Below are 72,089 nucleotides of genomic sequence, written 5' to 3' on the forward strand. Positions count from 1 at the left end.
GAGACTTATAAATACAATGTGTGCTTTAAAGGGCCTTTGGGGAAAGGTCCCTGAGGTCCCATCATGGGATGTATGATGCTCACAGATGGCAAAATCAGAGCTCTGTTTATTTTTCATATTATCATAGCTATGCACAGAAATTACAATGAAAGAAACATCAGGCCAAACTAAACTCCTGGAGTTACATTGATTTCAATGGTTTCAGAATGGCAGCTGTGTTAATCTGTATCAGCAAAAACAACGAGGAGTCCTTGTGGCACCTTAGAGACTAACAAATTCATTTAGGCATAAGCTTTCGTTGGCTAAAACCCACTTCATCGGATGCATGGAGTGAAAAATATAGTAAGCAGTATATATATTGTAGCACATGAAAAGATGGAAGTTGCCTTACTAAGTGGGGGTGGGGGATCAGTGCTAACGAAGCCAATTTAGTTAAGGTGGAAGTGGCTTATTCTCAACAGTTGACAAGAAGGGGTGAATATCAAGAGAGGGAAAATTACATTTGTAGTGCTAACAAGGCCAGTGCAATCAAGTTCAATGTCATCCATTTCCAACACACTTTCTTGTCAACTGTTGGAAATGGGCGACGTTCACCTTGATTGCATTGGCCTCATTAGCACTGAACCCCCACTTGGTAAGGCAACCCCCATCTTTTCATGTGCTCTAATATATATATATATATATATATATATATATACTGCTTACTGTATTTTTCACTCCATGCATCTAATGGAGTGGATTTCAGCACACAAAAGCTTATGCCCAAATAAATTCGTTAGTCTCTAAGATGCCACAAGGACTCCTTGTTGTTTTTGCTGATTTCAGTGGCTTACTCCTGAATGATGCCACTGTGAAACAGATTATATGTGTTTGATGAACAGATAGGAAGTTTGAAGTGAATATGGTCCAGGAGTGTTTTGCACATGGGAGAGGTAGAAAGCTCAAGATCAAAGAGAGGTGGGTTGACAAGAGAAATTTAGTACTAATTATCAATAGCAGATCTATTATGTTAATCGGTGAGTGAGAGGAGAATCAGTCCTTGGAAGCCGTGACCATAATGTAATTAAATGTCACATCCTTGTGGGGGGGGGAAATGCCAAAGAATTCCACCACAGTAGAATTAACTTCAAAAAGGGCAACTACACAAAAATGAGGAAGCTAGTTTAATGGAAATTAAAAGGAGCAGTCACAAGGGTAAAATCCCTGCAAAGTGAATGGAGACTAGTCAAAAATATAACAGAGGCTCAAACTAAATGTATATACACACACAAAAACAACACCATGGCTAAAACAGCAGAGTAAAAGAAGTGATTAGAGGCAAAAAGGTATCCTTTAAAAACTGGAAGTCAAATCTTACTGAGGATGATAGAAAGGAGCATAAACTCTAGCAAGTCATGTGTAAAAGTATAATAAAGCAGGCCAAGAAAAATATGAAGAGCAACTAGCTAAAGACACAAAACTAACAGCATTTTTTTAAGTACAACAGAACAAGAAGCCTGCCAAACAATAATTGGGGTAATCAAGGTGATAAAGGAGCATTCAAGGAAGACAAGAGAATTACAGGGAAGCTAAATGAATTCTTTACATCTGTCTTCACTGCAGAGGATGTGAGGGAGATTCCCACACCTGAGCCATTCTTTTAGGTGACAAATCTGAGGAACTGTTCCAGATTGAGATGTTAATATGGGAGGTTTGGAACAAATCAATACATTAATCAGAAATAAGTCATCAGGACCAGATGGTATTCATCTGAAGGAACTCAGATATGAAATTCAGAACTTCTAACTGTGGAATGTAACCTATCCCTTAAATCAGCCTCTGTACCAGATGACTGGAGGGTAGCAAATGTAACGCCAAATTTTATAAAAGTCTCCAGCGGCGATCCCGGCAATTACAGGAAGTAAACCTGTCAGTATCAGGCAAATTGGTTAAAACTATAGTAAAAAACAGAATTATCAGATGTAAGCAATGTGGTTGTAGCCATGTTGGTCCCAGGATATTAGAGAAACAAGGTGGGTTAGGTAATATCTTTTATTGGACCAACTTCTCACACATACATTATAGAATTATCAGACACATAGATGAATGTGATATGTTGAGGAAGAGCCAACATGCCTTTTGTATAGGGAAATCATACCTCACTAATCTATTATAATTATCTGTGGGGCTCAACAAGAATGTGAACACGGGTGATCCAGTGGACATAGTGTACTTGGACTGCCAGAAAGCCATTGGCAAGGTCCCTCAATCAAGACTCTTAAGCAAAGTAAGCAGTCATGTGATAAGTGGGAATGTCCTCTCATGGATCAGTAACTGGTTAAAAGGCAGGAAACAAAGGGAAGGAATAAATGGTCAGTTTTCACAGTGGAGAGAGGTAGATAGCAGGGTCCCCAAGGATCTGTACTGGGACCAGTGCTGTCCAATATATTTATAAATGATCTAAAAAAAGTGGTAAACAGTGAGGTGGCAAAGTTTACAGACAATATAAAATTACTCAAGATAGTTAAGTCCAAACCTGACTGTGAAGAGTTACAAAGGGATCTCGCAAAACGGGGTGAATGGGCAATACAATGGCAGATGAAATTCAATGTTGATAAGGGAAAAGTAACACACATTGAAAAAAATAATCCCAGCTATACATAAACCATGGTGGAGACTAAATGAGCTATCACCACTTCAAAAAGAGATCTTGGAGTCATTGAGGATAAATTTCTGAAAACATCTGCTCAATGTGCAGCAGCAGTCAAAAACGCTAACAGAATGTTGGGAATCATTAAGAAAGGGATAGATAATAAAACAGAAAATATCATAAAGCCAGTATATAAATCCATGGTATGCCCAAACCTTGAATACTATGTGCAGTTTTTGTTGCCTCATCTGAAATATATATATATATTAGAATGGGAAGAGTGCAGAGAAGAGCAATAAAATTGATTAGGGAACAGCTTCCATATGAGAAGCAATTAAAAAGACTCATGTTGTTCAGCTTAGAAAAGAGATGACTAAGGGGGGATCTGATAGATGTCTATAAAATCATGAATGGTATGGAGAAAGTGAATAGGGAAGTGTTATTTACTCCTTCATATAACAAAGAACTGGGTTCATCCAATGAAATTAATAGACAGCAGGTTTAAAACAAACTTAAGGAAGTACTTCACAAAACCCACAGTGGAACCTGTGGAACTCATTGCTAGGGGATGTTTTGAAGACCAAAATATAACTGGATTCAAAAAGGAATTAGATAAGTTCATAGTGGGTAGGTCCACCAATGGCTATTAATCAAGATGGTGAGGGACACAACCCCATGCTCTGGTTGTTCCCAACCCTCTGACTGCCAGAAGCTCTGAGTGGACGACAGGGGTTGGATCCTGTTCTGTTCATTTCCTCTGGATTGTCCTGTTCTGTTCATTCCCTCTAAGAACCTGGCATTGGCCACTGTCGGAAGACAGGATATTGGTCTAGATGGACCATTGGTCTGACCCAGTATGGCCATTCTTATGACTCTAGAGGAGTTATGCCTGATTTACAATCAGTTGAGTGAGAGGAGAATCATCCCCAGTGATGCCAATGAAGTTATTCCTGATTTACTCTGCAGTGAATGAGAGGAGAATCATCCCCATTGACTGCAGTGGAGTTACTCCCGATTTACAAGGGGGTGAGTGAGCAGAGAACCAGGCCACGTCTGTCGAGCATTGAACAAAGGGTAAAATTATGGACTTCCCTCTCCACACATACCCCATGATTCACTGCAGCAGCTCAGTCACAGGGAGAGACTACTGTGCACCATGGAAGATGTAGTCTAGCCAGAGAAGAAAGCCCATGGAGCAGAATGAAAATGTGGGACTTGGAACTGCTTTTCCCATAGGATACCGCGGTGACTCTGACAGATACAAAGATCAATGTCAACCCAGCCCAAATCTACATGAAACATTCAGTTTTGGGTCAACAAATTGAAGTGTAACAGTTTCATTCCAGAATGTAGAAATTCTTTGAAGTTCACACATCAGTTATTTTTGGGATGGATGGGCAGGGGCAGAAGGTGGTTAAAGTCTTGTTCTTGTTCAATGTAACTGAAGTTCCTTCATTTGAGTTCCTCTTGATTTTGCACCAGCATAAGTGAGAATAAATTTGGAACAACTGATTTCATTAGTTACTCCTAATTCCCACCGCGTTGTGTGAGAGGAGAATCAAGGCTCATGGTGTTCAGTGGTGTCATAAATATAAAGGGAAGGGTAACAACCGTCCTGTATATAGTACTATGAAATGCCTCCTGGCCAGAGGCACAAAATCCTTTTACCTATAAAGGGTTAAGAAGCTCAGGTAACTTGGCTGGCACCTGACCAAAAGGACCAATAAGGGGACAAGATACTTTCAAATCTGGGGAGGGGGGAGGTTTTAGTCAATCTGTTCTGTGTGCTTGCCAGACACAGATCAAGGAAGGAAGGAAGCAATCCAACTCCATTAGAATTAGTAAGTACTAGTAAGGGAATGTGTTAGTTTATTTTTGTTTTGGCTTGTGATTTTCTCTGTGCTGAGAGGAAGGTGTATTCCTGATTTTCTTTTTCTAATTTAAAGTTTTGCCCAGAGGGAAATCCTCTGTGTTTTTGAATCTTTTCTTACCCTGTAAATTTATTTTCCATCCTGATTTTACGGAGGTGATTTTTACCTTTTTTTTTTTAAAGAACCTGACTGATTTCTCTATTGTCCGGGAGACCCAGGGGTTTGGGACTCTAATCACTTTGTACCCTATTGGTTGGGATATTATTCTCAAGCCTCTGCAGGAAAGGGGGTGTAAGGGCTTGGGGGGATATTTTGGGGGAATAGGAACTCCAAGTGGTCCTTTCCCTGATTCTTTGTTAAATCACTTGATGGTGGCAGCGTATCATCCAAGGGCAAAGAATTTTTGCCTTGGGGAATTTTTACTCTAAGCTGGTAGAAATAAGCTTAGGGGTCTTTCATGCGGGTCCCCACATCTGTACCCTAGAGTTCAGAGTGGGGAGGGAACCCTGACAAATGGAGTTACTCCTCATTTACACCAGGATGAGTGAGAGGAGAATATGGTCCATTGACTTCAAGTAGAGTCACTCCTGATTAACACCAAGATGAGCCTCAGGAGAATCAGCCCCACTGAGTGCAAAGGGATTACTCCTGATTTACACTGGAGTGAGTGAGGGGAGACCTAGACCCACTGTAATTGTACACATGGGGTGAGTGAGAGAAAAATCTAGCCATACAGAAAGCTATTCAAATATCAAATTTTAGACTATAGACTTCGGTGGATTTACTATTGCTGTGACTCCATTGAGCTAGATCCTCAGCTGATGTAACTCTGTGTTGCTTCATTGAAACCATTATCTGGCTGGCTGGCCAACTTCATGTGTTAATCCTGATATACTCTGACATGATTTTTTTTCTCACAGAGTTAAAATTTCACCTGGTTCAGTTACCCATCCTGGACAAATATCAACTGATCAATCCTCATAGTAACTCACCATACCCCAATAGTGTCATTAATAAATATTATTATCCCCATCTTACAGATAGGTCAGCCTAAGCACAGAGGTTAGCAAGGGACTCCCCCTTGCAAGCCCCAGGAATTTTAAATCTCATTTCCTGTTTGCTGGCTTCCCAGAGGAGCTTCCCAGGTGGCTTCCCAGGGGAGCATAGCTGGCTATTACACCAAATGTGCTTCCACTTGTACTACTGCTGAGTTGTTGGACCTGATCAGTTTATGGGGAGAGGAGTCTGTTCAATTGCAGCTGCCAAGTGACCCGTAGGAATCGGGACACATGTGGGCAAATTTCTCAGGGCTTGTGCGAAAAGGGTTATGAATGGGACACGCAGCAGTGCAGAGTGAAGATAAAGGAGCTGAGGCAGGCGTACCATCACTCTGGTAGTGCACCTAAGACCTGCCGCTTCTTTTAGGAGCTGAATACTATCCTCTGTGGTGACCCCACCTCCATCATCGATTGCCCCACAGATACTTCACATGGAGATGAAAGAGGGGGTAACCCGAGGCTGAAATTATGGATGAAGAAGTTGAGCTAGAAGAGGATGTGGTGCTCCCAGTGGGGTCACCTGGTGGGGCAGGAACTTTTCTCCACTCCAGAAGTGCTCAATGGGGAGCAGGAAGCAGATGAGACTTTGGGTAAGTTGCTGTGGCTTGTGTAGGGAATCAAAAAATGGGAGGCAGGTAGAGTTTTCTGTGAGCTGGACATTTCCCTGTGTAGCTAATCTACATCTCCAAGCAGGGTGTCGATGGACATCGAGACCTGCAGGGAATCCTCCAGATAGAGGCTCTGGAAAGTTTCCAGGAGGTATTTGTTAATCCTCTGTAGCAGATTCCAAGGGATTGCAGCCTTGTTAGTTCCTCCATTGTAGGAAACTGTACCATGCCATTTAGCAATCCCTGGAGCTAGGACCAAAGCAGCACATAGCTGAGCTGCATATAGACCGGGGTGAAAGCCGCAAGCATTCAGCAGTTGAACCTTGGTTTCTCTCGTCACCCTCAGCAGCGAGATGTCAAGCCAGCAGGTTGGCTGCCTGTGAAAAAGTGTGGGATAATTTTAGAATGAGATCCCTGCAAAGCTGCCCTACCTTTTTGTCCGTATGCACAACTGCCTTCCCCCACTCCCGACACTCACCATGATTGGGGTGCTCGCGGAGCTGTGTGCCTCCCTAGAGTCTCAGAGAGAAAGTGATTTCTACCTGCAAAATGCCCTGTTTACTAAAATGTTTCAGTTGTTTGCTGGAATGTAACAATCCCTCTTCTGTTCAGCACAGACCTTGAAGAACACGCCACGCACCCCTGCGGACCGGCTGCAACAGATAAGAAAAAAACCTAGGCACAACAAAGACGACATGTTCGGCGAGGTTATACAGCACGGTGAGAGATAGACCAGAGAATGGAAAGAGTGCTGGGAAGCGAAAGTGAGAACAGAAAGGCAATTGCTGCTTTTGCTAGGGAAGCGACAGAGCAGATGCTAAAAGTGATGGAGGATCAGATAGAGCTGCTCAAGTCCCTGATCCAGCTGCAGACTGAGCAGATCCGAGTTCAAGCGCCACTGCAGCAGATGCACAATTCTTTGCCAACCCCACCCCCCTCTATGCCCACACATTCCTTTTCACTCCACGGCACTCCTGAGTTTCCCCATCGCTCCACCCCCTCTGACCGCTGGCACAATGATAGCTGGAGCCACACACAGTTGTGAGGTTTTACCCTTTTTAAAAATAAATAAAGGCTGAGGTATTTAATTGTACAGCATTTTTATTCTATGTTTTACAAAAGGGTATAGCAATCTGTTCACTCTCAGGAACAGGCTTCTAAAGCATTGTGTTGCACAGATCTAGGGCCCCAAAATTGTACATGGATGCAACAGGGAAGCAACTCCAAAGAAGACATGTGTTAGTGCCCCTCATTGTCAAAGTGGTTCCTCAAAGCCTCTCTGATGTTAATAGCCGCCCTCTGGGCTCCTCTAACAGCCTCAGCATCTGGCTGTTCAAACTGTGCAGCCAAGTGCTCTGCCTCAGTGCTCCACACCTGAGCAAACATTTCACCCTTAGATTCACACAGATTCTGCAAAGTGTAGCACGCAGCTATGACCATGGGAATATTATCCTCGGTATCCTCTAGCTTGCCATTGAGACACCTCTAGCGACCTTTCAAACAGCCAAAGGCACATTCGACTACCATGCGGCACCCTCTCAGCCTGTTGTTAAAATGCTCCTTGCTGCTGTGCTGGTGCCCTGTGTAAGGTTTCATGAGCCAGGGCTGTAAGGGGTGAGCCAGGTCTCCCAGGATTACTATGGGCATTTCCACATCCCTCACTGTGAACTTGTGGTCTGGAAAGAAAGTCCCTACCTGCAGCTTTCTGTACAGGCCACTGTTCCTGAAGATGTGTGCATCATGCACCTTTCCAGACTAGCATGGATTGATATCCATGAAATGCCCCTGGTGATCCACAAGTGCCTGCAACACCATGGAGAAATATCCCTTCCTACTGATGTATTCAGAGTCAAGGTGGTCTGGCGCTAAAATTGGAATGTGTGTGCCATCCATCTCCCCGCCACAGTTCGGGAAACCCATCTCTGCAAAGCCATCCACTATTTCATGCACATTTCCCAGAGTCACGGTCCTATGCAGCAGGATGTGATTTATTGCCCTGCACACTTGGAGTAATACAGCCCCAACAGTGGACTTTCCTACTCCAAATTGATTTGCAACTGACCGGTAGCAGTCTGGATTCTCCAGCTTCCACACAGCGATTGCAACACGCTTCTTTACCAGAAGGGCAGCTCTCAATCTGGTGTTCTTGTGCCGCAGGTCAGGGGCCAGCTCAGCACATAGCTCCAGGAAGGTTGCTTTACACATCCTAAAGTTCTGTACTCACTGGTCATCATCCCACACCCACATGACAATGCGATCCCACCAATCAGTGCTTGTTTCCCTAGCTCAAAAGTGACGATCTACCGTACGCAACTGCTCTGTGAATGCACAAAGTACTGATAAGTTGCTGCCATCCATATCACACTCGGGTGCCTGCAATTCATCCTCTGCTAACTTTGGAAGTAACTCCAAGAGTGCCATAAAAACAAAGGGAAGGGTAAACACCTTTAAATCCCTCCTAGCCAGAGGAAAAACCCTTTCACCTGTAAAGGGCTAAGAAGCTAAGATAACCTCGCTGGCACCTGACCAAAATGACCAATGAGGAGACAAGATACTTTCAAAGCTGGCGGGGGGGAAACAAAGGGTTCTCTCTGTCTGTGTGTTGCTTTTGCCGGGACCAGAGCAGGAATGCAGGTCAGAACTCCTGTAAAGGGTTAATAAGCATTCTAGTTAGATATATGTTAGATTCTGTTTTGTTTAAATGGCTGGTAAAATAGCTGTGCTGAATGGAAGGTATATTCCTGGTTTTGTGTCTTTTTGTAACTTAAGGTTTTGCCTAAAGGGATTTTCTATGTTTTGAATCTGATTACTCTGTAAGGTATTTACCATCCTGATTTTACAGAGGCGATTCTTTTACTTTTTCTTTAATTAAAATTCTTCTTTTAAGAACCTGATTGCTTTTTCCTTGTTCTTAAGATCCAAGGGTTTGGGTCTGTGTTCACCTATGCAAATTGGTGAGGATTTTTATCAAGCCTTCCCCAGGAAAGGGGGTGTAAGGCTTGGAGGGATTTTGGAGAGAGGAAAGATGTTTCCAAGTGGGCTCTTTCCCAGTTATATTTTATTAGACACTTGGTGGTGGCATCAATAAGGTCCAGGGACAAAAGGTAAAATTGTTTGTACCTTGGGGAAGTTTTAACCTAAACTGGTAAAAATAAGCTTAGGGGGGTTTTCATGCAGGTCCCCGTATCTGTACCCTAGAGTTCAGAGTGGGGAAGGAACCTTGACAGAGTAACTGTGCTTCCATGCGCAATGTCCTCACGACAGTTAACAGTGCATAAGAGAGAAATACGGGATCCATCCTCTCTCACTGCAGATGCTGGTGTGCACCACAAAAGAATGACAGTTGGAAAAATGGCGCAAAAGGAAGCCAGAGACCTTTGGAGGGGTGGGACACACAGCAGTGCATGATGCTACATTTTGCACATCCTAGGATGCGCCGCGCTCTGTTTCCGCATTCCCACAACACCTAGTTACGGATGGTGTCGCCAGGCACTGTGGGATACATACTAACAGTCCATTCCTCTCACTGTGGACAAAGGTGCCCCAAATGTGCACATGATCTGTCGACAGAGGGAGCAAACACAGACACGCTTTGGTGACTTTGCTTTTGTCAATTTTTCCTTGGTGACATTAGTTTCATGGAAAAAACTTGCCAGTGTAGACAAACCCTTAGGCATTGGTGTAAAAATCAGCTCTCAGTGTGACAAGGCAATGCTTATGCCTTTACTTGTGAGTATATACAGAAAGCTGTCAATGGTCTCAGAGCACTGTGAAGATGTTAAATACTTATGTCTATCAGTAGATAACAAGCCATTTTACAAGGTACCATTAACCTCATTTTACAGCTGTGGAAACCGAGGTACAGAACTACATGGCTTTCTCAAGGTCACACTGAGTCAGGAATAGAACCTTGCTTTCTTGAGTCTCAGATTTCACCCATGGCACTAGATTACACAGCATAATGGGGGGTAATTGAGGTACTAGCCCAGCTGGAGGTGTGGGGTTACAGTATCTATAAACATGGTATTGGCAGGAAAAAGATGCCTAGAAAAGCAGAGATCCTGCAAAGCTCATCCACAACTACATTTAAACAACAACAAAATTACAATGACACTACATAACTCCAAATTATCTTTTTTAATGTCATATTTCACAGGTTATTTATTTAATTACATTTCTTGATAGGGCCCATCGCAGATACAGATTGGGGAAATCAAACTTCCATCACAGAATTCATCCTCCTAGGATTCGGGAATCTCCCTCAACTGCAGGTTCTTCTCTTCCTGCTGTTTCTAGTGATCTACATTGTGACCATGGCCGCGAACATCCTCGTTGTTGCACTAGTTGTGGCTGATCAGCACCTTGTACTTCTTCCTGGGGAACTTGTCCTGCTTGGAAACCTGCTATGCCTCCACCATCCTGCCCAGGATGCTGGCCAGTCTCCTGACTGGGGACAGAACCATTTCTGTCAGTGGCTGTGTTGCACAACTTGATTTCTTTGGTTCTCTGATAGCTGTGGAATGTTGTCTCTTATCAGTGATGTCTTATGATCGGTATTTAGTGATATGCAAACCAGTGCATTATGCAGCCCTTATGAATGGCAGGCTCCACTTCTGACTGGCAGCTGGGTCTTGGCTAAGTGGTTTTGTGGCTTGCACCATCACTGCAAGTTGAATATCACAAATGATTTTTGTAGCCCCAATGAAATTGACCATTTCTTTTGTGATTACACCCCATTAGTAAATTGTCCTGCAATGACACCAGCCGATGGCTCTTGAGACCTTTCTGTTCTCCTCCATATTAACACTGCCTCCCTTTCTATTAACCCTGGCATCCTACATGTGTGTCATCACCACCATCCAGAGAATTCCTTCCACCACTGGGAGGCAAAAGGCATTTTCCACCTGCTCCTTTCACCTCATTGTGGTTACACTCTACTATGGGACACTAATCATTGTCTATCTGCTACCAGACACCAACTCATTGAGAGACCTGCGCAAAGCATTCTCTCTCTTCTACACTGTCCTGACACCCCTGGTCAATCCCCTCATCTACAGCCTGTGAAACAAAGAGGTCAAGGAGGCCTTGAGAAAAGCTGTTAGCGAGATTATGAATTTCATGACAAATAGCAAACTATTTTGTATGTAATTATTGTATTTTGCAATAAAATCAAGATAAGGGGAGCTCATCTGATGGGGTGATGCTGTGAATCACTGCTTGTCCTGGCAGCCCTTACCCATTAGAGCAGTTCTATTAAATACAATGGGACTCCTGATGTGAGGAAGAGCTACATGTCAGAATAAGGGCAGCAGGGCCAAGCAACCTCTGACTCATGTTTCTCTCTGCTGGTATGGCAATATCAGTTAACATGGGCTTGTTTGTCATAATGAGTTTTATTATTATTATTATTGTTGTTGTTGTTGTTGTTATGATTTAGCACAGAAATATCTCTCTTTGTTTCCATCTGAGGTGTCATTCACACTTCCATGGGGTTCTAGAAATGAGAAATCAGAATGATTTGCTGTGTAACCTTCCCTTTCTTCAAAATGGGTATCATAATAGCTACACCCCTCATGTGGCCTTGTGAATATGAAAACATTAAGATTCAGACTGGACTCTGTGTTTACTTGCCATGATACAACATCTTGCTATGTAATGGCTTTGACTTTAGTGGGTTTACATCAGTGTAAAATCACAAGGGCAGATATGGTTTGCTACCATACCTGCCCCTGTGATTTTACACTGATGTGTGTGGAAATATTATGATAGGTAGCAGCAGGGTAGCTAGAAATTAATCTAAAATTGGTGGAATCTGAGTGGCTTCCTTTCCAGTCAGTAGAATTACATTGGTGCTAATGTGGACAGAATCAATGCAACTTTAGTGTAAGTGGGAGGAGTATCAAACTCTATAATCACATTATCCAGGTAATGAACCCTCATGGTGTGAGAAAATTGCCTACAGGGTCAGGAAGAAGCAATTTCCATACACACTTTGCGGTCTGGTTATCTTTTCACTTATTTCAGTTTTACACCAGTATAACTGTGATGACTTCTCTGGAGTTACTCATAATTTACACCAGCATAAGTGAGAGGTAGATTTGGCCCAATGACTTCAGTAGAGTTACTTCTGATTGATATTTGGGTGAGTGAGAGAGGAATCAGCCCCACTGAATCCCATTGAGTTACTCCTGATTTGCACCAAGTTCAATGAGAAGAGAATGAGCCCACATGATTATAGAATATTGCACAAACAGTGAAGTTTATGTGGATTTCCCTATTCACTAACGTCTGCAGGAGCTCAGTCCATAACAACCCCTACTGCTGCCTCAGTATTGGCCAATTCCACTGAGATTACCATAGCAACCTAGCAGAGTTAGATGCCCTGTGCTCAGACTTCCAATGATAATTGGGACCTAATTCCCCTAGGCTCCTGCAAAAACCAGAACCTCAGTGAATATCAGATAGCCCTGGTCTACACTAGGCGCTGAGGTCAAATTTAGCAGCATTAAATCGATGTAACCCTGCACCCATCCACATGACGAAGCCCTTTTTTTCAACTTAAAGGGCTCTTAAAATCAATTTCCTTACTCCACCCCTGACAAGGGGATTAGCGCTGAAATCGGTTTTGCTGGGTCGAATTTGGGGTACTGTGGATGCAATTATACAGTATTGGCCTCTGGGAGCTATCCCAGAGTGCTCCATTGTGACCGCTCTGGACAGCACTCTCAACTCAGATGCACTGACCAGGTAGACAGGAAAAGGCCCGCAAACTTTTGAATTTCAATTTCCTGTTTGGCCAGTGTGGCAAGCTTCAGGTGACCATGCAGAGCTCATCAGCAGAGGTGACCATGCAGAGCTCATCAGCAGAGGTGACCATGATGGAGTCCCAAAATCGCAAAAGAGCTCCAGCATGGACCGAACGGGAGGTACGGGATCTGATCGCTGTATGGGGAGAGGAATCTGTGCTGTCAGAACTCTGTTCAGTTTTCAAAATGCCAAAACATTTGTGAACATCTCCCAGGGATGAAGGACAGAGGCCATAACAGGGACCTGAAGCAGTGCCGCGTGAAACTTAAGGAGCTGAGGCAAGCCTACCAGAAAAACAGAGAGGCGAATGGCCGCTCCGGGTCAGAGCCCCAAACATGCCACTTCTATGATGAGCTGCATGCCATTTTAGGGGTTCAGCCACCACTACCCCAGCCGTGTTGTTTGACTCCTTCAATGGAGATGGAGGCAACACGGAAGCAGGTTTTGGGGATGAGGAAGACGATGAGGAGGAGGTTGTAGATAGCTCACAGCAAACAAGTGGAGAAACCAGTTTTCCAGACAGCCAAGAACTATTTCTCATTCTGGACCTGGAGCCAGTACCCCTAAACCCACCCAAGGCTGCCTCCCGGACCCACCAGGCGGAGAAGGGACCTCTGGTGAGTGTACCTTTTAAAATACTAGACAAGGTTTAAAAGCCAGCATGTTTAATGATTAATTTGCCCTGGCATTTGTGGCTCTCCTGGATATACTCCCAAAACCTTTGCAAAAGGTTTCTGGGGAGCGCAGCCTTATTCCATCCACCATGGTAGGACACTTTACCACTCCAGGCCAGTAGCACGTACTCGGGAATCATTGTAGAACAAAGCATTGCAGTGTATGATTGCTGGCATTCAAACAACATCCGTTCTTTATCTCTTGGTGTTATCCTCAGGAGAGTGATATCATTCACGGTCACCTGGTTGAAATAGGGTGCTTTTCTTAAGGGGACATTCAGAGGTGCCCATTCCTGCTGGGCTGTTTGCCTATGGCTGAACAGAAATGTTCCCCTCTGTTAGCCACGCAGTGGGGGGAGGCAAAATGCAACCTTGGAATGAAAGCACTTGTGCTATGTATGTAATGTTAATGGCAAGGTTTATCGTGAAAGAGTGTACCCATTGTTCTATAAAATGTGTCTTTTCAAATACCACTGTCCCTTTTTTTTTTCTCCACCAGCTGCATGTGTTTCAAGGATCACAGGATCTTCTCCTTCCCAGAGGCTAGAGAGGATTAGAAGGCGAAAAAAACGCACTCGCGATGAAATGTTCTCTGAGCTCATGCTGTCCTCCCACACTGACAGAGCAAAGACAAATGCATGGAGGCAGACAATGTCAGAGTGCAGGAAAGCACAAAATGACCGGGAGGAGAGGTGGCGGGCTGAAGAGAGTAAGTGGCAGACTGAAGAGAGGGCTGAAGCTGAAAGGTGGTGGCAGCGTGATGAGAGGAGGCAGGATTCAATGCTGAGGCTGCTGGAGGATCAAACTAATATGCTCCAGCGTATGGTTGAGCTGCAGGAAAGGCAGCAGGAGCACAGACTGCCGCTACAGCCCCTGTGTAACTAACCGCCCTCCTCCCCAAGTTCCATAGCCTCCTCACCCAGACGCCCAAGAACACGGTGGGGGGGACTCTGGCCACCCAGCCACTCCACCCTAGGGGATTGCCCAAGTAACAGAAGGCTGGCATTCAATAAGTTTTAAACTTTTAAAGTGCTGTGTGGCCTTGTCCTTCCCTCCTTCACCACCCCTCCTGGGCTACCTTGGTAATTATCCCCCTATTTGTGTGATGAATTAATAAAGAATGCATGAATGTGAAGCAACAATGACTTTATTGCCTCTGCAAGCGGTGATTGAAGGGAGGTGGGGAGGGTGGTTAGCTTACAGAGAAGTAGAGTGAACCAAGGGGCCGGGGGATTTCATCAAGGAGAAACAAACAGAACTTTCACACCGTAGCCTGGCCAGTCATGAAACTGGTTTTCAAAGCTTCTCTGCATATACTGCTGGATAATGCATGTGGTGTTTAATGTGCTCCTAATTGCCAAAGTGATCTGAGCAGGCTCCATGCTTGCCGTGGTATGGCGTCTGCACAGAAAAAAGGCGCGGAACGATTGTCTGCTGTTGCCCTGACGGAGGGAGGGGTGACTGACAACATGGCTTACAGGGTTGGCTTACAGGGAATTAAAATCAACAAAGGGGGTGGTTTTGTGAGAAACTGAATGGCCGCCTCAAGGATAGAACTCAAAACCTCAAGGATAGAACTCAAAATTGGGTTTAGCAGGCTGTCGATTTCACAGAAGGAGGGAGGAGAAAATGAATACAAAACAAATCTGGTCTATTTCTTGTTTTGAGCCACTTCATCTATCTTTATACATCATGCTGGCAGCAGACTGTGCAGTACGACTGCTAGCCATCCTCATCTCCTGGGTGCTCGGCAGAAGACGGTGCAGTATGACTACTGGCAATCGTCTTCTGCTGGCTGCAAATTAAAAGACAGTGCACTGCCGGTAGGACTCAATCACCATGAGACGAAACAAGGGAAATGACCTGGCTGAGTCACTCCCATGTTTGCCCAGGCGCCCGGTTAAAAGAGCACCCAGGACTACGTCGACGACGGCTACTAGTCATACTGCACTGTCTGCTGCCAAAAGGCAATAAACTGCTGCTGTGTAGCAATGCAGTACCGCGTCTGCCAGCACCCAGGAGACATATGGTGATGGTTAGCTGAGCAGGCTCCATGCTTGCCGTGGTATGGCGTCTGCACAGGTAACTCAAGAAAAAAGGTGCAAAATGATTGTCTGCCCTTGCTTTTACGGAGGGAGGGAGGGAACGAGGGCCTCATGATATGTACCCAGAACCACCCACGACAATGTTTTAGCCCCATCAGGCACTGGGATTTCTACCCAGAATTCAAATGGGCGGTGGAGACTGTGGGAACTGTGGGATAGCTACCCACAGTGCAAAGCTCCGGAAGTCGACTGTTGCCTCGGTACTGTGGACACAGTCCGCCGACTACATGCACTTAGAGCATTTGTGTGGGGACACACACACTTGACTGTATAAAAATGCTTTCTACACAACCGACTTCTATAAATTCAACCTAATTTTGTAGTGTAGACATACCCATAGATAATATAGCATTCCCATTAGAGAAGTGGGGAGCTAGAGATATATGTTTTGATGGTTCACTTGATTTCCCCTCGCTGCCTGCATAAATCAATGATATCCAGGCCATTGGACAATAACGTCACGTCCTACTGAAAGCCTTTCTCAAGATTTCCTTGACGTCTTTATTCCTTACAGTGTAAATGAAAGGATTAAGCAATGGTGTCACAATAGTATTGAAGACAGAGACAATTTCGTTCATGTCCAGTGAGTTCTGTTTAGAAAGCTCGACGTTTAGGAAGATGACACAGCTGTACAATATAACCACAATGGTGAGACGGGCAGAGCAAGTGGAAAAGGCTTTTTTTCTGGCCTTGGGCAGATGGGATTCTCAGGACGATGGAGATGATGTAAATGTAGGAGACCAGGAGGACTGCACAGGAGCCCCGGATGACAATAAAGCAGATAGTAATGTACACCATCTCAATGAGATGCGTGTCTGTGCAGCTCTATCTAAGAATCTATGTCACAGAAGAAATGGTTGATGACCATAGGGCCACAGAAGGACAGCCTGGTGATCAGAAACGCTGGCACAGAAATAATCAGGAAGCCACCTACCCATGAGCCAATGGCCAACTGAGTGGAGAAGGAGCTGTTCATGATGGAGCTATAGTGCAATGGGTGGCATATGGCCAAATAGAGATCATAGGCCATGACAGCCAGGAGTAGAAATTCAGTGCAGCCTAAGGAGAAGACAAAGTACATCTGCAAGAGGTAGCTGAGGAAGGAGATGGTTTTGCTTTAGGACATGAGATTGGTAAGAGTCTTGGGGATGTTAGCTGTGGTGAACCAGATCTCCAGGAAGGACAGCTTGCAGAGGAAGTAGTACATAGGGGTACGGAGGTGACAGTGGGTCCCTGCTAAGGATATGATGGTGATGTTTCCTGTGAGTGTCAGAAGGTACATGAACAAGAATAGCATGAAGAGTGAGATTTGCAAATAACGAGAGCCAGGGAACCCAAGCAGAATAAATTCCTTCACATTGGTTTCATTTCCCTTCACCGTTGGGGCCAGGTGGTGTACCTGCCAAAACACATGAGACCATAAAGGGAAGACAAAGAATTACACAGGTGATTTTGTTTGATGCAGGTCATTGTTGACAGACAACAAGCTGAGCAGTCACACATGTATCAGGATTCTGAACACAACTTGTATGGTGTAGTGAACATTTAGTTCTCAATGGGAGCTGGGAACCCTCAGCACATTATCGGCTCAGGGCATTAGACAGAGATGGGCACCCATTCAGTTATCAGAGCTGGAAACTGAACTCAGGCATCCAGATTCCCAGTTCCTTTTTCTGAGCTGTTAGAACACACTCCTCACCCCGAGCCTGAAACAGCACCCAAGAGTCCTGGCCTATATTTTCAAAAGAGACTATTGTTTTGGGGATGACTGTTTTTGGATGTCTGCTTCGAGACATCTTAAAGGGAGGGCCTGGCCTCTAGTGGGCAACTTGGGCCCCTGACTCTAACAACAAAAGGACAGTCCGCTGTTGTCACTGATGATGATGATGGTGATACCCTCGTATTTGACTTATACCCCTTCTGAACCATTGATAATCGTGATGGTACCACAGACATCCAGACTCCATTCACCTCTCATTTTGGTCATGCTTTATAATAAGGTTCAATTAATAAATAATTGATGTTTTAATAAATGCTTGAGCAATTTTTATTCATTCCACCCATCAAAATATGTTGCTATAACCCTGACTTATAATCATTTGTAAAACTTTCTAATGATGTGCTTATAACCATCTGGAACATATACTGCTCATGTCTTTAATGTACTTGTACTCTATTAATTGCTTATAAGAAGGCTTGGAAAATTTCATTTTTTAAATAATTTCAACAAATAATATCAATGTTTCTTTTTTAAGCCTTGTTTTTTAATTTTTGCACAGTTGTGCAGAAATATGAGTTTTAAACATTTTTATTTTATTTTTATTAATTACTTTTCCACAGTGTGGGAACTTATGACAGGGGCACACAATGTGGGGGCTGTCAGGAAATAATTATTCAATGACAATACATGCTGAGATGTTCTCTAGCAATATTTGCCTTACTTTGCCTACCTATCAATTTCAATTATTATCAATGAAAATATTTTTTCATCGGTTTGTGTGTTTATGGTGAAATAGAATTTATTGACATTTACCTATAAAAACCTATTTAGAAAGCATTTATAAATAGTGCCCTAATACAAAGTGTGAGCTCATTTTCTTCAGTTTAATAAGCCCCTCTGCAAACTGTACTCTCTTTAGTATGTTTTCACAAGTGTAACTGATGTGAACTTAGTAAATAATTATGTTGATGGTACACAAGATGGAATGGACTCCGTGTCCTTCTTTCTGAAATGTGCTGACTACAGAGCTTTTTCATTCTTTCTTTTCTTTTCTTCTTGGCAAAAACTTATTTTTTCTCTCTAAAGACATCAGATCAGATTTGGAGTAAATACAGGGAAGACTGTTTTATTTTGGAAAGTGTAGAATCTGCATTATTTGCAAAACTACAATTATTCTTCAAGACAGCAAGAAGGTGAAACTGATCAGAAACTGACTATAAACACAACATAAATTGTCTAACCTGCTTTTATACTGTTGTGTGAGCACAATGCAGAAGCACAGGCTGGCATTCTCAAAGACGCTTGAGGGAATTAGGCACCCACATGCATTGCATTTCAGTGGGATTTGTTCATCTAACTCCTTTAGAAGCCGATGAAAATCCTATCTTAAAAAAACCCAGCACAAACAATGAAAAGAAAATCAGAATGAAAAATGTGTTCTGTTCAAGGAATCTAAACTAGTATTAATTTGAATGTTAGGAATAATAATAAGAAAATGTTGTGATTTCAATTAAAATTGTGTAAATCTTACGTATTCTGGGAAGATATTCAAAGAATTTTCAAAACATATTCTCTGTGTTGGATCTGTGAATGTATCCAGAATTGAGGGGAAAAATGATATCACATCAGATGCAGAAGAAACTGATCATGGAGAAAAAAACAATACAGTTATTTTTTTTAAAAGCAGACAATAATGCTGTTTCTCTAACACACACTCTTTGAAATTTGTCAAAAGGTTCTAGCTCTCAGCCTGCCCTAATGGACTCAACCATCAACTATCCTTAGTAGATTGTTTGCATATCTCCTTATATACTTATAATTGAAAATGAATTATCTATATTTTATATACTACTGTCTTCTTAATTGCTCTGTTCAGGCAAAATAAAAGTTTTTAACTCAGGAAGGCTTATTTCATCTGCTCAGAGGCAGCCTTGGGGCATGATCTTCAGAGAAATCCACAGACTTTCTCAGGAACTTTGGAGTGCATTGCTTATGGGGTGATCAAATAAATAACTCAAAGGCCAGTCCTCAAATTCCTACATCCCCATGTGGGTTTTCACCTACCTTCATAGAGTTCTTCTGCACTTAATTCTGAACAACTTTCATATGCTCGTACCTTGTGTCAAACCTCCATCCATTATTCTTGGATCTTGTCCCAAAAAGAGTTCGCTGAACAACAGAGTACAATGAGACATATTCTTTTGCCAGCCAAAGAATAACAATAATACTTAGTTCTTATGTGTAGCTTTAAATCAGTAGGTCTCAAAGCACTTTACCAGGGAGGCCAGGATCATTATCCCCCTTTTTACAGATGGGAAACTGAGGCACAGAAAGGGGAAGATTTACACCAGGTGTTTGAGAGGGGAATCAGCCCCACTGACTCCAGTGGAGTTACTTCTGGTTTACACTAGGGTGAGTGAGGAGAGAATCAGTCTCACTGACTTCAGCGATTCATAGATTTTAAAACCAGAAGGCACCATTATAATATAACCCCAGCCAGGGAATTTCACCCAATGATTCCCTCAGCAAACCAGTAATTTGTGTCTGAGCTACAGCGTATCTTTTGAAGGAGACATCCAGTCTTTATTTAAAGACTTCAGGTGATAGAGAACTCACCGCATCCTTGACAAGTTGTTCCAATGGTTAATTACCCCCATGGTGAAAAAATTGCTTCTTATTTCCAGGCTGAATTGGATCTTGTTCTGCTTTTGTCTGCTAGATTAAGGACACATCGACTATTGGGAATCTTCTCCTTTTGCAGGTACTTAGGGCGAAATTGTTAAAGATATTTAGGCATCTAAAAATGCAGATAGGAACCTAGTGGGATTCTCAAAAGTGCCTAGACAAATTAGGTGCTTAACTCCCATAGAAGTCGATGGCAGTGGGGTGATTTTTAAATCTACTGAGTCCAGCACTTGCAACCCCATCTACCTCTCCAACACCAGAGGGCACCACCGAGCCTGCACTGGCAGCAGCAGCAGATGACCCTACACAAGGGGCTCAGCCAGAGCCTGAAATACCCCATAGTGCACCAGCGGAGAGCAGTTCACAGTCAACGGAAACAGCCCCATCCCCTACATCGCTTCCAGAGGGACCAAGCCCAAGTCCACAATTCAATGAGGCACTGACGTCTCCAGCATCACGGGAACAGTTCCAGGCCAAGCAGGAAGCAGATGAAAGCCTCCAGAGAGCTTGGATGGTGGAATGGAGCAACTCGCCACCTCTCAGCTCTTCTAATCGATCCAGAGAATTAAGGGTTTGTCAGTTTACAGCCCTGGGAGGAGATGATGCTGAGTGGCCTGAAGGTGTCTACTACGAAGGAAAAAGTGACGGTGGCATGGAAGAGGTGAACCTCTCAATGACCCTCAAATGTATGCAGCGCCAGCAGATCAAGGAACTGTGCACTAACTATGCGCCGATGTTCTCAGCCATTCCAGGACGGACCAAATTGGCAAGTCACTTCATTGACATAGGTAATGTTCACCCAATTAAAGCCCAACCTTACCGGGTGTCTCCTCAAGCTAAAACTGCTATAGAATGGGAGATCCAGGATATGCTACAGATGGTGTAATCTGCCCCACTAACAATGCATGCGCATCTCCAGTGGTTCTAGTTCCCAAACCAGATGGGGAAATCCACTTTTGTGTGGACTACCGTAAGCTAAATGCTGTAACTCGCCCAGACAACTATCCAATGCCATACACAGATGAGCTATTGGAGAAACTGGGATGTGCCCAGTTCATCTCTACCTTAGACTTAACCAAGGGGTACTGGAAAGCACTGCTGGATGAATCCACCAAGGAAAGGTCAGCCTTCATCACATGTTGTGATGTATGAATTTAATGTGCTCCCTTTTGGGCTGCGAAATGCACCTGCCACCTTCCAAAACTGTAGATGATCTCCTAGTGGGATTGGGAGAATCTGCAGTCACCTACCTTGACAATATGGCCATCTTTTCTGATTCATGGGCAGAACACCTGGAGCATCTACAAAAAGTCTTCGTGCGCATAAGGGAGGCAGGATAAAAAGTGTCAAATAGGCTTAAATAGAGTGACTTCCCTTGGACACCAGGTGGGTCAAGGAACTATCAGTCCCCTACAGGCCAAAGTGGATGTTATCCAAAAGTGTCCCAAAGTCAAAGAAACAGGTCCAATCCTTCTTAGGCTTGGCCAGATATTACAGGCAATTTGTACTGCAATACATCCAAATTGCTGCTCCACTGACAGACTTAACCAGAAGGAAACAGCCACATGCAGTTCAGTGGACTGAGAAGTGTCAGAAGGCTTTTAACCAGCTTAAAGCGACACTCATGTCTGACTCTGTGCTAAGGGCCCCAGTCTTTGACAAACTGTTCCTAATAACCACAGATGCTTCCGAGCATGGTGTGGGAGCAGTTTTAATGCAGGAAGGACTGGATCAAGAATTCCATCCTGTCATGTTTCTCAGCAAGAAACTATCTGAGACAGAAAGCCACTGGTCAATCAGCAAAAAGGAATGTTACTCCATTGTGTACACGCTGGAAAAGCTACGCCCATACGTTTGGGGATGGCGTTTCCAACTACAAAAGACCATGCTGCGTTGAAGTGGCTTCACACCATCAAGGACAATAACAAAAAACTTCTTCGGTGGAGTTTAGCTCTCCAAGACTTCGATTTTGAAATACAACACATTTCGGGAGCTTCTAACAAAGTGGCTGATGCACTCTCCCGTGAAAGTTTCCCAGAATCAACTGGTTAAAATCGTCCTTGAAATGTGGAAAATATTGTTAGTTTTTATATAATCAGTAATATATCTAAAGGTATATGTGTCTTATTAACTCTGTTTTCTCCTAGAGCTCCAGGAAGAAATCACAGCCAGTGTGGAACTGGCTGTCCAAAACTATCTGTGATTTGGGGGGGCGTGTCATAAATATAAAGGGAAGAGTAACAACCTTCCTGTATATAGCACTATAAAAGCCCTCCTGGACAGAGGCACAATATCCTTTTACCTGTAAAGCGTTTAGAAGCTCAGGTATCCTGGCTGGCACCTGACCAAAAGGACCAATAAGGGGACAATATACTTTCAAGTCTGGGGGGGAGGGGCTTTTGTCTGTCTGTTCTGTGTCCTTGCCGGAGAGAGATCAAGAAAGCAAGCAATCCAGCTTCATTAGAATTAGTAAGTACTACCAAGGAAATGCATTAGTTTACTTTTGTTTTGTCTTGTGATTTTCTCTGTGCTGAGAGGAAGGTGTATTCCTGGTTTTCTTTTTGTAACTTTAAAGTTTTTGCCCAGAAGGAAATCCTCTGTGTTTTAGATCTGATTGCCCTGTGAGATTAGCTTCCCTTCTAATTTTACAGAGGTGCTTCTTTTATCTTTTTTCTTTCTAATAAAATTCTGTTTCTTTTAAGAGCCTGACTGATTTCTTTATTGTCCTAAGACCCAAGGGTTTGGGTCTGTGATCACTTTGTAACCAATTGGTTAGGATATTATTCTCAAGCCTCCCAGGAAACGGGTTGTAAGAGCTTCGGGGGATATTTTGGAGGAATAGGAACTCCAAGTGGTCCTTTCCCTGATTCTTTGTTAAATCACTTGGTGGTGACAGCATTTACCCAATCCAAGGTACAAGGGAGAATTTGTGCCTTGGGGAAGTTTTAACCTAAGCTGGTAGAAATAAGCGTAGGGGGTCTTTCATGCAGGTCCCCATATCTGTACCTTAAAGTTCAGAGTGGGGAGGGAACCCTGACAGGCATTCTTTACTGCCTTATGCTTAGGTGTTGGAAAGAGAAGTCATCTCTGGTGAATAATGGATCCTCCAGCTTCAAATCTTGAATATTTAGGTAAACTAAATAGTTATTAGAAAAGGAGTACTTGTGGCACCTTAGAGACTAACAAATCTCCCTTTGACTCATCTAAAGTGGCAACCCAAAAAAATCAAAATTAAATTGTATTTGATTTATTAATAGTGGGTTGGGTTCTTCTCTCACATAGAACCAAATAACTAAGTAGATTACTCTTGATTAGGCTGTTGAAACTCCAATGGAATTTCTTCCGAATTTAAACCAACATAACCCCATTCCCTTAAGAAAAGCTACCCCTCATTTACATGGAAAGGAGAATCACACCTATTGTTTTCAGCGCAGTAGCTTGTGATTTAGCCCAATGACATTGGGATGAGAATCAGACCCAATGTACTAGGGACTCGTGAGAAATGGCAGGCAATTGAGGCCTTTCCTGCATCCACCCAAAATGAAGAGCGTAGACACTAGCAGAAACTTGACTGGAATCTGGCTGAGTAAGACTCTCAGGAAGTTAGCGCATTGACATAAGTGCAGTCATGGCCAAGTAACAATATTGCCCCAGTAAGGCTGGTATTTTCAAAGGGGCCTAAGGGAATTAGGTGCTCAAGTCCCACTGAAAACCTAACTCCCATAGGCTCTTTTGAAAATACCATCCTAAGTGAGCACTGCGTAAATAATGAATGATAAGAAAGTAAATAACAAATAATGACTGATTAAACACCATGTAAACTTCCTATTTACCTCAAGGGTTGTCCACACTGCATGCTTCTTTTGGAGGCATGTAGAGTACAGAAATGGGCAGCCCTCTTGCAAGGGAATAAATCACAGTGTAGATGGTGAGGCACGGCTTAATGGAGTAAAGACACTCCTGAACCCTGTTTCTATGTTCTCAAGTCCAGACCCCACATGTCTCCTAACTCGCCCAAGCAGTGCTGTCTATACTGCTATTTTTAGTGTCCTGCTGCCTCCCCACCGCTGAAGGGTGAGGCATGCAGAAGGGGCAGCTAAAATGTGTAATGGGTGTTAGGAGCAGCAGAGTGTGAGGGCTGGGAAGGGATGACTGTACTTTATAAAGGGCACTGGGGAAGCAGAGGGTGAGGGACAGGGAAGGGGCAGCTACACTGTATAATGGACAGTTGGGCAGCAGAGGGTGGGGGTGTACAAGGGCCTGCTACACTGTATAATGGGCACTAGGGGAAGCAGACAGTGAGGGGTGGGGAAGGGGCGGCTATACAGTATAATGGGCACTAGGGGCATCAGAGGGTGAGGGGTGGGGAAGGGCGTCTATATTGTATAATGGGGAAGAGTGGCAGCAGAGGGTGAGAAGTGGGGAAGGGGTGGCTATACTGTATAATGGCCACTAGCAGCAGCAGATGGTGAGGGGAAGGAATGGGTCGCTATACTATATAATGGGCACTAGGGGCAGTGGAGTGTGAGGGGTAGGAAGGGGCAGCTATACTGTATAATGGGCACCGGGGGCAGCAGTGGGTGTGGGGTGAAGAATGGGCGGCTATACTGTATAATGGGTACTAGTGGCAGCAGAGGGTGAGAGGCAGGGAAAGTCCAGCTATACTGTATAAAGGACACTTGGCACAGCAGAGAGTGAAGGGCAGGAAGGGATGCCTAGTCTGTGTAATGACTACTAGGGGCAGCAGAGGGTTGGGGGTGTGCAAGTGGCAGCTATTCTGTATAATGGGGGCTAGGAGCAGCAGAGGGTGTGGGATGAGGAAGGGGCGGCTATACTAAAATTGGGCACTAGGGGCAGCAGAGAGTGAGGGGTGGGAAGGGGTGGCGACACTGTATAATGGGCATTAGGGGAAGCAGAGGGTGAGGGGCAGGGAAGGGGCAGATATACAGTATAATGAGTACTACAGGCAGCAGAGGGTAAAAGGCGGAAAAGTCTGGATATATTGTATAATGGGCACTCGGGGAAGCAGAGGGTGAGAGGCAGTAAAAGGCCGGCTATACGGTATAATGGGCACTAGGGGCAGCAGAGGGTGGTGGGGCGAGGAAGGGGTGGCTATACTGAAATTGGGCACTGGGGGCTGCAGAGGGTGAGGGGTGGGAAGGGGTGGCTATACTGTATAATGGGCACTAGGGGCAGCAGAGGGTTAGGGGTAGGAAGGGGTTTTCTATATTCTATAATGGGAATTTGGGTCAGCAGAAGGTGTGGGGTGAGGAAGGGGCAGCTATACTGTATAATAGGCAATAGGGGCAGCAATGGGTGAGGAATGGGGAAGGGGCGGCAATACTGTATGTAGGGCACTCGGGGCAGCAGAGGGTGAGGGGTAGGAAGGGATTCCTATTCTGTATAATGGGCACTAGGGGCAGCAGAGGGAGGGACATGTGCAAGGGGCTGCTATACTATATAATGGGCACTAGGGGAAACAGACAGTGAGGGGCTGGGAAGGGGCGGCTATACTGTATAATGGGCACTAGGGCAGCTGAGGTGAGATGTGGGGAAGCACTGGCTATTCTGTATAATGCACACTTGGCGCAGCAGAGGGTGAGGGGCAGGAAGGGATGCCTATTCTGTGTAATGACTACTAGGGGCAGCAGAGGGTTGGGGGTGTGCAAGTGGCAGCTATTCTGTATAATGGGGGCTAGGAGCAGCAGAGGGTGTGGGATGAGGAAGGGGCAGCTATGCTAAAATTGGGCATTAGGGGCAGCAGAGAGTGAGGGGTGCGAAGGGGCGACTACACTGAATAAGGGGCATTGGGGGAAGCAGAGGGCGAGGGGTAGGAAGGAGTGGCTATACAGTATAATGAGTATTACAGGCAGCAGAGGGTAAGAGGAGGGAAAGGCTGGATATACTGTATAATGGGCACTAGGGGCAGCAGAAGGTGCGGGGCGAGGAAGGGGCAGCTATACGGAAAATGGGCTGCAGAGGATGAGTGGTGTGGAAGGACTGGCTTTACTCTATGATGGACACCGGGAGCAGCAGAGGGAGAGGGGTGGAAAGGGGTGGCTATACTATATAATGGACATTAGGGGCAGTAGAGGGTGAGGGATAGGAAGGGGTTTCCTATAGTGTATAATGGGAACTTGGGTCAACACAGGGTGGGAGGTGAGGAAGGGCCGACTATACTGTATAATGGGCACCGGGGCAGTAGAGGGGGAGGGGGAGGAAGTAGTGTCTACACCGTATAATGGGAACTAGGGTCAGCAGAGGGTGAGGGGTGGGGAAGGGAGGTTATACTGTATAATGGGGAAGAGTGGCAGCAGAGGGTGAGAGTTGGGGAAGGGGCGGCTATACTGTGTAATGTGCACTAGGAGCAGCAGACGGTGAGGGGAAGGAAGGGGTCGCTATACTATATAATGGGCACTAGGGGCAGCAGAGTGTGAGGGGTAGGAAGGGGCAGCTATACTGTATAATGGGCACTAGAGGCAGCAGAGGGTGAGTGCTCAGGAAGGGGTGTCTATACTATATAATGGGCACTGGGGGCAGCAGTGGGTGTGGGGCAAGGAATGGGCAGCTATACTGTATAATGGGCACTAAGGGAAGCAGAGAGTGAGGGTTTGGGGTGGGGCAGCTATGCTATATAATGGGCACTAGGGGCAGCAGAAGGTGAGGGGTGGGAAGGGATGACTATACTATAGAATGAGCACTGGGGAAGGAGAGTGCGAGGGGTGAGAAAGGGCGGCTATACTGTAGAATGGGCAATAGGGGCAGCAGAGGGTGATGGGCAGGGAAGGGGCAGCTATACAGTATAATGGGCATTAGGGGAAGCAGAGGGTGAGCGGTAGGAAGGGGTGGCTATACAGAATAATGGGTACTACAGGCAGCAGAGGATGAGAGGCGGGATAGTCTGGATACACTTTATAATGCGCACTCGGGGAAGCAGAGGGTGAGAAGCGGGAAAAGGCCAGCTATACGGTATAATGGGCACTAGGGGCAGCAGTGAGTGTGGGGTGAGGAAGGGTTGGCTATACTGTATAATGGGCACTAGGGGCAAGAGACGGTGAGGGGTAGGAATGGGCAACTATACCACATAATGACAGGTTTCAGAGTAGCAGCCGTGTTAGTCTGTATTCGCAAAAAGAAAAGGAGTACTTGTGGCACCTTAGAGACTAACAAATTTATTAGAGCATAAGCTTTCGTGAGCTACAGCTCACTTCATCGGATGCATTTGGTGGAAAAAACAGGAGAGATTTATATACACACACACAGAGAACATGAAACAATGGGTTTATCATACACACTGTAAGGAGAGTGATCACTTAAGATAAGCCATCACCCACAGCAGGGGGGGGAAAGGAGGAAAACCTTCCATGGTGACAAGCAGGTAGGCTAATTCCAGCAGTTAACAAGAATATCAGAGGAACAGTGGGGGGTGGGGTGGGGGGGAGAAATACCATGGGGAAATAGTTTTACTTTGTGTAATGACTCATCCATTCCCAGTCTCTATTCAAGCCTAAGTTAATTGTATCCAGTTTGCAAATTAATTCCAATTCAGCAGTCTCTCGTTGGAGTCTGTTTTTGAAGCTTTTTTGTTGATTTCCATCCCACCATCAACCTCAGCCTGGACCAGTCCACACAAGAGATCCACTTCCTGGACACTACGGTGCTAATAAGCGATGGTCACATAAACACCACCCTATATCGGAAACCTACTGACCACTATTCCTACCTACATGCCTCTAGCTTTCATCCAGATCATACCACTCGATCCATTGTCTACAGCCAAGCGCTACGATATAACCGCATTTGCTCCAACCCCTCAGACAGAGACAAACACCTACAAGATCTCTATCATGCATTCCTACAACTACAATACCCACCTGCTGAAGTGAAGAAACAGATTGACAGAGCCAGAAGAGTACCCAGAAGTCACCTACTACAGGACAGGCCCAACAAAGAAAACAACAGAACGCCACTAGCCATCACCTTCAGCCCCCAACTAAAACCTCTCCAACGCATCATCAAGGATCTACAACCTATCCTGAAGGACGAGCCATCGCTCTCTCAGATCTTGGGAGATAGACCAGTCCTTGCTTACAGACAGCCCCCCAATCTGAAGCAAATACTCACCAGCAACCACACACCACACAACAGAACCACTAACCCAGGAACCTATCCTTGCAACAAAGCCCGTTGCCAACTCTGTCCACATATCTATTCAGGGGATACCATCATAGGGCCTAATCACATCAGCCACACTATCAGAGGCTCGTTCACCTGCGCATCTACCAATGTGATATATGCCATCATGTGCCAGCAATGCCCCTCTGCCATGTACATTGGCCAAACTGGACAGTCTCTACGTAAAAGAATGAATGGACACAAATCAGACGTCAAGAATTATAACATTCAAAAACCAGTTGGAGAACACTTCAATCTCTTCGGTCACTCGATCACAGACCTAAGAGTGGCTATACTTCAACAAAAAAGCTTCAAAAACAGACTCCAACGAGAGACTGCTGAATTGGAATTAATTTGCAAACTGGATACAATTAACTTAGGCTTGAATAGAGACTGGGAATGGATGAGTCATTACACAAAGTAAAACTATTTCCCCATGGTATTTCTCCCCCCCCACCCCACCCCCCACTGTTCCTCTGATATTCTTGTTAACTGCTGGAATTAGCCTACCTGCTTGTCACCATGGAAGGTTTTCCTCCTTTCCCCCCCTGCTGTGGGTGATGGCTTATCTTAAGTGATCACTCTCCTTACAGTGTGTATGATAAACCCATTGTTTCATGTTCTCTGTGTGTGTGTATATAAATCTCTCCTGTTTTTTCCACCAAATGCATCCGATGAAGTGAGCTGTAGCTCACGAAAGCTTATGCTCTAATAAATTTGTTAGTCTCTAAGGTGCCACAAGTACTCCTTTTCTTTTTGCGTATACCACATAATGACAGGTTTCAGAGTAGCAGCCGTGAGCAAGTGAGCTGTAGCTCACGAAAGCTTATGCTCTAATAAATTTGTTAGTCTCTAAGGTGCCACAAGTACTCCTTTTCTTTTTGCGTATACCACATAATGACAGGTTTCAGAGTAGCAGCCGTGAGCAAGTGAGCTGTAGCTCATGAAAGCTTATGCTCAAATAAATTTGTTAGTCTCTAAGGTGCCACAAGTACTCCTTTTCTTTATACCACATAATGTACACTATGGGCAGATAAGTGTGTGGGGTGAGTAATGGGCTTCTATACTGTATAATGGGCACTAGGGTAGCAGAGGGCGAGGGGTGGGGTAGGTGCCGCTATACAGTACAATGGGCACTAGGGGCAACAGAGGATGAGGGCCGGGAAGGGGTGGCTATACTCTATAATAGGCACTAGGGGCATCTGAGCACCCTAGTGAGTGAGTGGTAGGAAGGGGCAGCTACACTGTATAATGGGCACTAGGGGCAGCAGAGTGGAGCTCATATCCCCACTGATCTAATAATCTCTTTATTTTACTGTCCTTCTATCCAATTGTTCATCTAACTCTCCCTCTGTATAATCATCTGTTCATCCACCTTTTTTTTTCCTGTCTGTCTTTCCATCAGGATGTCTCATTTTTTCCTCCTTCTGCTATTTGTCCATCCAATTATCTATCATTGCTCTGGCTAACTGCCTGCCTATATATCTGTGAATCTGTCTTGCAAGCCATTCATCTGCCTAATAATCTCTCTGTTCACCTGGCTAAATGTGTTTACATTTCCCCTTTATCTAATCTATCTATCTTTCATCATTAATGGACCCTTCCCTGTGGAAAGTGGACTTCAGTGGGAAGCAGCTCTTGAGTGAGTACATGTTACAGTCATAGGCACCAATGTCACTTCAAAGCTGTATCCTGATTTTTGGAAACTAAGGAATATTCCTTCTCACTCTGTGTGCTGCTAATTTCACAGGCAAAGCAGGTGTGAATGTAATCCTCTGTCAAGTGCAGCATTGGCAAGAAGATAGACTTTAACAAGAGCTATCTCAGCCCCTGGTAGCTGATCAGAGAAGTGGCAATGAAAATTCTGCCCATATGGTATAAGGTTCTTGACCTTAAGGATGCAGCTGTTTCTATATGTCTGATCACAGAACTGGAGTGGCAGTTCCAGAGCCTGATCAATTTCATTTAGAACATGTTAATTTCACCACTGCTTTGCTTTGGATAAAAATACTAATTCAAAAAACAAAACAAAAAAAACCCCTGCTTTATTATGTGCTCATTAAAAAACATCCCTGTTAGCAACATACAGCTACTAAAACAGTCTCTCCAATTAGCCATGCAGCACCTGTGACTCTGTAGAGATTTAGAGGAGGACACATGGGTCATTATAATTTCACGTGCCTTAATCAGGATTCTGAGAAATGCCTGTTTAGACCTGGACACTGCCTGGGGATCTCTCAAGGAATCAAGGGCCAGCAGCAGAAGCAAAGTTAGTCTCATTTTAATAGGTCCCAGTGAGGGCCATTAGAATGGAAATGTTGGGAAATGCAGGTCTCAATGGCAATCTCACCAAGGCTGATTAGAAAAGAAAGTCAGAGGCATTGACTGAAGTTAAACAAAGGAAGGGACAGTCCATTCCTATGTCAAATAGCCCCCTATGGGTAAAGTGAACGGGGTCAAGCCATTCATTCCCAGCCCCTGTGAAAGGTAATCTCTTCCTTCATCAATTCCTTCAGACTTCCAGGTAGTGAGGGAATGTAAGCGGAGGTGGGAGGGAGTTTGCAGTGAAACCAATATGTAAACAAACCTCAGATTCCCACTAGCTTAGCAAAGGCAGCCCAGCCCAGAGGCAGTGAGCAAAAGGCAATTCCAGGTTTCTAGGCCAAAGTGACAGAGATCAGCTAATGCACCAGGGTTGTGACAGGCATTACTGTGCTGTCTATAACCCCCAGTTCTTCCGATGCCCTCAGTCCTAACCCACACCTCCCCCTCTACTCCCCACCCCCAATATTCCATCTCTGGGTTCCCACACACAAAGAACTCTGTGCATGCATACCAATCCTGACCCGCAGTCCCTCTTAATATCCAAGCCCTGGGCTCCCCGCAACACACAACTCTGTTCATGTGTTCAGCCCTGATCTGCAGCACCCCGGGTTCCCCCTGTGAAGGAATGCTAAACCCTTAGTGTGAAATAATTTGTTTAAGCTGACCTCAGCCATACCTGGCAGAGGGCTGAAGGATCTTACAGTGAGCACACCTGGTATGTGCCTCGCTCTGAAGGAAGCGCTGTAGCCAGCCCATATCTGATACCGGACCATGACCCATATTTGCCCTGTCAATTTTGTGGCGTGTTGTCTTAGCCATCTAATGGCCATACCCATAGTTTGTAATATTCTACATTTCTTCTACTTCTTCTTTTCTTCTTCAGGGCTACAGACTCTGCCCTAGTCTTACTGATTCCAGGCCACATTTCCCCACTTACCAAATGAGTGTTTGGGGTCACCAGTGTTGTTAGTGCTGCAGAGTGTTGTTACAGCTGCTAAGTTGTTAACGCTGCTAGTGTGGTGTTCTTAGAGCTTCGCTGTTGGCTGCACAAGCAAAGAGTGCAGCATGCTGATTCAGCAGACCTTGATGTCATTCACAAGAAAGATGGAAGGCTCAGTTCGGTGGTGAAAGCCTTCGACCAGGTGTATTGTTGACAAAGCACAGTACTAGCGCCCCATAGAAGCTATAGGTTCACTAACACATGTATGCCTGTAACAATGGTACTGGTTCAATCACGAAACCAGGATCCTGTCCCGTAGACCAGCACAAAGATGCCCCTCCTATGACATTTCCTTTTATACATTGATACACAGAAGTTAGGTATTACACTTCAGATGTTGTTAGTTACCACCTGTATCCTTGTACCTGCTAGTTCAAACACAACATGCTTATCCATTATCTTGTCATCCCCTCCTTATCTTTCCAAGGGGTCAGTGTGCTATTGTGCCATCATTTAGGAATTTACATAGTTACTTGAGAGAGCTATGTGGTTTTGTACCATCCTCTCCGGTCAGGAGTGTGCTTACTTGGTTAGCTGATAACAGGTGAGTTACTATTCTGCCAAGGCCAGACCTATTCTGGTTCCTAGCCTTTGGTTCACATTGCTAGTTATGCCTAGGGCTCCAGCAAGGACTACAATCCCAAGCAGAATTTTTACCCCAAAGGAGAAGAAGAGGCAGAGACTCTATGAAGTCCACTCAGGATTAACTATGGCTATTGATTATATGTGATATGCTCAGATAGCGTGCTGATGTTGGCAGTATAAATCCCTAAGGTAGGTAGGTGAATAGTGTTGGGGAACAACTGATCATCAAACCCATAAACTGAAAGATCACCCCTCAAGATGCAATGGGCAAAATTACTGAGATGGCCTTTTAATAACTGACAAGCCTGATCCTAGAACTTTGAGCAAAAATCCCTTGAAAACCCATTTTTGGAGAAGATAAGAAATGTTGACATTAAAGATTATTTCGTTCCCTATAACTCTCTTATGTAAATAAATGTAAAGATTAATGAATAATTAGGCTGGTATGAATGATACACATATGCTGAATTATGATACTGAAATATACAGATGAAGAATTGCTGAATGGTAAAAATAAGGGTTTTGTTAGTTAATTTAATAGTTTATAATTATGGATAGTAAATGAGTTTGGATGGGGTAATACGTATTCCAAGACGTTGGCCTAGCTTTTGCCTATCTTGAGTCTTCTTTTACCAGTCTCTTTCTCTTACATACATTTGTTTTGATACTGCATACAGCTGACAGGACAAAGGTGATTGTCACATTTTGGGGTGCAACCCAGACCAGTGAGAGGTTGTGTCACTGCTTGTCCTATAGCTCTGAGTGCCTTAAAATACTCTAACAGATTTATTTGGGCATAAGCTTTTGTGGGTAAAAAACCCATGAAAGCTTATGCCCAAATAAATCTCTTAATCTTTAAGGTACCACCAGACTCCTTGTTGTTTTTGTGGTTACAGACTACCACGGCTACCTCCTGATACTTAAAATACTCTGCTGTTGTAGCTCTCTGGCTGCATGCTCCCAGTCAGCATATGAGCATGAAATGAATGTCTCTGTGTTAAGCAGACTTGGTTCAGCAACTGTGACTCCAGCAGCCTGCTTGTAACATCACAGACACGCTGTAGTCTCTACCGGCCTTGCTTATTACTAGCCAAGTGACCCCAACACACACCCCAGTCCCAAATTTCCTCAAAACCATCTGCCCTGAAATGTCCAGCCTTCTCCTGAAACATTTAGAGAAGTAATAATAATATCCATTGCTGCCTTACAGAGACAAAAGCACAGCAAGTTCTGGCTTTAACAGTAGTTAACAATCACTTCAATTCAAACACAGCACTAGGTTGGTTTAGATTAACAATGAAATGTGTTTATTGACTAAAAGAGAGAGGTTTTAGGTGAGTTAAAGCATAAGGGATAAAGTCAGAAATGGTTACAAGCAAGATTTGCCCGTCTGCTGGTTGGTGCAATTTCCAAAAAGAGGCCAATGACTTAATGGGACCTGGGAACTGAGTTCCTCTCTTGTGCTGTGAGACAGTCTCTCTGGGTCAGAGCTGGTCCCTTGATCTCTGCTGAGTCTTCCAAAGGAGCTGAGTAGCTCAGATGCATTTGCTGGGTGTCTGTGCTCTGGTTTCTTGCACAGGACTTTGAGAAATGTCACCCACACTTTTCACAGGGGTGAGAAAGTGGAAAGCTTCTGGGCACTACTCTATTGGACTGATCTGAAGAAGGTCCCTAATGAGGAAGGGACCTACCTCGTTCCCTGTGCCCTGAGCCAGCCACTCACTCTTTACACTGAGCAATCTGTGATAGTCACATGTGAATGTGGTGTGAAATGAGACCTCATTTGTTCCCAATGGCCAGTGCGGGGTTAAAGTCAAGAACTGTCACACTTTCTCAGGACACCTGAAGCACTATCTATTCACAATCCTTGCCCCCATGTTCAGCTTCTGCACAGTGTACAAGGGCCATCCCATCAGCTCAGTAACATAGGTAGCAATAGCAACTAAAACAAACAGACTGTGCGGGTTCCCTGAGAGTCACCTATGGGGAGCACACTGCTCTGGTTATCCCCAGTGGGGCACTGGAATGGATTCAGGAGGAAATAACTCAACCGAATGGGCTGGACACATCCTTGCCACGAGTTGGATTTCTTCTGTAGAGTTACACCAGGAATGCATTTCGCCCCCATGGGCTTAGGGAAGACAATATAATTGACTCTGCCATGCCCTGTGGAACCCTAGCTGAAATAATGCGCTGAAGAATGTAAAATGATAAAACTGATTTAGCTTTGCTCCAAATCTTGACCTACATTTTGAGGGCCCTGGGATGCATAGCAGGCACTCTGCATCTGCTTGTCTTTCCCTCCGCCTGAAAGTTTCAGCCATTCCAGAAAGTGAATGTTTATATATTTAAGTAACAAAAACGTAAAGCTCTGGCAGTGGCTTCACCCTACCCTATCCAAGTCTGTGCAAACAGCTTCAGCCATTCCCTAGCAGGCGCCCTGGGAAATCCATTCTCCATGTCAGATTCAATCATTGATCTCTCTTAAGAGACTGACCAGCATGATGCAGATCATTGCACACAGTGGGACAGTTTGCATGTTATGTCCTTCTGCCCACAAGGAACTGACTGGGACGTTCAGTTCATTACAGCAGCCCACCCAAAACTCAGTGAATAGGCCAGGGCCTCTTATTAGCACATTGGTCTCAGTTTTCAAAAGTGACTGGAGATTTTGGGTGTCCAGGGTGAGACACCTTTAACGACTCCTGACCCACAGAAAGTGTTGAGGACCTGGCCTCTGAAAATCAGGCTCATTTTAAGGGGTCTCTTTTCTGGGGGGTGCTAGCTTGAGTCATCCAAGTCACTAATAACTTCTGAAAATTTATGGTAGACCTCCCTTTCCTTGCGTTTATATTATTAAGGACCCAGCTCCTTCCCAGAGGTACATTTATTGGGCTCATATGGTGGAGCCCCAAATGCCCTAGCGAAAGTCTGTATCCATTGCAATCACTTGGGCTTCTCTGATTTATAAGAAGACATGCTGGCCAGACCATGTGGGTCCTGAGTTCTAGGTTTAATTACTGGGTCTGCTGCAGACCCACTGGATGAGATTGGCCCCATCCACTTCTCCCTGAGTGCTTCACTCTGTGCATTATCCTGTTATAAGCAGTACTGAGGAGAGAAATCTGGGGCACCAAGCCTTTCACCTCCTAAGCCCACATCACGAGAGGGGCCTTTCCTTTCCAGACATTTCCTTGCTGAGCAGTACCTAGAGCAATCGCTTAGTCCCCCAGTCTCCTCCCTTTGAAGTCAAAGAGTATTAAGCCATTTCTCATCTTTCATGACTTGAAATTGTTCCCCAGGATCCTTGTTGTTAGGACCTGCAGTAGTTTCCTGATAGGTGACACTGCCATATGGCTGTGCCAAGGGTAGGGCTGGTTATGGGCTAGAGACACCTCAGCCTGCTTTTTGGTCTCTCTGAAAACACCCACCTCAATTGCTGAGACTCTTGCCCTCATCTGACTCAGAGCGGAATTTCATGCTCCTTGTACTCTCAGACCAAGACCTAGGTACTCCATCCTGCATACCAACCGCTTATCACCCTGCAGGTCCAACTGGGTTTCAGGCACCTGTGTTTCCTCACTCCAGGAACCTGTGTTTGGTGAAATTGACCAACACCCATCTTAAAACAAAGTATTTTATTTAGCAATTGGAACAGACCTTTAAAAAGCAGATTTCAAAACAACAAACAGCCTACGCACATCTAATAAAAATTCATGCTTCAGGACTTCAGCTGACTGCCTGCAGGGGTCAGGTAGGACTTATTTCCCCAATACACAGATGGATTTCCTCCCTCCCCCACCCTTCATCAGAAGCATCAAATATTGGCTTCAGCTGGAGCAGGGCACTGGACGAGATGGACCAGTGCTCTGAGGTGGCCCAGAGAATCCTTTTTTCTAGATGCCTGACTTGTGGGTCTGGCTCACATGCTCCAAGCCCTATTGATCACCTGATTTGGGATGAGGAAGGAATCTCCCATGCTTGGATTGTCAGGGACCTTTGGGATTTTTACTTTCCTCTGCAGCATGGAGCCTGGGTCACCTGCTGGAACCATCTGGGCACGTTGCACCTAATCAATTCCCTGTCTTTGCAGGGGCCTCAAGCATTGGTGGCACCTTAGTCTCTCCTGTTCTCTGCCTGTGGCTCTGTCATAGATCCACATGACTAGTGCTATGCCCCCAGCTTGGGAATAGTCTCTAGGAGGAACCTCTTCAGTTTGCCAGACCCCCGAAGGGGTCTCACTCTTCCTGCATAGGTGAAGCCTAACCGCCTCCTTGAATGAATCTCTGGGGCTTCAGCCCTCCTACTTCACACCGTGAGCTCTGTTCAGCGAGTCCAGATGAGACAGGCTCCCGGTAGAGACTTGTTCACTCTTCAGGGATTAATGCTCCTTACTGGGCATTTGCAGTGACACTCAAACATCGTTGTCAACAAAGTAGGGTCTGGAACACAGCACAGGAAGTCCGTAGGTTAGCACAGAGAACTGAGGGTTAAAGCATGGTCCAAATACCTTCTGATTAGCCCAGAGCCCCGCCAAGCTGTAGTGAACCCCATTGTTCAATCTCTTTGTCTCTCTTCATCTCTCCTTGGGTCCCAGGTGAGAGTCCTGACCCCTTCCAGCAGCCAACTCTTAGCCTCCCACTAGGTAACAATGCAGCATATAGGGGAAACTGAGGCACACACAGCATTTATAGAAAACATTGCAAAAATTCCTACATCATCACAGTCCCACAACAGGTCTAGGACTGAAATACTTTAGTCTTACCCATGTTATTGGGCTCAAGTGAGTGAAATTTTATGGCCTGTGTCGTACAGGAAGTGAGACCAGATGATCTAATAGTCCCTTCTGGCCTTAAACTCTATGGAACTATGACACTATATTTAGTCCCATTTAAACATACCCTTCTTTGCAAGCTAAATGTGATGGGCCCTCTTGAGTTACAGGAGAAGACATGAACCAACTCACATGCTCTTAGGAAGCCAAAAAGCTTCTGAGTCCCAGCCAGGGCTCATATTCTCATTGTGATTCTGCCTCCCTCTTCCAGAGAAAACTGGGGGGGGGGGGGGGTGAAAGCCCCCACCCTCCCTGTGTGTCCAGACCCACATATGGTATTGCTCAGTGGTGTGAAATCTTTCTTCTGCCTCAGAAGGCTGGAGTATCCAGCCAGGACATCTATCCTCCATCTTTCATGCTCTATTCTCTGGGTGGTGGACCCATTTATCTTTAATGGCTTGCAGTCACTGGTTTTGTGATATTATGTTCTATCTCAACCACAAAATGTTGGCTAGGAATCACTGGGGAAAATTCTCTGTCCTGTGTTACCCAACAGGTCAGACTAGATGATCATAATAGTTCATTACAGCCTTGTAATCTATGAGGGTCTGAATCGGTCAGTCAGTCATGGTGAAATGTGGGAATGGCTTTATTTCATCTTGTGTGTGATCTGGACAATCTCTATGAGACAGAGGAGAGGGATTAATTTTTCTTCATGGCAAATATCCTTCCTATCATTTCCCCCAAAGCATGTTTTATTGCCTTGTTTCTGGTGCTGTAAATCGTGGGATTCAATAGTGGTGTCATCATCGAATAGAACACGGCCACCAGCAGGTCCAGATACAGTGAGGACATTGATTTCAGCCTCATGTAGGTGAACATGGTGGTGCTCATAAATAAAGAAAACACACTCAGGTGGGGCAGGCAGGTGGAGAGGGCTTTGTATCTGCCGTGTGCAGAGGGGATTCTCAGCACAGTGGAGAAAATGCAAATGTAGGACACAAATAAGGAAATAATGAACATGGAGCTAAAGACTGAGCAACAGACCAGAAGTGAAATTTCTTGACCATGTGTATCAGTACAGAAGACCTTTAGAAGCTGTGGGATGTCACAGAAGAACTGACCGATCACACTGGACTCACAGAAATGCAGACTGAAGGTACCAAAAGTAAGAAACAAGGAATAGATTGTGCTGCTGACCCAGCAACCAGCTGCCATCTGGACACATGCACTTCTGTTCATGATTTCTCTGTCATGCAGATGAAGGCAGATGGCTACATAGTGATCATATGCCATCACCGTGAGGAAAGCCATCTCTGCAGCAGTAGCTGCCTCAATGATGGAGTCCCTGAACATGCTCCACTCAGACTCAATGTCCAAGACCTCATCCGGAATGCAGGATGAAGTTCTTCCGGAAGTGGGAATTGAAGTCTTTCCTCACAGGATCCTCCACCAGACATTCCCAGGCGACAGCCATTGATTGTTTGGGGCTCCCTTGTCTATCTGGCCAGCATCCCATGCATCAGATCCAAGTCACCACCAAGTGGTGATCAGTTGATAGCTCTGCTCCTCTCTTCACCCTGGTGTCCTGAACATACAGCCTTAGGTCCAACTGCGCAGCACCCAGCCACAGAATTGTGAGTATCCCGACATCCATCCAGGACCTCTCACCCAGGGCCTCCAGAGTAGGAAAGAGACCTCTCTCGGTTGAGAAGTTTAATTCCAGAGCCAGTGCTATGTGTGGAGGTGAGGCAAACTCTATCTAGCTGGTTTCAGAGTAGCAGCCATGTTAGTCTGTATTCGCAAAAAGAAAAGGAGTACTTGTGGCACGTTAGAGACTAACAAATTTATTTGAGCATAAGCTTTCGTGAGCTACAGCTCACTTCATCGGATGCATTTGGTGGAAAATACAGAGCGGAGATTTATATACACACACAGAGAACATGAAACAATGGGTTTTATCATACACACTGTAAGGAGAGGTTTCAGAGTAGCAGCCGTGTTAGTCTGTATTCGCAAAAAGAAAAGCAGTACTTGTGGCACCTTAGAGACTAACAAAATTTGTTAGTCTCTAAGGTGCCACAAGTACTGCTTTTCTTTTTACTGTAAGGAGAGTGATCACTTAAGGTAAGCCATCACCAGCAGCAGGGGGGGAAGGATGAAAACCTTTCATGGTGACAAGCAAGGTAGGCTATTTCCAGCAGTTAACAAGAACATCTGAGGAACAGTGGGGGGTGGGGTGGGGAGGAGAAATAACATGGGGAAATAGTTTTACTTTGTGTAATGACTCATCCATTCCCAGTCTCTATTCAAGCCTAAGTTAATAGTATCCAGTTTGCAAATTAATTCCAATTCAGCAGTCTCTCGTTGGAGTCTGTTTTTGAAGTTTTTTTGTTGAAGGATAGCCACCCTCAGGTCTGTAATCGAGTGACCAGAGAGATTGAAGTGTTCTCCAATTGGTTTTTGAATGTTATAATTCTTGACGTCTGACTTGTGTCCATTTATTCTTTTACGTAGAGACTGTCCAGTTTGACCAATGTACATGGCAGAGGGGCATTGCTGGCACATGATGGCATATATCACATTGGTAGATGCGCAGGTGAATGAGCCTCTGATAGTGTGGCTGATGTGATTAGGCCCTATGATGGTGTCCCCTGAATAGATATGTGGACAGAGTTGGCAACGGGCTTTGTTGCAAGGATAGGTTCCTGGGTTAGTGGTTCTGTTGTGTGGTGTGTGGTTGCTGGTGAGTATTTGCTTCAGATTGGGGGGCTGTCTGTAAGCAAGGACTGGCCTGTCTCCCAAGATCTGTGAGAGTGATGGGTCGTCCTTCAGGATAGGTTGTAGATCCTTGATGATGCGTTGGAGAGGTTTTAGTTGGGGGCTGAAGGTGATGGCTAGTGGCGTTCTGTTATTTTCTTTGTTGGGCCTGTCCTGTAAAAGGTGACTTCTGGGTACTCTTCTGGCTCTGTCAATCTGTTTCTTCACTTCAGCAGGTGGGTATTGTAATTGTAAGAATGCATGATAGAGATCTTGTAGGTGTTTGTCTCTGTCTGAGGGGTTGGAGCAAATGTGGTTATATCGTAGAGCTTGGCTGTAGACAATGGATCGTGTGGTATGATCTGGATGAAAGCTGGAGGCATGTAGGTAGGAATAGCGGTCAGTAGATTTCCGATATAGGGTGGTGTTTATGTGACCATCAATTATTAGCACCGTAGTGTCCAGGAAGTGGATCTCTTGTGTGGACTGGTCCAGGCTGAGGTTTATGGTGGGATGGAAATTGTTGAAATCATGGTAGAATTCCTCAAGGGCTTCTTTTCCATGGGTCCAGATGATGAAGATGTCATCAAAGTAGCGCAAGTAGAGTAGGAGCATTAGGGGATGAGAGCTGAGGAAGTGTTCTTGTAAGTCAGCCATAAAAATGTTGGCATACTGTGGGGCCATGCGGGTACCCATCGCAGTGCCGCTGATTTGAAGGTATACATTGTCCCCAAATGTGAAATAGTTATGGGTGAGGACAAAGTCACAAAGTTCAGCCACCAGGTTAGCCGTGTCATTATCGGGGATAGTGTTCCTGACGTCTTGTAGTCCATCTTTGTGTGGAATGTTGGTGTAGAGGGCTTCTACATCCATAGTGGCTAAGATGGTGTTTTTAGGAAGATCACCAATGAATTGTAGTTTCCTCAGGAAGTCAGTGGTGTCTCGAAGATAGCTGGGAGTGCTGGTAACGTAGGGCCTGAGGAGGGAGTCTACATAGCCAGATAATCCTGCTATCAGGGTGCCAATGCCTGAGATGATGGGACGTCCAGGATTTCCAGGTTTATGATCATACCACACGATCCATTGTCTACAGCCAAGCTCTACGATATAACCGCATTTGCTCCAACCCCTCAGACAGAGACAAACACCTACAAGATCTCTATCATGCATTCCTACAACTACAATACCCACCTGCTGAACTGAAGGAACAGATTGACAGAGCCAGAAGAGTACCCAGAAGTCACCTTTTACAGGACAGGCCCAACAAAGAAAATAACAGAACGCCACTAGCCATCACCTTCAGCCCCCAACTAAAACCTCTCCAACGCATCATCAAGGATCTACAACCCATCCTGAAGGACGACCCATCACTTTCACAGATCTTGGGAGACAGGCCAGTCCTTGCTTACAGACAGCCCCCCAATCTGAAGCAAATACTCACCAGCAACCACACACCACACAACAGAACCACTAACCCAGGAACCTATCCTTGCAACAAAGCCCGTTGCCAACTCTGTCCACATATCTATTCAGGGGACACCATCATAGGGCCTAATCACATCAGCCACACTATCAGAGGCTCCTTCACCTGCGCATCTACCAATGTGATATATGCCATCATGTGCCAGCAATGCCCCCCTGCCATGTACATTGGTCAAACTGGACAGTCTCTACGTAAAAGAATAAATGGACACAAGTCAGACGTCAAGAATTATAACATTCAAAAACCAATTGGAGAACACTTCAATCTCTCTGGTCACTCGATTACAGACCTGAGGGTGGCTATTCTTCAACAAAAAAACTTCAAAAACAGACTCCAATGAGAGACTGCTGAATTGGAATTAATTTGCAAACTGGATATAATTAACTTAGGCTTGAATAGAGACTGGGAATGGATGAGTCATTACACAAAGTAAAACTATTTCCCCATGTTATTTCTCCTCCCACCCGACCCCCACTGTTCCTCAGATGTTCTTGTTAACTGCTGGAAATAGCCTACCTTGCTTGTCACCATGAAAGGTTTTCCTCCCTCCCCCCCCCCCCGCTGCTGGTGATGGCTCATCTTAAATGATCACTCTCCTTACAGTGTGTATGATAAAACCCATTGTTTCATGTTCTCTGTGTGTGTATATAAATCTCCGCTCTGTATTTTCCACCAAATGCATCCGATGAAGTGAGCTGTAGCTCACGAAAGCTTATGCTCAAATAAATTTGTTAGTCTCTAAGGTGCCACAAGTACTCCTTTTCTTCTATCTAGCTGGTACCTTTCCACCTCTTCCAACAGTTTTGGCTCTTTCTCTGCCAACCAAGTGATGTTCCATGTCCCTACAGCCAATTTATATTAAAGAGGGCCACACCATTGTGGTCCATCCCTCCTGCTGCCATTCTGGCATCACACCTGATCCTCACCCTTTGCCTTGTGAGTGGTGAGCCCCCGGCTGGGTTACATGGATGACCCTACTGCCAGACTCTCGCCTAACACCACCCCCAGGCCTGGCTCCAGGGATGAGTTCCCTCCGAGAATTGCTAACTTGTTGTGGTGGAGGGGCTTGTGTGTTCCAATGAATCCCAGGGCTATGTTGTCCGGAGCTTAGCACTCCTAGTAGGGTCACCATAGGCGAACAGGTGTGAGGGAAGGTTTCAGACTAAAAACGATCCACCCCACGACCCTCATGAAAGCCCCAAAATGACCACATTAACCTCGCCCAGATTAGGGATGCAACTTTCATCTTCTTAGTCAGTAAAATGACCAGACATGGTTTAAAATAAACACAAGCAGTAGGTTTGTTGAATAAGAAGGTGCCAATAATGTGAGGCCCATGAACCTGTATTGTAAACCTTGTAATTACATGGTGATGGAGAAGAAAGAGAAGAGTCTTGTTATTTTCCTGAGCTGCAATATGTGTCCTGCAGAGTAATAAATAAAACCAGCCTATCTTCTGTTTCTCCTTCCATGACCATTGCACATTGTTTTCCCTCTGCAGTGTACATCTACAAAAGAAATGTCCAACCAAACTACTGTGACTGAGTTCCTTCTCCTGGGATTCTCTGATGTGTGAGAACAGCAGATTTTACACTTCTTGGTGTTTCTAGTGATTTACCTGGCAGCCCTGATGGGGAATCTTCTCATCATCATTGTCGTAGCCCTTGACCAGCACCTTCACACCGCATGTACTTTTTCCTGGGCAATTTATCCTTCCCAGGCCTCTACTACATATCAGTCACTGTCCCCGAGTCCCTGGCTGACTCCCTAACGAATAACAGACTCATCTCTTTCTCTGGATGTGTCATCCAAATCTTTCTGAGTAGCAGCCGTGTTAGTCTGTATTTGGAAAAAGAAAAGGAGTACTTGTGGCACCTTAGAGACTAACAAATTTATTAGAGCATAAGCTTTCGTGAGCTACAGCTCACTTCATCGGATGCAAATGCATCCGATGAAGTGAGCTGTAGCTCACGAAAGCTTATGCTCTAATAAATTTGTTAGTCTCTAAGGTGCCACAAGTACTCCTTTTCTTTTTCCAAATCTTTCTGGTTATAACTTTTATAGAAGCAGAGCTGGCCTTTCTCATAATGATGGCGAATGACTGCTACATTGCAATTTGCCACCCTCTGCATTACAGGGTGACTATGAACAGGGGAGCATGTGCCCGGATGGCAGCTGGTTCATGGATTAGCAGCATGATCTGCTCTGTATTACACACAGCTAATACTTTTAGGTTACATTTCTGTGGGTCCAATGTTATCGCTCAGTTTTTCTGTGATATCCCACAGTTGCTAAAGTTTTCTTGCTCTGATACACATGCTAATGTAATAGCCATGATTGCCGTTGGATCAATTCTAGATGTGGTCTGCTTTGTATTGATAATTGTGTCCTACATTCATATCTTCTCCACGGTGATGAGAATCCCCTCTGAGCAGGGCAGGTACATAGCCTTCTCCACCTGCATCCCACACCTGGTTGTTTTTTGTTTATTTATTAGTACAGCATCATTTACACATATGAGGCCTCACACTGAACCCTTAGTGTCTGCCTGGAATAAAGTATTCCCATGCTCCACCTTATGTAATGGGTCAGACCCATTGTTTGAGCACCAGCCCATGTTCATATTAGGATCAGAACCTGATGTTTTGCATTTTCTGATTTTGGCTGAGATTTTTTAAAATCTGAAAGAAATACATGGGAAAAAATGTAAAGCATCGAAGTGCCTCAGGAGCCAAAGTCCCATTTTCAAGCAAGACTTAGGCATGTCTGAAAATTTTACTCTTAGGTGCTCAAATCCTGATGCGTTTTTGATACAATGTGGGAGTCTAATTATCTTTTGGCCCCTTTGAAAATCCCAGGAAGAGCTAATTGCAATTTTTCCATTTTATTTTAAAATATCCACTTAAAATGAACTTTTTAATTTCAAAATGTCAATTCCAAATTTTTTTAAAAATGTTTTTTTTTCATTTCAAAATGCTAATTCCAATTTTTTTTAAAAAATGAAATATTTTGAATGGGTATTTTGACTTAAAATGTCATTTTAATGTTATTTTAAGTCAAACTGACAATTCATAATGATTATTTTCAGTGTTGTTTTGTAGCCGTGTTGGTCCCAGGCTATGAAAGAGACAAGGTGGTTGAGGTTATATTGTACCAACTTCTGTTGGTGGAAGAGACAAGTTTCTGAGCAACATGAAGAAGAACTGTGTAGCTTGAAAGCTTATCTTTTCTACCAACAGAAGTTGGTCTAATTCATAATGGCATTTTTCATTTGCAGCTGACATTTCTAAATGAAACAATTTTCACGGGAATGTCAAAGCATTTCATTTTGATAAAAATAAAAAAAAATCAGCATTTGTGGTTTTGACATTTCCCAATCAAATTTTTGAGAACTTTTTATTTTGTGAAAATGTTTGATATTTCTACTTTTCACCCCTATCTAAGATGAAAACAAATTTCAAAATACCAGAATTTCTCACAGAAGTTTCTGTTTTACAACCAGCTGTAAGCCCCAGGCTTTTACACTAACAACATTTTCATTTTGACTTTACAAGGAGTCAGCTGCTGACCTTTCCACACCTCAGAGGAAAGAACTAAGGAGGGAAAAGGAGCCAGTGGGGAGGACATGGCTGAGGGCTGCAGCTGGCCTTATTTACGCTTCAGCTCCTTCTCATCCCCACAGAGGAAGTAGGTGCTCGTCTACCTATCTCCCCATTCTATCCATTGAGCAATGAGTCCCGTTTGACTAGGGCTGAGCAGAAAATGTTTTTTTCTATAGAAAATTTTGACTTTATGACAAACACCCGCTCCCCAACTTGCAGGGTAAAATGTAAATTTCTATTCAGAAATGCCACTGCCATGTCTCATGGGAATTGCAGTTCATGTGCCTCAGACCCTCTTTCTCTATGGGACATGGTCCCTGTTTGGACAACATCTGCACCATGGGATTCCTTCTCCCTAAGCCACTACGGCACATCATGAGAGTCCCATGGCTACAATCAGTCATGAGGGATGTGGTCTGGCTAGGGAGTGCAGCCCATAAAGGAGAATGTGACCATGAGGCAACCAAACTACAGCTCACATGAGAAACTGGGGGGCATTTCCAAGTAGAGAGATTCACTTTTCACCTGAAAGTTTTAAGTTTTTAGGCTAAAAAGGTTGGGTGTTCGGGTGTCTGTTTTCCAGAGATAGCAGACATTTTTTGCAAAAAGATCCATGTGGTTGAAAACTGAATTTCCCATCGAAAAACAAGATTTTACAACAATTTTTCAGACAGTTTTATTTGTGACTGCAGAACAGAGAGACATTGACCCAGTGCTTAATTTGTTCCAGGGCTTGCCAGGACTGAGCCTTGGCACCTCTGGACTTGCTGCATCAGTTTTGAATGTACAAAAATTGCTTGAGCCCCAGCACCTACTTGCATGAGCCCCAATACATCTTTCATTACAAATTAAGCACTGCATGGACCAGAAGATTTGGTGCTGCATTTTTTGCCCTCAGCAAGAATAACCATGGGAAGGCATTGGTTCTCTCCCTCATCCATGCAGCCAGAGACAAAACTCACTAGTTTCTTCTCTTACTGATAATCAGACAGGAGCCATGGACCTTGGAGAATGGATTCTCCTGTCACCCACACAAGGGGTTCCTGCAGGGCAGGGCTGGCGCACATTGGCAAGGAGCACGGTGTGGAGACAGTGTATCTAGCCACAGTCTCTGCTTCTATGTGTTCTTTTGAAAAATAGACTTCAGGCTGGGGTTTACAAATGAGCCTAAGGGATTTAGTCACCCAACTCCCATGGTGTTTCAGTGGGAGTTATGCACTCCTGACTCCTTTAGGCACCTTTGAAAATTACAGTTTTTTGCCTCTTGGGCTGATGATCTGGCTGTTTGATGAAGTAGAAAAACAGAACAGGCAGGGGAGGGAGCATGGAAGAAAGCCCTTTGCCTTAAAAAGCAGGTCATTCAGTGTTATCAGTGTACAGTTTGCAAACCATCTTGTTTCAGTCCTGAGCATACAACATGCTGCTTACAATTTCCTCCATAAGCCCACAGGGCCAAATCCATCCCTAGTATAACTCCCTGGAATCCAGTAGCCTCACACCAGATGAATATGGCCAAGTCTCAAGTGGTTTTCTACTGAATCCCTTGCAATGCCCACTGGAGATAATCACAGCTCAGTGCTCCCAGTGGGCCGAGTGCCCGGGGAATTCTTCACATGGCCTACGTGCTCTACTTCCTATTGACACCTGAATCCCTGGGCTGCCATTACAGCCTTTGCACACTCTGTAGAATTTAAACATGGGGACATGAATGGGAAGAGATTGTGCCTGATAAAGAGTCCTGAGGAATGATGACACGTTCTGATATAAACCTCCACTGGACAACAGAGGAGATGAGGAGTGAAATGTTGAAAAGTGCCTAAAGTCCAAGTGTTAAATGTATTTAGGTGCCTAAATATTCAGATAGGTGCCTACTGGGATCCTCAGATGTGCCTAACTCCCATTGATTTCATGATTTCCACCCATCTGAGCTGTCACTAATGCTCTCCAACTGGGAAGCCTTCTGAAGGATCAATAAGCCAGCTCTGACCTGTGATGTCCATCTGGATGGTGCAAGGGGGAGTTCAGTCTCCAGGACCCATTCATGACCTGCATCTCCACAGAGATTGTGCCAACCTGCGATGGGGACATTGTCTGCCCATCCAGCTAGTGGTAGGTTTTGTAGTGACAGGGCAAATCCAGGATCTCAGATCCCAAAACTCCTCTCTTGAACTTTGAGGAATCTGGGATCCCAACATGGTTTAGAGTCTTGGTTTGGGTCCATCTCTGCTTTTCCATCATGTGGACACATTCCTGCTAAGGGGAATGTTTCTTCTTTCAGCCTGAGTAAGCCTAGATGCTATATCTCAGCAATGTCCCAGTCTTGTTTCCACTGGAGTCCATAGGCTCTCCATGTCTTCTGGGTAGAGCTGGTAGGGAATTTTCCACTGGAACAATTTTCCAGTAAATCGGGTCTCGCTCACAAAATCAAAATTTTCCATGAGAATATTGTGGTGTTCAGTGATCCCTCTGTGCTGAGGGAGCCTGCAAGAGCTCTGCTTCATTCTGTGTCCAGTTCTGCTGGCTGCACAACAGAGCATCTCAATTCCCCTCTCCCCACAACTTTCTGTCTGGGAAGCTCAGCCCTTAAAGGTACAGTCTCAAATACCTCCCCCCAAAATTTAAAAATTTAAAAATAAAATTGGTTTTCCATCAGTAAAATTACAATGACAGCTCCCTGCCTGCTTGCCTGGAAGGCACTTGGTAATGTTCATGTTTGCCCTGTAGGCAGAAAGTTAAATTGGCAAGAGCCTTTCAGGTGAGCTGCTGGAGGCTGAGCTCCCTGGCTTTCTGCCTCCGCCCAGCCAGGCAGCTGGGGAGTGTGTGTGTGTGCCACTGAATGGCCAAGTGGCTGAGTGTGGGGGAGTGAGCTGAGCCAATGGGGCCAAATAGACAACAGGTTACGGTGCAGTAAATGCAGCTGTTCTGCCGCAGATGTTCCAGTTCCTGTTGTGGGTCAGGCAAGTGACTTCAGCTCAGGCAACAGGACCTGCCCCTGCCGAAGGCAGGTGTGAGCGGTCACAGGGATCAGCACAAGGCAAGAGGATAGGAGCAGCATAGGGAATGTGAGGGTCCCTGATCCTATATTAATGGAAGGCTGCAGCCCCATAGCTACTCCTGCCCAGCAGCACGAGTGAGATAGAAGAGCTAAGAGTCTCTGGAGCACGGTCCAGGCTAGGGTCAGGTTTAAGCCCCTGTGTCCTCAGACACATCCTTTCCCTGCCTTTACCCCTGCGTTACATTGCACATTTGTGGGTGAGGCAGCTGCGGGTCTGGTGTTTGCAGGGTTGGAAGGGACCTCAGGAGGTCATCTAGTCCAACCCCCTGCTCAAAGCAGGACCAATCCCCAACTAAAGCATCCCAACCAGGGCTTTGTCAAACCGGGCCTTAAAAGCCTTTAAGAATGGAGATTCCACCACGTCCCTAGGTAACCCATTCCAGTGCTTCACCGCCCTCCTAATGAAAAAGTTTTTCCTAATATCCAACCTAAACTCCCCCACTGCAACTTGAAACCATTACTCCTTGTTCTGTTATCTTCTACCACTGAGAACAGTTTAGATGCATCCTCTTTGGAAACCCCTTTCAGGTAGTTGAAAGGAGTATCAAATCCCCCCTCATTCTTCTCTTCCGCAGTCTAAACAAACCCAGTTCCCTCAGCTTCTCCTCATAAGTCATGTGTTCTAGTCCGCTAATCATTTTTGTTGCCCTCCGCTGGACGCCTTCCAGATTTTTCACATCTTTCTTGTAGTGTGGGGCCCAAAACTGGACACAGTACTCCAGATGAGGCCTCACCAATGTCGAATAGAGGGGAACGATCATGTCCCTCAATCTGCTGGCAGTGCCAGCAGAGTTAGGTGCTGATCTCCCAGTGAAAAGCAATAGAAGTCAGGTGCCTAAATACCCTCGGTCCAGTTGAAAATGTCAGTGCCTCAGGGTGGACTGGCCCTTTAAGACGAGATGGGTTCATCCACACCTGTGCCATGTCATCTGATCCCAGGTGAGGATTTGGGTTGGTGCTGGGTTAGCTTAGTGACCAGGCATGGGAGGGAGCCTGATCCATCAGAGTGAGGAGCACCAGTGGGTAGGACAGACCTAGAGGAGATCTGTCTGGAGAGGCCATGGGTCTGGCAGAGCTCCACTGCTCAGAGATCTGAGAAGCAGAGAGAGCAGGGCGTGGTGCCCTGAACCAAGAGTAAAGGCTAGAAGAATTTCAGGGATCAGGAGACTCCCCCAGGGGATCCAAAGGGGATCCAAGGTCAGGGAGGACTTGGGAAGAAGTCAGCCAGAGGAGATGCCTGGCTGGAGGGATCTGCACTCCTGGGCAGGAACAGGACCCATCAGAGGGACTTAGGAGTCCAGGAGGGTCATAATGGCCTAGAGAGCCTGGAGAAGGCAGCCCCTAGATTCTGGCTTTTAACTGTTATTCGGTGTTAATAATCCAAACCCCAGAGGGGAGAGTAATTCCAACGTACCAATTGCAGTGGGACGTTTGACTGGGGAAGGAGAGGAATTGAGGCAGTGGCAGGGTGTGAAAGCAGTTTGGGTAAGATCCTGTTACATGCAGCCTTTGGCTCTAACCCAGACCCTAATCCAGAAAAGTGCTTAGGCATGAGTTTAACTTTAAGCTTTGAAGGGACTACTCACGTCGTTAAAGTTAAGCACATGCCAAAGTGGTTTCCTGAACCAGGGCCTTTGTACAGGATATTCAAGGGGGGGCGGGGGTTAATTCATAATCATGAGTGTTCAGCATGGATCCTCCGATGATATAAATTCTCTTTGTGCTATTGACTTCAATGGCACTATAACAATTTACACCATCTGAGGATTGGCCTCTTCATTTTTAAGCTTTCTAATTCTTCAGTTTATCCCATCAAAGAAAAGAAACAGCGTGTTACAAATGTATCCACATGAAAGAGCTCTAAGTTCACACACCCAGTACATAGGATGAGTTGCTTTTTAATGAGCTGTGGAGTAAGACATATTCATAGACATGCTTCGGTGAATAATGTTTAATAAAGAATACTTATAAGAAAATCATTATCTGGACATAGACAGTCGTGGCAGGAAAAGCAGCACAATAATTAGCATGTTAAAAAAACTGATTCATAAACAGAAATCTAGCATTATGACATAATTAGTTTGTGTATTAGGACAAGGAACGGTCCCATCACTATGTCTGTCTAATCACATACTCCTCTTTTATCTATTATATACATAGTTTACACAACAATCCACAGAGAAGGAATAATAAATAAATAAATGAATGAATCAACCAAATTCTGAGCTCCTTTCTCATCTTGTGAGCAGATCGACCCAGGATGCTGCATGGAATCCAGATAAGTGCAAGTGATGACACTTTTCCATTTACATCAAGATTAGAACAAAATGACCCCAGACAAGTAACTTACACCAGTGTTTAGGTTACCATTGAATTGAGCCGGGAGGCATTGAGCCAGAATCTCATCAGTATTAAACCCTTGATATCAATGGAGCTATTCTTCATTGGCACAGGTGTAGCTGAGATGGGAATTTCACATTTACATCTCTGGCCCATTCGCTTTCTCCAGGCTGCCTTTAGCAACATTTGGATCCCTGAGTATATTGGCTGTTGGCCAAGTCCTGACCCCTTTGAAGTGACTGGCTTTAGCCCAGTGACTTCAATGGGATCCAAATATGGCCTCATTATCCAGAGGCAGTTCTTCTTCAGGAAACACTGGAGTAAGTTTCTCTTCAAAAAGGCCTTCCCACCATAGCAAGAATGACACCGATTTTATTTATTTATTTATTTACATTTACATTAATAAAAAAGAAGCCTAGCTCAGGCTCTAGGCATGTTAAAATTAGTCATTTCAACAGGAACTCAGTCATTCAGACAGCTACAGAAACTCTTTCCCCACCCCTTCATCTTTGTGGGAAGCAAACCTTCAGCTCTCTCAGAAAAACCAGTCAAAGCGATAACACATTGCCCTCCCGAATACATGACAAATTACTGAAACCCCCATAATGACAGGTTTCAGAGTAGCAGCCATGTTAGTCTGTATCTGCAAAAAGAAAAGGAGGACTTGTGGCACCTTAGAGACTAACAAATTTATTTGAGCATAAGCTTTCATGAGCTACAGCTCACTTCATCGGATGCTGTAGCTCACGAAAGCTTATGCTCAAATAAATTTGTTAGTCTCTAAGGTGCCACAAGTCCTCCTTTTCTTTTTGAGAAACCTTCATGTAGCCAATCATTTCCCTCCCCACCCCACAAAAAAAACAAAACAAAATCCTAAAAGCAAATTGACCGATAAAACAAAACAATAGCCAGATGAGCTAGCTGTTACAATCTGGCCCAGTACCCAGTTGTACAGTCACCCATCTCATGAAAGCGGACCCAATCACTGGGTGGCATGTTCTTCCAAGGTAACTGTATCTGGCTAGAGTCTCATCGTTGTTTCTAGCTCTGGGGCTGTATACACCATTCCCCAGCTCAGACCTCTGGTCTGACGCCCTTCCTTTGGCCACTGGGAGGCCACTGTCCAGCTGCCTTAGAGCTCAAAATCAGTGTCTGAGTTCCCCCAAGCCTCCAGGTCACTTACACACACTCTACCAGAGCTTCATCTAGGCTGTGCTCACTCTGGTTGAACCCCTTTAAGATAAATGTGACAAGAAGGAGCGGAACATGGGTTTAGCAAAGGTATTTCTTAACCACAGAAACTTTATGCATTAAGCCCTCGAGCATTACAGATCTTTGGAAAGAAGATGGTCCTGAGACACCCTCTCCCCTAGTCTGATCTCATCCAATCTGTGAGTCTGAGGTTTCAGGCTGGGCTGAATCTATCCCGCCCTCTTGCTTCTGCAAGTCTTTCCTACGTGTGGGCATGGTCGGCCCCTCTCTGCACAGAGCAGAACCTCACTCTTAAATAGGCCCCTGTCACTGCGCCATGGGTTCAAACTGTGAAGTTCCATCTCCAACATTCATTCCTATGGGCCCCCTGTATAGAAAAATCATTTTCCCTGGGGGTGGGCAAGTAGTTGAGAGACAAGAAAACTCGATGGCCCCAGATGCTAGCCTGGATGCATCTCCATGATGGTGTCAAACACCTTTCCCAGGCAGGGCAGCTGTCTGGAAAGCAGCACAACAAGCTGCCATTGAGCCAGGCCAAACTTGTGCTGTCACCATGCCAATATTTCCACACACACTACAACAGAGTTCACAATTGACACCGTCATACCCCACTCTGTCACACAAGCAAACAATTAACCAAAAGCCATGGCACCCCAAGCAAAGTTTATACCCCATTAAAGAAGACAGAGATACTTCATGAAGTCCACTGGGGACTTGATTATGGCTATTCATTTGAGGTGGATGGTGCTCAGATGATGGGTGTCAGTACAAAAAACATGATAGATAGATAGATAGATAGATAGATTAGATAGAGTCTGATCTTATCTACACTGGTGTAAATCTCCACTGACTTGAGTGGTGTTTGTCTACATTTTTATCTGTCTAAATACACCTTTCTGCATAAGCAAATGACAAAATATGTTCTCATGGAGTCGATAATGTCATCAGAGGATTACATTTATAAAGAAACACAGAATGAAATCACAACCAAAGGGAAAAAAATGGACAGTTTATTTTTGGTGAATAACCTCCACGCTATCAGTTTCCTCAATGCAGCTTTGATTTCCTTGTTCCTCATGCTGTAGATGATCGGATTCATCACTGCTGGCAGCACAGAATAGAGAACAGCCACCACAAGATCCAGACCTGAGGTTGAGCTGGAGGTGGGATGACTGTAGGCAAAGTTAGCAGTGCAAAAGAACAAGGACACCACAGTGAGGTGAGGGAGGCAGGTGGATAGGGCTTTATGCCGACCCTGCTTAGCGGGGATTCTCAGCACCATGCTAAAGATGTGAACATATGACACAATTATTAAAACAAAGCAACTTGAAGCTAAACACACACTAAAGGCAATAGCCCAAGTTTCACTGAGGTACGTGTCAGAACAGGCGAGCTTGAGGAGCTGGGGGATTTCACAGAAGAATTGATCCACCATATTGCCTCCACAGAAGGAGACTGCAAATGTGATCCCAGTGTGGAGTGCAGAGTAGAGAAAAACACTGATCCAGACACCAGCTGCCATTTGGACACAAGCTCTCCTGTTCATCACTCTCTCATAGTGCAGAGGTTGGCAGATGGCGACGTATCGATCGTACGCCATGACAGTCAAAAAAGCAAGATCTGCTGAAACAAAAAAGACAAAGAGAAAAACTTGGGCAACACATCCAGAATAAGAAATTGATCTGGTGTTCATGAGGGAATTCGCCATGGATTTGGGGACAGTGACAGAGATGGAGCCGATGTCTAGGATGGACAAATTCATCAGGAAGAAGTACATGGGGGTGTGAAGATGGTGGTCGAAGACAACAACTGTGAAGATGAGAAGATTCCCCATCAGGGCTGCCAGGTAAATCACTAGAAACACCATGAAGTGTAAAATCTGAAGCCCCTGAACATCAGAGAATCCCAGGAGAAGGAACTCAGTCACGGTGGTTCGGTTGGACATTTTCTTCCTCAGTGTGATGGCTGTGGAGGGAAGGAGAAGGGCAATGGTCAGGATTACAGTGATAGAGGAAATGATCCTGATTCTCTTTCTGTAATATCTCATAATGTGAATGTCAATGGTGTACAGCACTCATTACTTCCATTGACGAGGAGTCACAAGTGCTCCTCACCCATCACTCAGAGCAGTAATCAGGTGCATTATCACATTAGTGAAAACTGGATTATTTCACTTAAACTCAATGGTGCTCGGTCAGTTTACACCATCTGAGACTCTGGCCTTAGATAAAATGCAGTATGAAGGATGGAACAAAGTACAATCCAAATCCAGCAGTTCTAGCCAAGATGGTTCCCTATTGTGACAAACAGCAAGCCCACAACTTGGGCATGAAACTAACATACTAAAATGACCAGCACAGCCCGATTCCCACTTTCCAGAGAAATACGACATTGACTCACCCAGCTTCCTACGTGGCAGCTCGTCTGTGATGATTCCTCCACATAGACGGCCTGCTACCTATTTACAGATTGATTTAAGGCACAAATGCCAGCTGCACTTCCATCTCCATGTGATGATGGGCTAGTAGCATCACTCAGTTACTTCTAGGTTGTATTGTTTCCCTCTGTGACTTTATGTCTATGTTGTGCAGGTCAGTAGCAGTCAAGAGACTTGGGTTCTGTTCTGGTTCTGCCACTGACCTGCTGGGTGACCTTGGGCCAGTTACTTCCCTTCCCTGTGCCTCTGTATCTCCTCCCTCTCTTTCTCTGCCTTGTCCATTAGGACGGGAAGCTTTTAGGGGGGTGGACTGTGTCATACTATGTGTATGTTCTGTGCGCTGCTCAACAGCACTGCCATTTAACTGGCAGCAATATAGGACACCAGATATGGTGCTAGATCAGGAGATCTTGGTTCTAATCCCATTGACCTTCTGTCTCTCCTTAGGCCATGTCAAGATAGAAAGGTTTTGTCTGGGGGCTTCAACTCGGTCTTTTAGCATCTTGATACTTAAATATATTCTGTGGGCTATCGACTTGACTTTACGCAGTTTAACCATCCTGGAGCTATCCCTTTGAAATAGTTGCAATAGAGTGAATAGGTTTGAAATTGTAGTATTAGTGGAAAATCTTAATGTTCCCTACCCTGATATAAAGCTAAGTTTCCAGTTCTGGGTAGACAGACATTTTCTGCTTTAATTATTTCAAAGGCAAATTGGGTTTTGAATTGAACACATTTTCATGGAAAGTCTCTGCTATCCTCGATATATATTTTGTTTTTCCAAGGACAGCAGAGGCTTTTTTTCAGTTTTCAACAGCTTTTAGTTAAAAATTGTTTTCTTCTCAGTTGCCATGATGAAACAAATGTTTGAGTTTTCACAATTTCTATGAAAAATCAATTTTTGCTGCTGAAAAATAAACAAAAAAAAAGTCTGACTGGTGCTAGGTATTTGATTAAATTGATCGTAAAACTCTTCAAGAGTTCCAATTGTCACACATATTTATGTTCTCACATGTGCCTTGTATATTAATACCCTAACATATTTAATTGAAATAGGAAACTTACTGTGCTGGTCTTTGTAGAATTTTTCCCAATTTGTGATGCATTTGATCCTCCTCTGTTAGAGTGATAATGTCCAAATAATCCTATCTGTCTATCATGCCCCCATCACTATATTATCCAGAAACTATTTCCTGAGTTGCTGGGTCTCTCTGCAGTTCCTAGAAAACAGGGATCCACTCCACAGATGCGTGCTCCCTGCTCCCCTCCTTGGACAGGGTAGTCCGAGAGGTGATGGACTGAATGGGATCAGAGACTAAAAGCCCCTCCCAGGTCTAGAGCTGATCCTGGTTTGTGCCGGCACCAGACATGGTCACGTCCTAGGATGTCTCTGTTCTGGGGCAAAATAGCTGAGTCCAGTCTCCAGGGTTGTGAACCCAGCTCTGATCTCAACTCTGAAGCAAACCACCCTGACAACCTGCACTAGCTCAACCTAGCCTCAGGGAACTGCACCCTCCCTGGATCTCATACAATGTCAGCATCCCTGGAAGGACCCTTGGCTAAAAATAAGGCAGGGCTGAGGCTCAAAGGGTGTCCCAAAGGGGTTGCAGAATAAAATATATATGTATAGCACAGACATGTCACCTGCAATCACTAAGAGCCGAGTGGCACCAGATGCTCAGCTGGCCTGGAATAGCCTCTTCCTTCATTAACTTCACATAATTATCTCTGGGTGAGCAGAGATTCCCCCCCCCCCCACCTCCCCTTTCTCCTGCATTGCATCAGCAGCTCTTGGAGTACAGCCACCAAGGGAACCCACAGCTCAGGCTGGCTGGACTGATTGAATTAGGTCATTAAGAGGTACCCAAAGCAAACACTAAAAACTAAGAACCATGTCCACACTCAGGTAGCTAGGGCTATTTTTGCCAACTGGGATCTGGCTTTATGATTTCAATGGAGCAATGGCTGATTTACACCAGCTGGGGGTCTCGCCTGTTACACAGTTTCAGATCCATATTCTTTGTCTGTGAGTTTAAACCAAAGATGAGACAAAAGTTCTGAACCCATCTGCACTTTCTTCATTCTTTGTTCCATTGGATTAATTGCAAGTGTGTAAATTTTAATATTAAGGAGCTATTCATTCCCACTAGGGACAGAACTTTGGAGGAATTCACTGTTGCTAAGATTTTCTGTGTCTGAGCTTTGACTTTTACTGGGATGAATGGCCCAGCTTTCTTTCTTTCTTTCTTTCTTTCTTTCTTTCTTTCTTTCTTAGCAATTACATTTTTTTTTTACTGCAGGCAACATTATAATGAAAGCCTCATTCGGCTGCAGGTGCAATACTGCTTGGCATTTTAACAATGTTTAATTCACATTGGTTGTGGGTATGTCAGAGAGACTGAACAAATATGAAGGGCCAGATCCTCAGCTGGTGTAAATTGGCATAGTGCTGTGGAGCTGTGACAGTTTACATGAGGTAAATATGCACCACAGTACAGACACTTTGATGCTTATTGCTCTGTCAGTGTTCTCATTGTTTAACAGCACAATTCCATTTTAATGCTTATGGAATATTCTGAGATCATGGTTAATAGACAGAAATCTGAGAGATGGCTACTCAGTCAGTAAACGAACTTAGAAATATTATAGTATAGTTAAAGTTGTGTTGTGACTACCGTTTAAAAGTCGGTTTTCTAAGGCCTATAACATTGACATGCTTAGTCAGATTCCTTTGAAAATTGGTGTGCTTCCAGAGGATGCAGGGTATGATTAGTTAACTGAATTAGGGGTCATTAGACTTAGGGCTTATGGAGCTATAAGCCAAGAAAAAATAACATTTTTTTTTTTAAAAATTCATTTGAGCTAGGGGTCGCAGAGATAAAAAGGTTTTTCTAGGTGAGTTTTTTTGTGCAGTGCTAGAGCTCAAACTACTTGTGAGCTACCCTGTTATTTATCTCTGCCATAAGCTGGAGTGAGCTCCACCCTGTAACACTGGAACTGAGTGAATATAGCAAAATCATCCCTGTATGAATAGTAATGTTACTTTTGCAGGGAATTTGATTCAGCTGAGTTCATGGCCTGTGTGTGAATATTCCAGCATTGAAGACAGGAATGTGCATAGACATTTAAGCAACTGGGATGGGATTTTCAAAGGTACCAAAGGGAGTTAGGTGCTGAATACCCAGTGAAAGTCAATAGAAGTCAGGTGCCTCAATACCTTAGGCCCAGTTAAAAATCACAGTGTCTCAAGGTGGGCTGTCCCTTTAAGGGAAGATGGGCTCATCCACACCTGTTCCCTGTCATCTGATCCCAGGTGATGGTGCTGGGCTTGGGGTTGGTTTGGGTCAGGTGACCAGGCATCACATGCAGGAGAGAGCTGGGCCTGATGCCCTCATACAAGGGTAAAGAGTAGAAGAATTTTAGGGATCAGGAACCTCCTACAGGGGAACCAAAGAGGACCCAGGGTCAGAGAGGACTTGGGAAGCAGCTCTCCAGAGCAGCAAGAGGGGAGGCCTGGCTGAAGAGACCTGCACTAATGGGCAGGAATAGAACCCATCAGAGGGAATTAGGAGCCCACAAGGGACATAATGGCCTGGTGAGTCTGGAAAAGGCAGCCTGGAGATTCTGGCTTTCAACTTTTCTTCTCTGTTAATAAACCAAATCTCAGAGGGGACAGTAATTCTAAAGCACCAATTGCAGTGGGATGTTTGGATGGGAAAAGAGAGGAACTGAGGCAGTGGTTGGATGTGACAGCAGCTTGAGTAAGACCCTTTTATATGTAGTCTTTAGCTTTACCACTAATCCTAAACCTAACCCGGACCCTAATCCAAAAAAGTGCCTGAACATGAGTTTAACTTTAAGCTTTTAAGAGACTTCTCACATGGTTAAAGTTAAACATATGCAAAAGTGGTTTCCTGAAACAGGACCTTTGTACAGAATATTCAACGGTGGTGGGGTTTGAAATCATAATCATGAGTGTTCACTGTGGATCCTCTCATGATATGGATTCTCATAAAGCTATTGACTTCAATGGAGCTATAACAATTTACACCATCTGAGGATTGCCCCCTTCATTTTTACATTAATACTTCAATACTTCAATTTATCCAATTTAGGGTTATGGGACAGCTTCCCTATGAGGAGAGATTAAAAATACAGTGACTATTCAGTTTGGAAAAGAGGCGACTAACAGGGTATATGATAGAGGTCTATAAAACCATGAATGTTGTGCAGAAAGTGAATAAGGAAGTGTTATTTACCCCCTTCACATAACACAAGAACCAGGGGTCACCTAATGAAATTAATGGGCAGCAGGTTTAAAACAAACAAAAGGAAGTACTTCTTCACACAACACACAACCTGTGGAACTCATTGCCAGGGGATGTTGCGAAGGCGAAAACTATAATTGGAATCAAAAAAGAATTAGATAAATTCATGAAGGATAGGTCCATCAATGGCTATTAGTCAAGATGGTCAGGAATGCAACCCAATGCTTTAGGTGTCTCTAAGCCTCTGACTGCCAGATGCTGGAACTGGATGATGGCAGATGATAGGGGATGGATCATTTGTTGATTGCCCTGTTCTGTTCATTCCCTTTGAAGTATCTGTCATTTGCCACTGTTGGAAGACAGGATACTGAGCTAGATGGACCATTTTTCTGACCCAATATGGCAATACTTATGTTCTCAATCTATTTAGCTTAACAATGAGAAGGTTATGGGGTGACTTGATCACAGTCTATAAATATCTACTTGGGGAACAAATATTTAATAATGGACTCTTCAATCTAGCAGATAAAGGTATAACATGGTCCAATGGCTGGAAGCTGTAACTAGACAAATTCAGAGTGGAAATAAGGCATACATTTTTAATAGTCAGAGTAATTAACTGGAACAATTTACAAAGGGTTGTCATGCAGTCTCCATCACTGGCATTTTTTAAATCAAGATCTGCTCTAGGAATTATCTTGGGGGAGTTCTTTGGCCTATATTATACATGATGTCAGAATAGGCAATCGCAATGGTCCCTTCTGGCCTTGGAATATATGAATCTCTGAATACTGAGGCATAAGGACATGAAGTGATTTTCCCATAGCTAAACAACAATATTCAAACATGGCAGAACTGGGGCTGGTTGGAAAACAAGAACTTTGGACATTTGATTTTATTCTAATGTGGAGTGAAAATGAAGCTTTTTGAATTTTTTCATGAAAAATAAAAAGAAGAAGGATACTTTGACCCGCTTGCTGCAGAACAGCCAATAGCCTGGGGCACTCACCTGGGATATGAGAAGTTCAAGTCCCTGTTCTGCCTAATTGAGAGGAGAGACTTGAATCTGGTTCTTCCACATCCTAGGTGAGAGCTAAAACACTGGGCTTCTCTGAGGTGGATTGCTCTCTTATTCTGAGCAGAAATTTCATCCTGGACCTGAGAAACCGTCCTGACAGATGTCTCATAGAAACGGGTATATTTTAGCAAAACGGTTTGGTTTTGACAATCAGCGTTTTCCGACCAAAAAAAAAAAACTTTAATTGAAAAATTTCTGGCCAGCTCTAATTGGAGCTAAGTTCTTCTTTCCACTGGATCATGCAGTGGATCAAGAATGAAGGGCCAGGTTTTTAAAGGTGTTTAGGTGCCCAGTGGGATTTTCAAAAGCATCTAGATGCCTAACATCCATTGATTTTAATGGGTTGTATGTGCCTAGGTTCATCTCAGAATCCCATTAGGCGCCTTTAAAAATCTGGCCCCAAGTATCTAAGAGAGAGTCTAAAAGACCTGAATCTGACCTCACGGATGACAGCCCAATCCCACTGAATTTAATTAATTTGTTCCTGATTTACAACCCTTCTACAAACTGGGAATCAGAAAGCCATGGATGTTAAGTCCCTTGCCCAAAATTACAGGGTAAGAAACTGGCATGCAGAAACTGGACCCGAGGTCTCCATTCAGATTCCACACTCCCCATTATGTAAAAGAGATAAAATTAAGCAAAATGAGTTTGCCCCTGGTTACCATAGAATTAGCTATACCAGGCTGATTGAATTCACAGTAAAATGTGGATATTGTCACTCACATTTATATGACTAAATTCAACCCCTTAAAAATCCCAGGGATTTAATGACAACAGTCAATTTACTGTGCTGAGAAGTGTGGCTTTATCCCAGCTGAAACTGTTTCTTTCTCAATGTCAAGGTACTGCTGGCCACAAAAGGAATTACTGAAGCTCATCTATCTATCTATCTACCTCTGATGCCCCATCACTGTAGGATCTGGATGCCAAATGTTAGGTAACAAAAGGACCGTGTCACTGTTCTCAGTGAGACTGAATATCAATAAACTCAGACCTTTTGCTCGCTGCCTTTGAGCTGTGTGGCTCACTCTGGGTTTCTCTGGCAGCAAAGAGTTGGTGCTGTGGGTAGAAGATTTATCCATGTCTGTTCTCTAGGGCGGTTGGTGAGTCACTCCCTGGAGCCCTGTTCATCAGATATAGCAACTCCTTCCCATCCCACCCTCAGCTGCCTCTGTTGCCCATAAATAGTAAAGTTATAGGAGGTCTTTGTCATCAGGTGTCTTTTTTCTGTGGAGCATGGGTGTGTCTAAGGACTGGTCTACACTAGAAAATTAGGTCAACATAAGTCAACTTACATTGATCTATTTGTGCATGTGTCTACACCTTTGTCTCTGGCTGACATAAGCACCCCGTTAAGGTGATGCAGTAAAACCACCTCCCTGAGTGGCGTTGAGCCATGGTCCACCTACAGAGGTTGATGCTGCATGAGTGTAGACCAGGGGTCGGCAACCTTTCAGAAGTGGTGGGCTGAGTCTTCATTTATTCACTTTAGTTTAAGATTTCGCGTTCCAGTAATACATTTTCATGTTTTTTAGAAGGTCTCTCTCTATAAGTCTATATATTATATAACTAAACTATTGTCGTGTGTACAGTAAACAAGGTTTTCAAAATGTTTAAGACGCTTCATTTAAAATTAAATTAAAATGCTGATCTTATGCCGCAGGCCCGCTCAGCATGCTGCCGGTCTGGGGTTCTGTCCGCCAGCTCCCGCCAGCCAGGGTCCCGGCTGCCGGCCCTGCTCAGCCCACTGCCAGTCTGGGATCCCGGCCCTGCCCACATAGAGCGCGTACCTACCTTCTCCCTGGTTCTAGCCCATTCTCTTCCCCTCTCTCTGCACTGAGCTGAGGGTGGGAGTACACTGAGGGCTGGGGGTGAAGGAGCAGGCTGGGAGTTGGGGTTTAGGGTCTAGCCAGGAGCTAGAATGAGGGAGGGGGCTCAGGGTTGGGGCAGGAGGGTTGGGGCAGGGGGGGTGCAGGAGCTCCTGTTTGGTGCTCAGGGTAGGGGTGAGAATGTGGGAGGTGCAAGAGTCAGGACATGAGGTGTGGGGGGGGCTGGGTATATGTGGGGGGTGCAGGAGACAGGGCAGGGGACTGGGTATGTGGGGGGGTGCTGGAGTCAGGGCTGGGGTCATGGGGTCTGGGTATGTGTGGGGGGTGCAGGAGACAGGGCAGGGGGCTGGGTGTGTGGGCTAGGGTTGTGTGGGAGCAGCTCATGGCAGGGGGCTGGAGGGGGTATTGCCCTGATTCCACCCCCCTTCCCCAAGGCCCCATCCCCACCTCTTCTCTGCCTCCTCCCCGGAGCAGCTAGCTGCTGTGGCTCTGCTTCTCCCCCTCCCTCACGAGGGCCATCAGCTGATCGGTGGCAAGGAGGGAGAGGAGGAGGGGCAGGAATCCAGCACACTGGGAGAAGAGGCAGGGGAAAGGGTAGCTTGCCTGCCCTGCAGCAGTAGCCGGCAGGACAAAGCTTCTTCACCTTGCCCCCGCGGGGGCGGGGGGGGCGGAGAAGAGCGAGCCAGGGTGAGCAGGATTTTTAATGGCACACTGCTGGCTACCGGGATCCCAGTCGCCGGCCCCCACTCAGCCTGCTGCTGGCCTGGGTTTGGCAGCAGGCTGAGCGGGGCCAGCGGCAGGGACCTGGCAGGCAGCAACGTGCCATTAAAAAATGGCTCACATGCCGTCTTTGACACGTGTGCCATAGGTTGCCGACCCCTGGTGTAGACATTGCATGACCTGTGTCAACCCTAACAGTCCTCCAGCAGCTGTCCCACAATGCCTCATTCCATGCAACAATGACTGTACTTGTCACAAAGGTGAACTCAACTGCCTCGGGGTCGTGGAGACCAGAAGCCACACACCCTTTTTAAATCCCTGCATATTTTTTGAAATGCCTTTTCCTGATTGCCCACCTAGGAGCTCTCCCTTCTTGAGTGCAGCTGCCCAACCAACCATGCCTGCTACATGCTCCAGACATGCTCCTTCCTGGAGTAGACAGGAAGTCTGGGATGTTCTGTGCCTGTGGTGAGAAGAGGTTGTGCAGGCACAGCTACGGACCAGTTGTAGAAAAGTGGACATCTATGAAAAGACAGCGCAGGGATGCAGGCAAAGGGGTATGACAGAGATCAGCAGCAGTGCTGTGTGAAAGTGAAGGAACTTCTCCAGGATACCACAGGGCCAGGAGACCCTATACATCCTGCCATGAACAGTGAGGAGGGAGAAGATGCAGTGGAGGACTCCAGTCATGCTACAAGCCAGGATCTCTTTGAGACTCTGCCACAGTCTAACCGGTCCCGCTTGGCGAGTGCAGATGATCCTGATGAAGGAGAAGGGAACTCAGATAAGTGTGTTCATGCATTTATCCTTACAATGCTTATATTTAAAGATGATGCCCGGCCCATCCCCAAGTTAACAAGACAAAGACAGCAGCTTTTCACTGTTTTACTCATAAGAGAAGAGGTAGAGGTACAACAAACAGAGGTAGAGTTTGTATCTGCTTTTCATCCCCCTTTGGGAGTTAGGAGGGCCATATGGAGTGATTTGTTTATGTATATAAGGATGTCCCTTATACCCTCCTGTAAGATCCTGATCAAACTTTCATGGAAATACTCTGCAATCTTCTTCCGATGAAGAAGGCTGCCTTATTCCTTCTTCTGCAGTAGGACACTTTTCCATGCCACTCCACAATAAGTTCGGCGGCCACCATTGCGGTATACAGGCTAGCAACATACGGGCCTGGGCAGGTTTGAGACACCAATAGGAGCTGTGTTCTCTGTGCCCCTGTGCCCCTCAGGAGTGAGATACCAGCTAAAACCACCACCACCTAGGGTGACCACCAACCCTGAATTGGATGGGACAGTCCTGAAATGCAGAGTTCAAGACCCTGGCTGAATGACTCCAGGACAGCATTTTTCCTGGATTCCCTGCATCACCACTCCGTGCCTGCCCGAGGCTCAGGGGTGGCACCAGCCTCCTTCCGGGGGGTTCTGAGGTGGGCCTTAACCTGCCGCTCGCCACAAGGCCCTGCCCTGCTCCTCCTCTCCCCCACCAAGACCCTGTCCCCTGGCCAGGCCAGAAGCCAGAGCCGGGCAGGGATCCCAGGTCACTGTGAGGAGGCCTGGACCCACCACCTGCCCTGAGTGGCATGCCCCAGGGGGTGGGGACATGGGCCGAAGGCTGCTCTCGGGCACCCCACCTAGAGCAGGCAGAGGGCCTGGGGCTCCCCACAATGGCCCGGGCTTCCAGGGTGACTCTTACCATGGACTGACTCTCGCTTCTGGCCTGGCCGGGGTCGGGACCTCGGGGGAAGAGGAGGAGCAGGGGGTGCGGGCTCAGGGGAAGAGGAGGGGCGGGGCTCATGCATGTGTCCCACTTTTGCCTTTTGAATAGGTGGGTCACCCTACCACTGCCTGTGACAAATAGTGCCAATAATCAGTGCCATTGCCCTATAATCATATCCCTGGAATGGGGCCTGAAATATTATAGCTTTGGGCAACGGAAAATCCTTCCCCCCACCCCCGGTAGGCCATACTCCGCATGGCTGGAGGTGGAAAGTGGTGTTGTACCAAGGTGATCCAAAGCTTCCAGTGTCACTAAGCATGTCTTCTTAAAAGTGTTGATGGGAATAAGAGAAGGTAGTTTTGAAACTTATCTTTTCCTTTCACTGTGACTGTAAATGATACATCTGTCTCTTTCATCAGCAGCTTCTAGAATGGTGTCCTTTGAGGTGTGCCCCCTCTGCACCCACAGAAGGCCTGACCCTGATGAGGAGGAGAAAGACGAGCACAAGGGAGGACATGTTCAGTGAGATCCTGCAAGCCAGTGCTGCATTAGACCACAAACAGAGGGCCTGGAGTGCTGGCATGGCAGATGGCATGGAAAAGGGTGGAGCGAACAGGAGAAAGGCCCAAGAATCCCAGCAGGAAAAGGAGAGGGAGATGCACCAGGACAAAATGGGCTTTCTCATGCAGCAAACCCAAATGCTGCAGACCCTGGCTGACCTCCTGATCTTCTGGGAGGGAACAGATGTTCCCATGCCACTGTCCCAGCCTTTCTTTGAGGGGCCCCCACCACTGCCACTCCACGTGGGGTACAGGGTCAAGGGGGCAGAACCACATGCATGGCCCTGAAGTGTCTGAATCTAGCCCTGAGAGTCAACTTACAGCTTTATGGAGATTAAAAGTGCCTCTTTCCAAAGGCTCCTGGAAACAGCCCTGCTCAGAGTAGTGACTCCTGGAGGGACCAGCACCAGCTGCTGTAGAGGGAGGGGCAGTGCCCTCCCCCATGAACAATTCTTCACTGACCTCCATGTCAGGGAGGTTCCCTGAGAGTTAGTGGCTGGCGGGAGACCTGCTCCATGCTGGTTTAATTCATTCTCTGATCTAATGTAAATGTGAAGGCTTTTGTGATCCCTGTCAATGATTCACCTTGCTGGTCTCTTTGTCTGAGTGATACCTTGTGGCAGGGAGTTCTCCAGTTTAACTATGTATTGGGCAGAGTTAGGCAGAGTCCACCCTGGAGTCACCGTTCAGAAGAGCAGAGCTGGGCCAGGCAGAGGAAGGAGGAGAGTAGGGAAGGAAGAAAGTGGTGGCCTGGGTTTGCCAGTGGGAAGATGGAGGAGAGAATGGGCTGCTGTTTGGAGGTGGGGTGGAAGGGAAAAGTGGTGGTGGGTTGTTCCCTGGGTCTGGAGCCATGTCAGGGGAGTGGGGCTGAGCAGAGTAGGGGACCGGTGGGCAGAGAGGTTAAGCAGGGATCTCTGAGGAAGCTGAGTCACAAACTCTGGGTAGGGAACTTGGCTGTGGCCCATGGTAGGGCGAATCTCAAAGGACGGGCTGGAAAGGGCTGTGGGGTGGAAGGTTGTGAGTGGAAAACGAGGGGATTAGGGGCTGTGGGTATTTGTTTGGGAGGTCTGGGCTGTGTGAGACAGAGGGAGGGAGATACACAGGGATGAGGGTAAGAGGGGTTCAGTGGATGGAGGACAAGCTGGGGGCTGGAGTCAAAAGGCCTGAATCTCCTCTTCCTTAGACCAGATGTACTGCATCATAACTCCACTCAGTTACCCTGGGGTGGGAGGGGAGTCAGCCCCATTGAATTACTCCTGACTGAGTGTGGGTCATGTCAGCCACATTGCCTGCAGTGGAGTTACTTCTAACTTGGGGCTCAGATCCTCACAGCAGGGTCTCCCGTGCTTGATGGTTACCCCACCAGAGGGCAGGCCAGATACCAGCCCTTTGGGGGAAATCAAGTTACAATGCTATTAGCCACAGCGTGTAGCTCTCCAGTTAGGCAAATCAGCCTTTGAAGTGGTTGGTGTGGTGCTAACAGATTACACTGTGCATGTGTATGGAGAGAGCATGAGTTGGTTGAATGCTACCTCTGGATCACAGGACCTAAGCTTCTGAAGGAGGAATGGTCTGGCCATCAAACCTGAGCCCCAAACAGGATCTGTGTTTGATTCTAATGATGGGCCAAAATCTGAAACTAAAAGCAGGTGGTGTCTGCCTCTTTCCAAGGGATTTAATTTTCGGAAACGGCACCTCAGCACAGCAGAAAATTTAGAAGGTGCTGAAACTATTTTTGAAATAGAAATCGACCTGGTGTTCAATAGGGAATTGGCCATAGTTTTGGGGACAGTGACAGAGATGGATCTGAGGTTTATTATGGACAAATTCATCTGGAAGAAGTACATGGGGGTGTGAAGATGGTGGTCCAGGGCTACAGCTGTAATAATGAGGAGGTTCCCCATTAGGGCTGCCAGGAAAATCCCTAGAAACACCACAAAGTGTAAAATCTGCAGCTCTCAAGCCTGAGAGAAGCTCAGGAGAAGGAACTCAGTCACAGTGGTTTGGTTGGACATGTTCCTTCTCAGGACATTGGGTGCTGCCTGTGAAGGGAAAGGCAAGGGCAATGTCAAGATAGAGCGCTCCTGCCTCCTCACGTCTGACAATCATGCCAATATTCAGGTGCATTATCACACCAGTGTAAATTGGTATAGTTCCCTTACAGATGGCTCCGTTTCCACCAGCTGACTATCCAAGATGTGGCTTGATAAAAAGCAGTGTAAATATGGAACGAGTTGCAACACACATCCAACAATCTTAGAAATGATGGTCCTGCTATTGCAACAATGGAGAGCTGTTTTAGGAGAGGAGAATGACGCTCTGTCTGAACTTTGAGCTAGGGGTGTGATTCCCAGCTTGCATACACACACTCGTAGTAGCTCAATGAGAGCTGGTACGAGTATAAATTGCAGGGTAGCCACGATAGCATAGGCAGTGTCAGTGGAGGCACAGCTGAGCCCTGATGAGTACATTCCCGCAGGGTTTGGGTTTGTAGCTGTGCCCCCACTGACACTGCCCAGGGCCCCACAGATACACTGCTATTTGTACTCATTCTAGCGCTCATCAAGCTAGTGCAAGTACATGAACTGGGAATTACACCCCCTAGCCCTTAGTTTAGACATAGCATAGAAGAGTTTGGCTTGTTTAGCCTAGCAAAACACCAGCTAAGAGGGGATATGATCACTCTCTGTAAATAGATCAGGGAGGTAAACATAAGGGAGGGAGAAGAGCTGTTGGTGCTAAAGGAGAATGTTGGCATAAGAACAAATTGGGATAAACAGGCCATGAGTAAATTTAGACTGGAAATACACAGAAAGTTTGTCCCCGTCAGAGGAGGGAAGGCCAGGAGCAGCCCTGGGAGCAAACAACCCAACTAGAGTTAACATGGGGATAGGTCAGTTTATGATGGAGATTATATGACGGGGTTGGCAGTGGTAGAGAGGATTGGACTTGATGATCCAGGTCCCTTCCAGTCTTATGGTCTTATGACAAACAGCAGGCTCACCATTTGGACAAGAAACTAAGTTTCTAAACCACCAACACAGAGTGATTCCCTTGCCCCAGGGAAACACGACATGGACACACCCAGTGCACTGAGCACCAACTCATCTCTAATAATTCCACTCTCCCTTTCCATGCCTTGTCTAGTTGCTCTGTGAGCTCATGTGGGGAGTGGCTGTGTCTTACTGTGTCTATCTTCTGTATCCCTGTCAAGAGCACTGGTGTTTAGCTGGCAGCAGCGTGGGGCAGAGGATCTGATGCTAGAATAGGAGAGCTGGGTTCTAGTCCCATTCATTTCTTTTTGGTTCTTGGGTTGGGTCGGGATAGCCTGACCTTAGCTGGCCTGTTCAACTCTGACTCTAAGTTGAAAGGTGCTAGTGGGTTTAAAACACGTTCTGGGGCTACCAGCTTTGCTTGTTACTCAATTTTTATCATATACTCGCTATTCCTTTGAAACAGAAATAAGCACAGTTTTAATAGCACAAATGGGTTGGAAATCATGGTATTATTCAAAACTATTGATGTGTCCCAGCCTTGCTAACAACTCCTTTTCCAATAAGGGGTAGTTGGAAATTTTCGTTCTAATTTTTGTTTTCAAAACCAGGATTTTAAACTAAACAAAAATGTCTGGGAAAGTGTCTGTGATACTATTTTTTTTATAAAGTGGAAAACCCAGTTTTCTTTTGTTTTCAAATTAAAATTTTTAGTTTTCAAGAATTTTCAGCTGAAAAAATAGTTTTTGGCTGCCAAGTCTCCAAAACTTTTCTGATTTGGGGTTTCTGGTGCAAAGTCAAAATTTTCCACTGATTTTGTTTTCTGACTGGATCTAGATGTATGACTAAATAGATAGCAAAAGCCTTATAGAGTTCAAAATGTAATTTACATGGAGGGTCTTACATATACTCTGTATATTAATCCCCAAATATATTTAATTGAAATAGTGAACTTACTGTGCAGGTCATTGTGGATTTTTCCCCAATTTGTGTTGCATTCGATCCTCCAGCACCAGGATTCTTTGGTCATTATCTTATCTAACTCAATTGTTAACACCACTGGAGTATCTAGAAGCCAAAGGCTAAACTATTTAAGAGTAATTTCTCCCCTCACTCTTGGATTGATCTGATAGAGCTTGGCTCAGACCTATTGCCCTCTGCAGATGAGTTGCGTGCAGCTAGCATTGAGCTTCACTGACATGAAAGGACAGGAGCTGTGAAAGGTGACTTATCCAGGTCTATTTTTGGTCTTATAGGATTCACTCCCCGGAGCGCTGCACAGCTCAAAAGCAGAGGCCCAGAGGCAAAAGTTCAAAGAGTCAGAGAGAAAGCCAAAAGGAGACTTTCTCCACACCATACATGATTTTATAGACCTCAGTCATACCCTCCCTTTGTCATCTCTTTTCTAAGTTGAATAGGCCCAGTCTTTTAAATCTCTCCTCATATGGAAGCTCTTCCATACCCCTAATCATTTTGGTTGCCATTCTCTGTACTTTTTCTTACTCTAACCTTCACATAACACCCAATGAAATTAATAGGCAGGAGGTTTAACACAAACAAAAGAAAGTACTTCTTCACACAACACACCTGTGGAACTTGTTGCAAGGGGATGTTGTGAAGACCAAAATTATAATGGGGTTCAAAAAAGAATTAGATGAGTTCATGGAGGATAGGTCTATCAATAGCTATTAGCCAGGATTGTAAGGGATGCAACCCCATGCTCTGGGTTTCCATAAACCTCTGACTGCCAAAAGCTGGGACTGGACGTCGGGGGATTGATCACTCAATGACTGCCTGTTCTGTTCATTCCTTCTGAAGTGTCTGGCATTGGCCACTATGAGAGACAGGTTACTGGGCTAGATGGACCATTGATCTGACCCAGTATGGTCATTCTTATGAACTGCACACAGATCCCCAATCCAGTTCATACAGCTTAGCCTTGGTCTACACTAGGAGTTGAGGTAGAATTTAGCAGCATTAAATCGATTTAACCCTGCACCCATCCACATGACAAAGCCCTTTTTTTCGACTTAAACGGCTCTTAAAATCGATTTCCTTACTCCACCCCCAACAAGGGGATTAGCGCTGAAATCGGCCTTGCCGGGTAGAATTTGGGGTACTATGGACAATTAGACAATATTGGCCTCTGGGAGCTATCCCAGAGTGCTCCATTGGGACCACTTTGAACAGCACTCTCAACTCAGATGCACTGACCAGGTAGAAAGGAAAAGGCCCGCGACCTTTTGAATTTCAATTTCCTGTTTGGTCAGTGTGGCAAGCTGCAGGTGACCATGCAGAGCTCATCAGCAGAGGTGACCATGATGGAGTCCCAGAATTGCAAAAGAGCTCCAGCATAGACTGAACAGGAGGTACGGGATCTGATTGCTGTATGGGGAGAGGAACCGATGCTATCAGAACTATGTTCCAGTTTTCAAAATGCCAAGACATTTGTGAAAATCTCCCAGGGAATGAAGGACAGAGGCCATAACAGGGACCTGAAGCAGTGCCACTTGAAACTTAAGGAGCTGAGACAAGCCTACCAGAAAAACAGAGAGGCGAATGGCCGCTCCAGGTCAGAACCCCAAACATGCCACTTCTATGATGAGCTGCATGCCATTTTGGGAGGTTCAGCCACCACTACTCGAGCCGTGTTGTTTGACTCCTTCAATGGAGATGGAGGCAACATGGAAGCAGGTTTTGGGGATGAGGAAGATGATGATGAGGAGGTTGTAGATAGGTCACAGCAAGCAAGTGGAGAAACTGGTTTTCCCGACAGCCAGGAACTGTTTCTCACCCTGGACCTGGAGCCAGTACCCCCTAAACTCACCCAAGGCTGCCTCCCGGACCTGCCAGGAAGAGAAGGGACCTCTGGTGAGTGTACCTTTTAAAATACTATACATGGTTTAAAAGCAAGCATATTTAATGATTAATTTGCCCTGGCATTCTTGGTCTCCTGAATGTACTCCCAAACCCTTTGCAAAAGGTTTCTGGGGAGGGCAGCCTTATTCCATCCACCATGGTAGGACACTTTATCACTCCAGGCCAGTAGCATGTACTCAGGAATCATTGTAGAACAAAGCATTGCAGTGTATGTTTGCTGGCGTTCAAACAACATCCGTTCTTTATCTCTCGGTGTTATCCTCAGGAGAGTGATATCATTCACGGTCACCTGGTTGAAATAGGGTGCTTTTCTTAAGGGGACATTCAGAGGTGCCCATTCCTGCTGGGCTGTTTGCCTGTAGCTGAACAGAAATGTTCCCCGATGTTAGCCATGGGGAGGGGGGAGGGGCTAGCCACGCGCTGGGGGGAGGCAAAATGTCACCTTGGAACGAAAGCACATGTGCTATGTATGTAATGTTAACAGCAAGGTTTACTGTGAAAGAGTGTACCCATTGTTCTATAAAATGTGTCTTTTTAAATACCACTGTCCCTTTTTTTTCCTCCACCAGCTGCATTTGTTTCAAGGATCACAAGGTCTTCTCCTTCCCAGAGGCTAGCGAAGATTAGAAGGTGAAAAAACCGCACTCGTGATTAAATGTTCTCTGAGCTCATGCTGTCCTCCCACACTGACAGAGCACAGAGGAATGCATGGAGGCAGACAATGTCAGAGTACAGGAAAGCACAAAATGACCGGGAGGAGAGGTGGCGGGCTGAAGAGAGGGCTGAAGCTGAAAGGTGGCGGCAGCGTGATGAGAGGAGGCAGGATTCAATGCTGAGGCTGCTGGAGGATCAAACTAATATGCTCCAGCACATGGTTGAGCTGCAGGTAAGGCAGCAGGAGCACAGACCGCCACTACAGCCCCTGTGTAACCAACCGCCCTCCTCCCCAAGTTCCATAGCCTCCTCACCCAGATGCCCAAGAACGCGGTGGGGGGGGCCTCTGGCCACCCAGCCACTCCACCCCAGAGGATTGCCCAAGTAACAGAAGGCTGGCATTCAATAAGTTTTAAACTTTTAAAGTGCTGTGCGTCCTTGTCCTTCCCTTCTCCACCACCCCTCCTGGGCTACCTTGATAATTATCCCCCTATTTGTGTGATGAATTAATAAAGAATGCATGAATGTGAAGCAACAATGACTTTATTGCCATGACTTTCACACCGTAGCCTGGCCAGTCATGAAACTAAGGTTTTAGAAGCTTCTCTGATGTGCCCCGCACCCACCTATGCTCTTCTAACCGCACTGGTATCTGGCTGTGCGTAGCCAGCAACCAGGCAATTTGCCTCAACCTCCCAACCCACCATAAACATCTCCCCCTTACTCTCACAGATATTGTGGAGCGCACAGCAAGCAGTAATAACTGTGGGAATATTGGTTTTGCTGAGGTCTAACCGAGTCAGTAACCTGCGCCTGTGCACTTTTAAATGTCCAAATGCACATTCTATCACCATTCTTTTAATCTGCAGCTAGCAGAAGATGATGGAAGTAGTCATACTGCACCGTCTTCTGCCAAGCACCCAGGAGCTGATGATGGCTAGTGGTCGTACTGCACAGTCTGCTGCCAGCAAGATGTATAAAGATGGATGAAGTGGCTCAAAACAAGAAATAGACCAAATTTGTTTTGTATTCATTTTCTCCTTCCTCCCTCCCTCCCTCTGTGAAATCAATGGTCTGCTAAACCCAGTTTTGAGTTCTATGCTTGTGGTTTTTGAGTTCTATCCTTGATGCAGCCATTCAGTTTCTCGCAAAGCCATTCCCTTTGTTGATTTTAATTCCCTGTAAGCCAACCCTGTAAGCCATGTCGTCAGTCACCCCTCCCTCCATCAGGGCAACAGCAGACAATCATTCCGCACCTTTTTTCTGTGCAGACGCCATACCAACGCAAGCATGGAGCCCGCTCAGATCACTTTGGCAATTAGGAGCACATTAAACACCACACGCATTATCCAGCAATATATGCAGCACCAGAACATGGCAAAGCAAAACCGGGCGAGTAGGCAATGTCAGCGCAGTGACGAGAGTCATGAGGACATGGACACAGACTTCTCTCAAAGCACGGGCCCTACCATTG

At 45.4% G+C, this 72,089-nt stretch overlaps 2 protein-coding genes and 3 pseudogenes across 2 annotated transcripts; 2 read left to right on the forward strand and 3 right to left on the reverse strand.

The window, feature by feature from the left end:
* Window positions 1–6,118: 6,118 nt before the first annotated feature.
* On the forward strand, window positions 6,119–11,314 carry LOC119843071 (annotated as a pseudogene).
* A 4,896-nt stretch (window positions 11,315–16,210) lies between these two features.
* LOC119842524 lies at window positions 16,211–17,124 on the reverse strand (annotated as a pseudogene).
* A 20,594-nt stretch (window positions 17,125–37,718) lies between these two features.
* Window positions 37,719–38,312, reverse strand: LOC119843072 (olfactory receptor 14A16-like). The gene has a single exon (XM_038371969.1). The coding sequence runs from the start codon at window positions 38,310–38,312 to the stop codon at window positions 37,719–37,721; it is 594 nt and encodes a 197-aa protein (XP_038227897.1).
* Window positions 38,313–42,778: 4,466 nt separating this feature from the next.
* Window positions 42,779–44,553, forward strand: LOC119843073 (annotated as a pseudogene).
* Window positions 44,554–52,366: 7,813 nt separating this feature from the next.
* LOC119843074 (olfactory receptor 14A16-like) lies at window positions 52,367–55,259 on the reverse strand. The gene is made up of 2 exons (XM_038371970.2): window positions 54,971–55,259; window positions 52,367–53,433 (listed from the first exon to the last, which is right to left on the reverse strand). The coding sequence occupies exon 2, from the start codon at window positions 53,411–53,413 to the stop codon at window positions 52,427–52,429; it is 987 nt and encodes a 328-aa protein (XP_038227898.1). The 5' UTR covers window positions 53,414–53,433; window positions 54,971–55,259; the 3' UTR covers window positions 52,367–52,426.
* Window positions 55,260–72,089: the final 16,830 nt, after the last annotated feature.

The sequence above is a fragment of the Dermochelys coriacea genome, chromosome 14, assembly GCF_009764565.3.
Source record: "Dermochelys coriacea isolate rDerCor1 chromosome 14, rDerCor1.pri.v4, whole genome shotgun sequence".
Classification (NCBI taxonomy): Eukaryota; Metazoa; Chordata; order Testudines; family Dermochelyidae; genus Dermochelys; species Dermochelys coriacea.

What these genes read in the sequence shown, in the direction of transcription:
- LOC119843072 (XM_038371969.1), bottom strand. Translation starts at nt 38,312, where the DNA reads ATGGCATATGATCACTATGTAGCCATCTGCCTTCATCTGCATGACAGA.
- LOC119843074 (XM_038371970.2), bottom strand. Translation starts at nt 53,413, where the DNA reads ATGTCCAACCGAACCACCGTGACTGAGTTCCTTCTCCTGGGATTCTCT.